At 36.9% G+C, this 72,089-nt stretch overlaps 2 protein-coding genes across 5 annotated transcripts; one reads left to right on the top strand and one right to left on the bottom strand.

Moving 5' to 3' along the window:
• Nucleotides 1-11,845: 11,845 nt before the first annotated feature.
• Nucleotides 11,846-14,818, bottom strand: LOC127125857 (AP2-like ethylene-responsive transcription factor TOE3). 4 transcript variants are annotated; one of them, XM_051054708.1, is made up of 10 exons: nucleotides 14,177-14,817; nucleotides 14,037-14,062; nucleotides 13,913-13,943; nucleotides 13,709-13,796; nucleotides 13,461-13,606; nucleotides 13,300-13,344; nucleotides 13,072-13,172; nucleotides 12,812-12,954; nucleotides 12,575-12,688; nucleotides 11,852-12,462 (listed from the first exon to the last, which is right to left on the bottom strand). In XM_051054708.1, the coding sequence occupies exons 1-10, from the start codon at nucleotides 14,650-14,652 to the stop codon at nucleotides 12,199-12,201; spliced, it is 1,434 nt and encodes a 477-aa protein (XP_050910665.1). In that variant the 5' UTR covers nucleotides 14,653-14,817; the 3' UTR covers nucleotides 11,852-12,198. The 4 variants fall into 4 exon arrangements, with proteins under 4 accessions (XP_050910664.1, XP_050910663.1, XP_050910666.1 ...); XM_051054706.1 differs by having other exon boundaries at nucleotides 11,848-12,462; nucleotides 13,913-14,062; XM_051054709.1 differs by lacking the exon at nucleotides 13,300-13,344 and having other exon boundaries at nucleotides 11,850-12,462.
• A 26,823-nt stretch (nucleotides 14,819-41,641) lies between these two features.
• LOC127125858 (uncharacterized) lies at nucleotides 41,642-42,341 on the top strand. The gene is made up of 2 exons (XM_051054710.1): nucleotides 41,642-41,911; nucleotides 41,981-42,341. The coding sequence occupies exons 1-2, from the start codon at nucleotides 41,755-41,757 to the stop codon at nucleotides 42,250-42,252; spliced, it is 429 nt and encodes a 142-aa protein (XP_050910667.1). The 5' UTR covers nucleotides 41,642-41,754; the 3' UTR covers nucleotides 42,253-42,341.
• The last annotated feature ends 29,748 nt before the right edge of the window (nucleotides 42,342-72,089 follow it).

Genomic DNA, 72,089 nt, shown 5'->3' on the forward strand with positions numbered 1-72,089 from the left:
GAGCTAGAAGTGCTTCGATTGATCAATGGAATCGGGAATCAGACAGTTTGGGAAAAGTCAACTGTGGGGCCAGAAAAGTCAACTCCTGACATTTTGAGAGTGGAATCTCAAAATACATGCCTAGGGGATCCTACATGTGAAATTTGATCAAGGTTGGATCATGGATTCATCATTTAATCAGGAATTGGAAAAGTTACTTAATTTGAAAATGGTTGACTTTCCATTTAGGGCAAGTTTTTATGATCGTTGCACTCACTTTAAGCCCATTTTGCATCAAGATAAAAGCTCCATTTGAAACTTTCTCCAACATGAAAGTTGTTCCTCTTGTTCCAATCTTTCTAGAGATATAAAGTTTGCTCCACTTGGATTATAATTGAGAGAGTTATGCTTAGTCAAAGTGAGACATTTTTTTAGGACACTTAGAAAAATTTCTAAGTCCAAAATCTTCAAAATTTGTCAAGACTTCTTGGCCACTTTTCTTGCACTTCAAGGCATTATTTGAAAATACTTTCTTCACAAAAATTGTACCTTTCCATGTCCTCTTTCATATCATTTTGGAATCATCTCATTTGGATCCATGGTTTGAGAGATACATTCATTTAAAGTGGGCACCATGACTTGATTTTCTAGACAGATTTTGGGCCTGGCTGACCCAATTAGATTTTCTAAGCATGTTGCACCAACCAGCCACATTTTTTTTTACCTCTTTTGGCCATGCATTACATCCATTCACTTAAGTTTGACCCAAAATAACAACATTTTACACCTCACTTCACACTTTTATTCTTATGGATAAATCACTTATTAAAAAGCCCATGAGAACACCTAATCCACCCTATTTAAGAAGCTGAAACCCTAACCCTAAAGGAGCATTGGAATTTCGTGGCAAGGAGGCAAAGCCTCATCACATATCAGATCTCATTCCACTTCTATTCTCCATTAGGTAATCATCTCTTCCATGGCCATGTTTTGATATATCTACGCTTGCTTACCATGTTCATCACCATTAATCCTTCCATTTTCGTATTTCTTTTTCTTATTTAAAATATTTTCTTCGTCCATAAAATTACACAAAAATATTTTTCACTTTTCTTAACGTTTTATTTAATTTTATATAATTATTATTTTCGTATTTTTTTAATATTAATATTTTATTTTAATTATTTATTCTAACTGGTTCGTTTTAACACACTTTTTTTATTGATTTTTATTTTTATGACTTAAAATTATTGTTAGCATTTGATTTTTGGGATGAAGGTTTACCATTGTCTCATGGTCAACCTGACCTTTTCTTGGAATTTTATTTCGCATTTTCAATTTATTTTGGATTTATTTTTGACCTAGTTTGGTTGGTGGACTTTTGGTTTGACCTCGGTTTTATTTTAATTAATTTATGTACCAATTTTCGTTATTTTTAAAATATTTTTGGGGGATGATGATGTCCTGACCCCATCTTATTTAGTTTAATTTTTCATAATTTTCTTGATTAATTTACTATTTATTCTTGATTTATTTCTAACCTAGTCTCATTAATTGACTTTTGGTTTGACCTCGGTTTTATTTTAATTAATTTATGTACCAATTTTCGTTATTTTAAAAATATTTTTGGGGGATGATGATGTCCTGACCCGACCTTATTTAGTTTAATTTTTCATAATTTTCTTGATTAATTTGCTATTTATTTGTTATTTTTTTAAGTTGACTTAAATTTTCAGTTGACTTCTTTATGATCGATGTTTGACTTAGGGATTGCTTATGGCAATTGAAGGGATATTTTGATCCTCCCTTGTTCATATCATATGCCATGTATTAGAGGCCTTTTACCTTGATTTTATTTGGTCCTTACCTCATTTCCTGATTAAATTATTCAGTGGACCCTTCGTGTGTATATTTTCATCTGTTTGATTCATCTGTTATCTTTTATACTTGTTTCTCTCATTCATGCTTTCTATTGCTTGATTATTTAACATGTTCATACTCCCATGCATTGTTTAAATGCTCTATTATTTGATTCTTTGGTTTAATTATATATTGTTTATTTATCCGATCTGATTGATAATTGTTGCCTACTTGTATGATGTATGAGGCATATATTCTTATTGTTTGTTTGCCATGAACAATCCCCATTCATAACAAATGTACCCCTCTCCCATAAAGTGTATAATATTTATTTCTTTATTTCTTTAGTCATCTGTTAATACAAGAATTAAAACGAACATTTGATAACCATTTCAAAATAAGATCAAAAGCTCGATCCAACGTCGAGTAATCATTTTCAAAACTTAACATAACCAGCACGCATTCATCCATCCTCTTGTAAGTCGATTGCCTCAGGCATCACCATCTACCTGTAAGTCGATTGCCTCCGGCATCGCCATCTACCCTTATCCGTAACTCCTCTCCGCGCTCCATCTGTTGACTCTTGTTCCGTTTAGGTAGCACCCATTAGGTAGAACCCTTTGTATGATAACATAGGTAGAATTCCCTTATTCTTTGCATGTTAACATTAGGTAAATGTTCCCCTTTGTAAATCCTAACACATAGGGCCATATTGCATGACAACTCTAGAGCAGAGTTTCCCCACTTTTAGACCTTTCGTGCATCTCCGATCTTGTGGCATGTCAGTCCGTTCTATTGCAAAGAGGTAACGGCCTAAGACTCGATTCAGCGAGCTGCGACACCTACTGCTAGGACGTTGAACACACTGCCCACCCTCTTTTGACACACCTGGTGTCCTCTTTTGTAAGTCCATGTTTAGATGGCAATCCTTAACCCCTAGTTAGCCGAACTACGTTTTGTTCTGATTCTCATTCCAGATGAGATATGTAGGCATAAGACACGACGTCTTACCGAGCACACTTATCTTTAACCCATAGGTAGCCGAGCTACGAAGACTCTGATTCTCATACTCAGATGAGATACGTAGGCAGTGAATGCGACATCCTTGCGAGTCATTTTCTTTTAACCTTCCTTTTAGTAAATAGTACTTTAGATATACCTACACCCTTTAGACTAGAACAACACTTATGAAAAGGGCTCCCTAGAAATACCTAGGATGTTTTGGGTGCTTAAAACCTTCCCATTGCATAATCAACCCCCTTACCCAGATCTCTGACATTTTTACTAGTTTTTGATTCGATAAAACTTTTAGGTTTTTGTTCGCTTTCTAACCATTACTTTGGATAAATAGAAGTGCGGTGGCGACTCGACTTGTATGGTTTACCTTGGATTTAGTCAATATCTCTAATGGTAACGAATACCCCGCTATAGGGTGGTTCATTGGTGGAAGAACCATCAACATCCTCCCTCCTATGACCACCTTCATCCAACCCAAAACTAAACTCTTCATCAAAGTCTTCATCAAAATCATGCATTCTCTATTTTTCAGTATCTTCAAAGTGTATATCATTGATAGTTTCATCACCTGATTCACTATACTGACCATCATCCTCAATATTTTGTTGCCCCTTATTTTTCTCTCTTAACCTCTCCATATATGTGAATTCACCTGTAGGTGGTTTGACCTCAGTATAAATTTCAACTTCACACATTCTTTTTAGTAAACAAAGATAAAAATGATGCATCTTTATCATTTCTAAAGGGTTTTAGATCTTTTTCCAAACTACCACCTTCATGTTTCCACCATATTTTTGCACCATCAACATTAAACTCTGAATCCACCCCCCTAATTAGCTCATGAGCTTAAAAAATGGACCAATAATCATTGTCTTATCCATTGTATGCATAAATATCCCCACTTTCATATCTTAGCTTGGGGTCTTTTACAAAACAACCCTGAATGTAAAATACCACCTTAAATAAGCCCATCTCATATACATTACACATATGGTAAGGGGTAAAATTGATAATAATTTCACATAAATACAATAATTTATTCAAGAAAATGTCAATTGGACATTAAATATTCAGTCAATATAACATCAATATGTAACCATAACATAATTTTGGTCAAATGCAAACTAAAATCAATGTTGTGTTATTATATTCCATTGTTTCAACAGAACAAAGAAACCCTAAAACTAGAGTCATTGTTTTAACATTTCGATACAAAAAACTTAAAACTATGGGATATAGCAAAAAGAAACAATTCTAAGAAAAGAAAAAAATAAAGAGACATATGGGGAAAACTAGTCTGAAACACACCAAACCAAACTTCATGGACCATATGTTTCAATGCCCTACCTACTTTAAAGACCATACCAGAAATCTTCGCACACTACAATCGAAAAAATAATACACTACCATCCAAACAATTAAATTTCATAATGACGTTGACAATGGAAGGTGTGAATTTGCATCAATGGGGAGCAGGAGATGTCAAGACCATCAAAGGCATTTTGGAAAAACTAGGGTTTCTTAGAGACAAATGGGAAATCATTTTTACAATTAACTGAAGGTTACAATGCACTAATCAAGCACTTAAAACACTAAAATCCTAAGTGATATACATTTTTACTATTAACTTTCAATGTAGGTCACATGTACTTCCACATCACATTCTGTTAGACATATTTAACGTCAAGGACAAAAAATATGGACAGTAAATATTAGGAGGACGATACTTAAAAAAATGTATAGTAAAAGTAAAGGCTTAATTGCATTTTTGGTCCCCTTATTATCCATTTTTTTGGTTTTGGTCCCCCGTTTTAAAACCCAGGGTTTTAGTCCCTTTATTTTTCTTTTTTTTTTAGGATTTTAGTCCCCCTTCAAATTTGGGAGCATTTTTTAATGACTTGGCGCTAATTTTGCTTACACATCATTGCCAACTCATTATTTAAATACTCTAAATCATTTTAATATTTTAGATTTATGTTATTTGTATTTTAAATGTTCCAAAATATTAAATTAATATGATTATTATTAAAAACCATAATAAAATGGGATAACCATAATCATTCCCCCACCAATACTCATCTTTTACGTGTGTTCTAATAGCAGCCCCCTCCATTTAGTTTCTTATTCTTTTTTCTTCTTCTTTGCCTTGCATTTTCTTCATTTCACTTCTTCATGACTCATGAATGAGTCAAGCTTCTCTTTTGCCTCAATAACCCAGAGTCATGTAAGTAGAAGAGGGAATATATGTTGGTGTGAGCTTGAGTCACCATTGATGACCTCATGCACGAACGAGAATCTTTGAAGAAGGTCTTATGGTTGTGGTACTTTTAAGGTGACGAGGAAAAAAGGATGTAACTATTTTTAATTGGTTGATGAAGAAATGAGAAACCGTACAAAATAAGCAGTTAGATATTTGAAATACAAGAATGATGAGTTTGTGGATTTAATCAAGGACACAAAGAAAAACAAAGATTTTTTGAAGAAGAGAATTAAGTTTATGGGTTATTCATTGATTTTGTCTATGGTGGTTGTATTGTTACTTGTGTTTGCATTAGTTGAAACACATTTATTAACATGATTAAATTTGTTTGTGTAATGTGATGCTTTAGGTCTTATGTAAGGTAATTTGTTTATGTAATGTAGTGTCTCATTTATTTTCTAATCTGATGTAATTTGTTTTGTTTTAATGAAATAATAAATTTGTAAAATATGTGTAACATGTACCATAATACATAAAAATTGTATTTGGATTCTAAATCGAGTGCATTATAAAATCGACTACAATTGATAAAACCAACTACATTATAATACTGTTGTATGTATTATAACAGACTGCATTATAAAACTAATTAAAATTGATAAAAACATATTTCATTATAATAGAGTTGTATGTATTATATTAGACTGCATTATAACATGGTTGTATGTGTTGTATAAAACTTAGGAAACTTATGCATTATAATAGATTATATTATATAAAATCTTTAATAGCATGTGTATGAAAACCTGTAACAAACCAATGTATAAAACATGTAATAACCCATGAAGATGCAATTAACGTGTAACAAGTTTTCTAGCATAAACCTATAACATCCTAACAACATAACAATTTGTTATTTCATAATAGCATCACAACTTGTGCAACTTGTTTAACATTGCACATAATTTTCTGTATAATGCAACCTGTAACATAATGTTTTGAACTTGTTTATAATTAAGTAAACATAAACTTATATAAAGCATCTCATATTTCACAATAGTATCACAACTTAACATTATACATAAGCCAAATGTATTTCAGAAATTGTTTGCACATAACAAGTGCATATAACAACATAACCAATGTATTTCATAACAGCATAACCAATTTATTTCATAACAGCTTAACATTGAATAAATTAACAAAAGCATATGACCTAAATTTTTTGGTCATTACATAAGCTAAATGTATGAACCAAAATATGCAAAATATAAGGCCTAAACTGTTTGTTCAACACTTGCTTCAAAAAAACATAACATAAACAAGTCATTATTCTTGGGTTCGTTGCGGTGCTTTTGGCCCTCCTTCTATAACAGTTTGTCCAACACCATTCATTGACTTCTTTCCATTTGGTTTCGCATTTTTGTTGCCACCTTTCGGGATTGATATCTCAAATGACCCTTTCCCTTTGCATGTTCGCTTATTGTGTCCCATATTCCCACATTTTTGACATTTAACAGTTTGAAGATTTATGGGAAAAGTTTTTTGTCTCTAGGCTCATCATTTGCCTTGTTGAGGGTATTCTTTGGGCGACCAACCGCTCTCCGGATGACCGATGGATTGATTGGTTCAGTTCCAACAGTTGGCCATAATTGTGTGCCATTTGTTGGTAGGATGATATGACTATAAGTAGCCGTCACAATAGACCTCTTAGACACATACAAAAAAGTCTCATTAGAAATTTGCATATGTATATAAAATGATATACTTTGCATATATTTAATGTGTTGCCTATATTATGATGAAACATACTCTTTCGGCTCCTTCTTGTTATACGATATGCATGTGATAGCATGGCAACATGGTATCCTTGTTAAATCCCACTTTCTACATGCATATTTCTTCCATAATTAACAACATATGTCTCAACACCATTTGACACCCCAAAAATTGCAAAGTCATCATCTGAGTGCCATGTCACACTTCATCCTTCAATTGCCCTATTTATATTTTCTAGGACTTGTTGGATTTTAGGACTTATGATTCCTTTGCATATACTTAAAGCTTCCTTTGGAGTTGCAATCCTCAAAGTTATATAGTATTTGATTCCTTCTAGCATGGTAATGATTGGCTTCTCTCTATACTCTAAAATTTCCCTATTGAAGGCCTCACACATATTGTTAACTTGTAAGTCACTTTGTGTATCTAGTGTACAATGAGATCTACTCCAACAAGAAGCAGACACATCCATCATGTCTTTCTAAGCATTAACATTGAGCTCTTTCGTATGTTCCTCAATGAAGCTAACAAGTTACCAAAATTCAACATAATCAGCGGGATTGGTGTTCGTTATTTGTGTTGTAACCTTATAAACATTTGTAACATTATTGGAAATAAGATCTCAATTTCGATTTCGAAATTGAGGGGAGACGTACCCACATGCGAGGACGATAGTGGGGAACTTCCTTACCAAACTCTCTGTGTACAATTTTCTATCCTTAATCTCTTTACTTTTTCAGCAAGTTTATCATTCAATTATGGTGTTAACTTTTCTGTTGAATGATCCTACATTGGCAAAAAAAATCTGCAAAATTGAAAAACGGTTTTAGTATTTTTATTTGAGAAAATTTCTTTGACAATTCCATTGACAATAAGGATCATTAAACATTACACACCAATTGTTTGATAAAAGTGTTCTGCTTGTTTTTGTTCATTGGAATATAGTGTTGTAGTGAATTTCATTAAAACAATTATCCAAGCGTGTTTATTTGTTATCGGCATACTTGGTTTCACCAACATACCACTTTACCGGATGATACCAATTGCCCCTTATGGTGTATTCTAAGTCTAACAGTTTGTTTTTTTTGCTCTACACAAACCAAATAACCATTGCAGAAAATAGGGACCACAACTTTGTTAAAATACACATTGCATACATTAGGGACCACATGTTTGTAATAAACTAACAACAAAAATAATTGAAGACCATTTCATGCATAAGTACCACAATAACATGACATTAGGGAAAACCAGTGTAAGTTTCAGACATTATGGAAAAATAATGCAACTTTCAAATATTAGGGAAAAACGATTCAAAGATGAAGACATAACAATTTACCTCAAAAAAATATTGGGGTTGACATTTTTAACTCGGATTGAGAGCTATTGAAGACGAATGAATAGTGTCGCAGAAGTTGAGAATGCATATTTTTCTTCCCATGGTTGAAGACGAGCGCATTGTGAACGGAGGTAGGGTTTCATCTTGAAAATTTAGAGATTGAAAACAAACAAATGAGGAGAGATTTAAAAGTTAGGGTTTTTGTTAACAGGGGAAACTGGAATCGAACGAAGGAAAGGAGACTTTTGAATTATTTTTGTTATTTTGCGTTTAAATGATTAATGGAACATTTTAAAAATAATAATAACATAAATATTAAATAATAAAATGAATTAGAATATTTAAATATTTAATAATGAGTTGTAAATGACACATAAGCCAAATTAGCGTCAAGTCATTAAAAAATGCTCTCAGATTTGAAGGGGGTCTAAAATCCTCAAAAAAACCAAAATAAAAAGACTAAAAACATGAATTTTAAAATGGAAGGATCAAAACCAGAAAAAAAAAACGGATAATAGGAAAATCAAAACTACAATTAAACAAAAGTGAAATAGCCAATATTTATAGGGACTAAATAATTTTTTTAAATAATTATATTTTAAAAAAAAAAATCCAAAATAATCATATTTTCAAAACAAAAAAAATTTGCACTCGAGGAATAGATATAAGATATGACGCATGCATTCATTTTTGTACATAAGCATGATATCGCATGCTTATAGTGAAGCATGATGTTGCATGCTTGTAGTGACAATCAAAATACGTAACTAAAAGTCTATTCATGCATTACTTTTGGACATATGACATGTTTATAGTGATACTGAAATACTTATACCTACGCACTTTTTTTGTGACATATAATTTATTTTACATATGGTAAAGTGCCGTAAGAATAAGTATTTCAGATTATACCTTCGATAAATAGACTTTTACAAACGTTTTTTGTCTGTCACTATAAGAATGCGTTATCATGCATGATGCCTATGTACAAAATATGAATACATACGCCATATTCTCTGAATTTTTTTTATTTAAAACGTGATTGCTTTGGTTTTATTTTTTGAATACGTTATTTTAAAAAAGTAAATCAAAAATATGATATTTTAAAAAAAAGTCGACTAAACACATATTTAATTTTTTTTTTTATTTCTAACTTTTCTTATAGTATATTTTTGCTTTTGACTTTCTCTAACTCTCCGGTACACTTATTATTTGTTTATTCAAGATATATGTGTATATTATGAATTGAATTATTTGAACACTATGTTGTTTATATATTAAAAACCTCCCTGTAATATCCCAGATGATGATAATAATAATAATAATAACAAACCATATGATGCGATTAAGTTCTTAAAATAAAGAGAAACAATTAAGCGATGTTAATCCAAACATAAACACTAGAATTAACTTTGAGTTCCAAGTTCCAAGCCAATCCTATCCAATTACGGCACTGGACAACGAATCTTGCAAGTCTTGATGTTTCCTGAGATAAATAAAAAAAACAAATGAACAAGATATGGTATGATATCATAGTTCCGGATAGCATGATGTTACTATATATAAATAGATGGACAGTTCAAAATCAAATCGTGATGTGAATGAACAAAATTGATAAGGTGGTTGAATAGTCATTGCAATGCAGTGATGTAGCACACCATAGGAATAGGATAGAATAGATAGATAACAATAACATAGAGCCCAACAATGAAGTAAAACAAAACAAAACAAAACAAAGTTACTACTAGTACAGTTTTATGAGATTAGGCCATTCATTGGTAACATTGAAGTTTGGAGTTTAGAAATGAAAGAGAAAGAGATAACAATAAAAGAGTTTGGCAGAGCAGAGATAGGGTGAGACTGTGAAACTTAGTACGGATTTGATAGACCAGCTATTTTATAGAGAGTAGAATAATCAACTTTTTACTATTCACTTATAGAAACTAGAAAATATAAGTAACAGTACAAGAGGTTCAGGCTTTTGTTGCTGCTTATGATATTAATATTACAGAGAAAGAGAGAGAGAGAAGCATTGCATTGTATAGTGCATGATCTCTTTCACTTTCTTTTACCTTTCCCTTTTGGCCCCATTGTGTTGCTATATTTATTATAAGTTTGGCAATTGCAGATGTACGAAATCCTATGGCACTGAGAAAAGCCGAGGAATGCGGAATTGCTTTACTACAAGGAAAGGGACAGAATGTACACAACCAGGGCTTCTACACGTGGCCTATACTTATCTTACAATAGGACAAAAACATCTTCAAAATTATGTACTTGTTCACAATTTACATTTATATATTTCTGTCGACATGCATACACACTCTCCCTTTTGTTTATGGGTTTAATGAGAATGCTCGTAAAAAAGTTTTATAATGTCATCCGATAAAAATATATTATTTTATCAGTTATATAAATATTTTAAAATTTATAATCTAATTTGACGGAATACAGGGTCGGTATTGGTTGACAGTGTGCATCATCCCTTTTCTCTTGATTTATTAAAAATTATTTTTACATATTTTTGATAAATTATGGCACCACATAATTAAATTAAATTAAATTACATACCGTTTATTTTCTATGTTAATCGTGTAAGAATTTTTTTTAATTCATTAGTGTTTTTTTATTTAAAAATTAATTTATTATTTTCAAAAGTTATTTTTTAATAAAAACAATTTGTTTATAAATATCAATAATTTATTTATATTAATATATAAATATAACAAATGTTATTGTAAAATATTGAATTCTAGATCAATAACTTACACTTGTTGAATTCAAATTTTTAATAATTAATTTTCTAAAAAAAATCAATTTCAATTTGTTTATTTTTTGCAAATTATTAATACTCAATATTTGAAGAAAATATGAAAATATTATTTACTTAAAAGAAATAAACGCTTAAGATTGAAGGAAAAAGAAAGAAAATAATGATTATTGAAAAATTAAATGTAATCATCTAAAATTAACTTTTAAAATTATAATTAATTAAAATTAAACATAGTATCAATTATTTGTGGATAAAATATCATTGATATATTTGATACAGAGAATTAAGTTCATAGTGTCATCATCTTAAATAATTACCTCAATTAAGAGATAAGTTGTACCTCGTCTTAAATAATTAATAACAACACGTATGCTTCATGAGCCTTGTTATTTTAAGTTTAATCTATAATCGAGATCAATTTATTATGTTTCTATATACATTTTTACGTCTTATTAGATACCTCTATCAGCACTTTGACCCAGCGAAAATAAAACTCGCCGTGTATAGGAAATCGTCAAGCACGGTATTACGAAACTTTCATTATTTTCTTGGACAGAGTTTCTAAACTCTGACAATGATGCTTGTGCGCATTAAAAAAGTGAAAGGGAAAATGAATTAAAACATGTGAAAGAAGTAAGGAATTATACTAGAAACTACGTAGTAATAAGACATAAAGTGATTTGGACATCCTACCATGCGCACATCACACAAATGCTAAAAACTTTTGGAATAAAGTATCATCACGAAAAAACTAAAGACAGCTTTGGTGTTGCCTTAAATATAACAAAAACCATGTGCCGTGAGTGTCAAAGCCAAATATTATGAGGTGATATGTCGGTAACAGTAGATACTAACCAAACAGTAAACACCCACTTAAGATAATAACCTACAAATATGGGAATTTATGTACAAAATACACCGTTAACCATCATTATCTCAACAAATATTTTCAACATAGAAATTAATGCATGGAGAGTGAAAGATGATACCAAAGGAAATACTTTCCTCATTGGAATAGTCTAATAACAGCAAAAAGTAGAGTTTACCATGCCTTAACAGGGCACTTTTTTACACAGAAGAAAATAGGTGTATTTAAAGGACAAATGGTGATACCTAGCTAGTTCATGAATCAAGCAATTAAATTCCTACTTTAAGCCCCTACAAGGTTTTAATCATATTCCTAACGTTCGATACAAAGACTAGACGTCTAGAAGAATAGGAATTGTGGTTTAGTACTCTAGGAGCTATGATTCAGCTCCTGCAATAGAAGGGGGGTATGGGGCTGGAGTTGGTCATTGGAGGAGCAAAATGAGGGTGGATGTATGCCATGTTTGGAAAATGAAGTTGACTACTATCCGCAGCTGATGGTATTATGGCTGTTGAAGGGAATCCTGATGATGCTGCAGCAGAGAAATTAGGTGGAATCAAATTTGACCCATTATTATAAGGACTTTGGAGTTGCCATGCCCAATTTGGAACGGGACCAGCTTCCATCCTATTCTCTAGTGCTCTTTCCTGAAAATAGAAACCAAATTCAATAAACTTAATCATCATTCAATAAAATACTATATAAGTAGACACTTAAGCAAAATTAGATAGTATGGTAACAAGTATATATGAAAATTACCTTAGACATGGGAAAGTAATTGGTACCATTCCAAAATGAAGGTTGATGCTCAGATGCTATGGAAAAGCCATAAGGTGGCTGAGTATTGATTGATCTTGACCCAGAGTCCTCAAACTATTCAAGCAAATTTAAACGTATAATGTAGGTTATTATGTATGCAAATTATGAATTCAAATGAAAGAGCAGAGAATGAAATGGACAATTGCATAAGGATTAAAAAAACACTTTAAGCCTTACCATAGCACTCTTATCAACGGGCATATCATCCCAGCTCGGCTGAACTTCTAAATCACTTCCATTTAGGTGCATGTTCATCATTTGAATATCAGAGTTAGCAGGAGGGGCTATACCCAAGTTCAGATCAAGATTCTGCTTGCTATCTGAATAGAGCGCAAAATCTATGAGTTTTTTAGTACTTAATACATTTAAATTGATAGTTAAGTCACTAAACATATTATAAAGCCAAAAATTAAAATCAAGATGAGGCTCTCAAGGACCTTCATTATCATGGGAAACTAACTCCCCTTCATAAGAGCTGGCCTCAAAATTTGTAACTGCTTCTCTTCCATTGCATTTTATAGCAGCCTTATCATAAGCTCTGGAATGAATAGAGCAAGCTAATATAACAAAATGCTTACAAGAAAATATGAATATGAAATAAATCTAGAAAGTTCAATTATTCATTTCATTTTAGATATTATGATATATGATTGGTAAATTAAAACCTTGCCGCGTCTAGCTCACTATCGAATAGACCAAGATATATATACCTACAAACCCAAACCAATGTAATTAAAAAACTGAATAATGATTTAAAGTTAAATCACAAATCAAACATTTTAGACTCAGCTATTATTACTGAAATTGAACTAAAGAGTTTTCTCACTTCTTCCCAAGAAACTGTCCCATACGTGCTTCCCATCGACCACATTTATGCAGAGTAACTCCCCGGTATTTGGAGCTTCCCCTCGAGAAACCAGTGCTCTGTCTCCGCAGAATATGCACAAACTCTTCCTTGGTAAAGTTACTCATCTGAACAACAATAAAACCAAAGTTCATGCTGCATTTATAACTCACATTCAAGTTCTAAATAACATCAATATTCAACCGCACAACAACAAATGCTCACAAAACCTGCTTTATATCTTCATCATAATCGCTGACATTGAAATTAATATCAGCATCAACACCTCGGAACTTGATTGCAGCACGATCATATGCTCTGAAATTAAGTTATAGAACACAAATTAAAATATAACAACAAATCAATCCATAAAAATCATTTCACATTTCAAAAAACAAATAATAAATCAAAAAATTACTATATATGAAAGTTACCTTGCTGCAGCATGCGCGGTGTCAAATCCACCTGAAAAGAAAAAGAAGCAAGAACGAATCAAGAAAATAAAATAAAACGAAACCATCTCAATTTCAAAGCGGCGATGATGCTTTGTTTCCTCACCTAAGTAAACTTGTTTTCCACAATCCCTAGAGAGAGAGAAAAAAAGTGATTCAAAAACAACACTAGCATGTAAAAGTAAAAGTGAAAACTGAATGAAGTAAACTACAAAGAAAGAGAATAATCGATAACTAAATGCTAACCAAATATGAGATTCCCATCTTCCCGTTCTCCGGTAGAACGTAACGCCACGATACTGCGAACTCCGTGACCTCGGTCCACGCCGACTCTTCTTCACCTGCTGAGGTCGTGGAGCAACAACAATCTGCTCCGGCATGGCACCGTGATGATCCGACGAGAAACTCATCCAGTTTCTACCATCCGACGGCGAGATTCCCGATTCATTAGCAGGAAAAAGCTGAATTGTCCGTACACCACCTTCTCCGGCGCCAGAGCGTTGAAATTCACCGGAGATAGTATTGTTGTCGACAGAACGGTTGTTGTTGTTGAGTATAGCGAAGTTGTAAGCGTAGGCTTCGCCGTAAGAGCATGAATCTTCAGTGTCGGCGGCGTTGACGACGGAGGAATCAAAGCTGCCGGAGCTTTCCATTTGTGAGGCGGAGAGTGGAAGAGTGTAGTTGTCGAAAGCGGAATCCGCGTTGAGATTGAGATCCAACATTGTGAGATATGAGTTTGTTACGATTCAGTTATTTAAGTTTGGAGGGAAAAAAAATAAAGCGAGTTTTGAGTTAGTTAGAATGAAAGAGAGAATCCAAAGGAAGTGTTAATGTTCACTTCATTGTTCTTACTCTTAGCATGAATAATGCATCACCAATGTGAATACTGAGTTTTTCTTTTACTTTTTACCTTATAAATAATAATAGGATGGATTTATTTTATTTTATTTTATTTTCATACTTTTGAGGTTCTATTTATTGTCAGGGCCTAGAAGGAACAAAAATACTTGGCTTAAACGGTTAATTAACTTGCATAAATATGTAGTTAAATAAATTTATGTGTACGGTGTACTATGTTTTTTTGGTTACATAAAGGGGAATGGAATGTAGAATGGTGTATACTAAGGAAGCAAAAGTAAGAAAGTGTTATGGGATGTTAACTTAATTAATGAGGATTGTGAAGTGGAATGAGATGAGACGAAAGTATGTTTTTTGGAGTGACAGATTGGGCTATACATGTGATAGTTGTTTACACACTCTACTTTGTGGTGACAATGGCACTTTGTCAGTATGCTGGCCTCCTTTGTTCCTCGGCACACTCCTTTTGTCCATGGTTTCTTCCTTGACCGTTCTTGATGTGAGAAAAAGAGAAATATAGTAATATTATTAGGTATGTTTTAATAAAGTGTTTAGGTATATCATTGCTTTTATATATTGTATGGATTTCTTCATTAAAAAAAATGCTTAATTAGGAGAATTATGAAAAAGCTATCACACCATTGGTATTGAGAAACACAATAAATTTAAAGTTGAAGTGGATTGGTTTTAAAAAATATTATATTATTATCAAGGAGAAAGTATTTTGCAGCAGAAAGTAAAGAGAATAGAAAAGATATTTCTATACATAATTTATACTGATTTATCTTCAGCAAAATAAATATGACAAGACAGTGTCCAAGTCTTAGGATGGGGATATAAAGGAGGAGTCTCTAGACTCTCAACATTTATCTGAAGTCATATGGGATGATCAGGTCTCGGAGAACTTCAAGTCACCATCGCTAGTGTCTTTCATGGTAAGATTGATCAATAGGAGCATATTATTGACATTAATAATCAGATGGCCATAGTAGGGGGTTTATGATTCACTCAAATGTAAGCTCATGGTCGGGACTTTTGAAGAGGGTGCTTTGAGGTAGTATATGAGTCTACCCCGGTTCTCGATCATCAGCTACCAAGATTTAACCAAGAAGATGGTGCAACACTTTTCAGCAAGTAAGTATAGGAAATTGTCGACTACCAGACTATTTAACATCCGACAAGGGCACGCTGAGTCTCTCCGAGAATATAAGGAAAGATTCAATGAAGAAACAATTAAAGTGTCTCATCTGAATCAAGAAATCTTTTCGTAGCATTCCAGCACGACCTCAAAGCTGGACAGTTTCAACTAATCCATAACACAAAATGGGCGTCTAACATGGATAAGGTTATCACCCGAGCAAAATGTTACATCAAATGAGAGGAAAGTAACATGGAAAAAAGATTTCGAGATACAAAAGAGAATGTTCATACCAAGGAAGAAGAAGTTGGACATAGGAAGAAATACTTTAAGCCAGGACCCAGAGATCGGCCAATAGCAAGACCATCCAGGCGATCGTTCAAAAAAGAGCAGGAGTACACGCCACTAAACGCTAGACGCAAAGATACATTAAAAAGAGGTATATCGCCTCAAGTTGCTCCCTAGACCGGTATGCCCAAAAGGGGTGCATATTATGATGGGAAAAGATGGAACTGCATGATGTGCATACCACGGATTTCGAGGATACCACACAAAAAATTGTCATCAGTTGAAGAAAGAAATTGAGATCTTAATGCAAAAAGGTTGATGATTGTCGTATGTTAAATATGTGAGAGGTCAACTCGGAAAAAGTAAGTCCTCCTCGAGAGGATCCAAATTTGGAAAATCCTACACATAAGAAAGGAAAGAATACAGAAGAAGTCCGTGAAGCCAGAATAACATGTCATATGCTGAATATGATAGTAGGGGGATTCTGTAGAGGAGGAGAAACTAGCTCGTCTAGGAAAAGGTATGCTCAGTCAGTAATGCACATTGAACAGAAGTTGTCGTCAAAGAGAAAAGAGGATTGGGTTGTGATCGGTTTCTCTATAAAGGACTCGAAAGGAGTGTTGGCTCATGAGAATGATCCCATGGTGATTAAAGTAAAGATCCATGATTGGAGCATAAAGTGACTCTTGATATAGATCCCGAAAGCTCAGCAGATGTCTTATATTGGAAATCATTCAAATAGATGAATTCTGATACCACTGAGTTACTATCGTTTAAAGGTACTTTGGTAGGATTCTCTGGAGAGCATGTATAGGTGCTAGGGCATCTTCCCATAACGACCATATTTGGAAGTAGAGACCATGCGAAAAGTATCTAGGTAAGGCATCTAATTGTCAATGTCGCATCCCCATATAACATTATTATTGGCAGACCCTTGTTCAATGCTCTGAAAGCGGTATTGTCCACCCTATATCTTACGTTAAAGTATCATCTAGAGGACGACTGAGTTAGAGTAGTGAAAGGTGATCAAGGAATAGCCATGAAATGTTATAAAGATAGTCTAAGACTGAAAAGAAGGAGTTATGCTGACAAAACAATCAAAGGTGATAAGTTAAAAGTAAATTCAATCAATATCGATCCGAGAGATGAGCTACCAAAGAACCAACTAATACACAAGGGGAAAACAAGAAGGATGCTAAACAGCGTCTGATCAGCTCACCCAACTCAAATTGGAGCTAGTCAGATATCAAAGGATGAAGATGGAAATGTTGGAGTCAATTTAAACATAAGGCACCACCCTCTCGTACATGACCTCTTAAGCACACCGTGGAGGTTTTGTAAATAGGTACCAGATATTTCGAGCTCACTACTTGTGGCGGTCAGACATATGAAGTTTCTACTAGGGGTTATTAATCACTTCATTAGATGGGAAGAATCATAGTCACCAATCATAATTTTACTGTCCAGAGTAAGTAGGGAGCAAGGCAGGATCAAAAAAATATGGACTAGGAACATCATAGTGACTTCGGTACGTGTTACTCTGAATGAATAAATCAGCTTGATAAGCATGGGTAACATGACAACCACACAAATAATTACCAGGAAGTTCGAGGTAAGGGTCTGGCAAGGAGGATATCACAGAGCAAGTCTGGTGATAATGAAGATGATGGGCTTCAGGGAAAAAGACGAGTTGATCCTTGATGGGGAAGGTTCCTTTAGTATCAATCAGAGGGTGAATAATGAGGCTTACAAGTTGGAAGACTTAGAAGATATAGAAAGATCTGAGACTTAGAGCGTAATCGGTCTTAAGTTTTATCATAACTAGTCTATGTAATAAATATCATAAATAAAATTATGGGAATGCATTATTTTCCCTTGCATGAGCAAGGGTTTTTAATGAGGCACCCATGGTTGAAGAAATATATTGTGTAAAGCATGTAATATGGTTCCTAGGGCATAACCGACTTCGGTCAGATAACGTTTAATAAGAACTCTGGCCTAACTGAAGTCCAAGTGCACTTGAAGTCTCTAGCATAATCGGCTTCGGTCGGGTAACATTTAATAAAACCTATGGCCTAACTGAAGTCTAAACGCACTTGAAGCCTCTGCCATAATCAGCTTCAGTCAGGTAACGTTTAATAAAACCTATGGCCTAACTGAAGTCCAAGCTCACTTAAAGCCTCTGCCCTAATCGGCTTCGGCCAGGTAACATTTAATAAAACCTCTGGCGTAATTGAAGTCCAAGCGCATTTGAAGCCTGTGACATAATCAGATTTGGCTGGGTAACGTTTAATAAAACCTTTGACCTAACTGAAGTCTCAGTGCACTTAAAGCCTTTGTCCTAATCGGCTTCAACCGTTAAGTAAAAATTGAAATCTCCGACTTCAAGCGGGATGGTTAACTTGTCAAATGCCGAATATCCGACATGATCTGATTGGAACTAGCTGGTCCATGTCCGAGAATTGATAAAATCCTTCAAAACATAAAGGCCTGACTCATTAGGGCTTCAAGCCCATGTGGTACGAGTTTTTCGACCAAAAGACAAGTTGACTCGTTTAAAGCCGACTATGGCATTTGGGGCTCAGGTGAACAAATACATTGTCATCTACGAGATAAAACAATTGTAGGCCATCATATTATTAATATATATAGTTACAGAGGTAGTAAAGTTGGAATGACGATCATTTGAGCCTTATTGGGGCTCTCTGAATCCTCTATATCTGGGATTCGTAAATTTCTGGATCATCAGCAAGATAAGATCCCGACGGGGCTCTTCGATTTCCATGACCGACTTCGCCATAAACAATTTACTATTTTTCATAACCAAAGATTTTACTTGCTTTGTTCTGCATCACAAGCCCTACAGGGTCCTCAGGAATATTAAAGATCATAAGTCGCCGCATGGAGAAAATTATGGTCATACTCGACAATGTCAAGGACCGACAATCTAAATGTTACAAAATCATTCATAACATACATACTAGCCTTTTTGAAATCTCCTACTAATTTTCTAAAATATAAATACATAAGTTATCTCCTGAAGAGCTTTGGAAAAATTTAGGCATTCATCAAGCTTAGCAAACATTCAAAACTTCTTTGAAAACCATCTAGAAAAACATTTTTAAAGATAAGGATAATTAGTCAACATTGAACAAAATATGAAGTGTCATGGTACAGGTCATAACTAGATCCGAATACAAAACAAAAAGGAAAAATTAATATTCTTGAAAACATTACAAAATGAACGGCATGAAACTACTCTTCGTCTTTGTCCTCACCCACGACTTCGGGGTTACTAACAACAATGTTGTCTTCCAGGATCGAATCGTCAGTGGGGGAGGACTCAACTTCTTTCATATCAACAAGATGACCATTAACCACAACTTTAAAGAAGTCCATCTCGGTCAAGTCAAGATCAGGATAGAGAAACAAGGCTTTAGCCTTTGCCTTATCAAAGGCAACATCACCTGCGTCAAGGACGTCGATTTGAGCTTTCTGCAAAGATTTTGCAATTGGACATGGGAATCTTGAAGTGATTTCATTTTCTCAGACTGCTTGTTAACAATGGATTTCAAATCCTAATTCATAACCTCCAATTTCTCCCTCTTGGTGTTTCTCTTGTAACAAATGTTTCTCCAAGTCTGATAGTCTAGCCGCTTGCACTTTCTATTGATCTTTCAGCTGATTGATTTCTTGGTTCAATTTTATCTCATTCTGTTCACAATCATCCTCGAATTCAAATAGCTCGCAGGTTAAAGTAACACATCTCATCAGATAAGAACTGGTGTTTTAGGTTGGTTTCTGCCTGCCTATGGTATTTACCTTGTTTACGTCTTCTTTATGATCGTAAAGGAACTTTAATCCATCAAAGTTGTTGCTCCAGAACTCGAATTCACTAGATGATCTGGCTTGGTAACTCCCACCGGTCTCACACATCAAAGAAGAAATTTCCTAATCGGCCATGCAGACTTTGTCACTCATCAGAGTTTTCATCTTCTTTGGAGAACTCGGACAAAAATGCTTTGGTGGTGAAAGAGTTGAAGGTTGGGATTCTGAGACATTTTGTTTGGGACTATCTTTCTTTTCTTCATTAGCCGGGTTTCAGAACCGGACAATTACGATTTAGCGTCATTTTGGCATGCTACTTTCCTCGTCGCTTGGGCTTTTAATATCAGCTTCTTTTTCTCCTTCAGAGATATGTCAGTTATTTTTCCTGAAGGAAAAATGAGAAAAAGGTTAGCATAATGCATGATGGTATCCCAAGTAGTACACAAAGCAGATAAATAATCATTACCCAAGAAAGAAACAATTTCCTCTTTGGGTAGAGACAATAGATCCCATACCTTCATCGTACGGAAGGAATATAAGATGGCCAAAGATCTAACCTCATGGTCGTTTAATTTATCAAAATCAAACTGGGATACTAAAAGAGGATTCATGATCTAGTATATAAGAAAACAATAAGACCTGACTAATGCATATATTACTTAAGGGCATCTTAATCCACACCTAATTCGTAGAAATCGGTCTTTAAAACCTTTATAGTTAGTGGTGTAGGCTTGGAGAAAACTCTTATTGGGAAGGATATTAAGGGTCACCCATCCACTCTTTTTAACACCTTTGATTTCTAAGCCTATGGTGGGCTCTATATCTTTAACCACATAGACTATTTCGAAATCCTTGATAAACCCCAAACTATTAGGACGAAGTTGAGAAGGGGCGACATTTAGTGTTTTTAGTAGATCGAATTCAAAATCAGTAAAGGGAAGGTGGGTATTAAAATCTTCCGATACCCTGGCATAGAAATGAAAATATTCATCTTTAGCTTCCATAGAAATAGCTATGAAAACACATTCCCTGGAATACAGGGTTCCAAAATAACATCGTCTTCATTCCCAGTAGAAGATATGTTCTTCAAAGACCTAATTTTAGATATCTCTACCTCGTCTATGGAGTTGTGATTGTAACTCGTTACTTCTTTACCAAATGACTCCATAATCTCCATCAGCACCTCAACGGATGAACCTGATGAAGAAGATTTTGAATCAGAATCGCTAAAAGAGGCAAAAATATCACAGTAAGACTCATTTACAATACGATCAAAGTCATCCTGGGTTAGAGTATCTCTACATCCTCTCACATCAAAATCCCAAATATCTTTTATTTCGCGGGAACTCAAGGTTCTTAATGTTTTGGTGTTCTCATCACATGCATCAACAATAGTCATTGAATAAAATAATGTGGAATCGAAAAGAAAATATACTTGGTCTTGAAGAACGAATGAGAATCCTAAAAATTTCTTATAAGAGAGAAAGATTTTTTCCAACAAATGATAAACCAAGAGGCAAAGAGGTGGTTTTTGTTAGAGGTAAGTCTTCTTGAAGGGATTTAAACGGTATGAAATGCTTCAGTTCATTGAGAGGGAGACAATTCCCACAAAAATCATCATTACTAAGGAAGAAGAAAATATGATAAAGATATGTTGTCATGATTGAAAACACGTGATTATAAACAAACATCACAACATGTGTGGATTGGGGAGAATTTTAAACAAAATTTTCCGGGCTTCTTTTGTCCGAACATTTCAACCTTTTAGATCTCATGCTCGGAGGGCTTATGTACATCCCGAAAAATTAGTTGACCAACCGAGGTATGAGATCGATGAAGCCTATTTATACATGTGAGTTGTTTGAAGACGAGTTGGTACGATGACCGAGTATGGTAGGGTTAGAAAATCAGACAGTCGGGTTGTGATCCACCAGATCGGAATTCGGTTAAGATATCCGAGTAAACATGATGGATCCGATCTCCCATAAATCGAGAATGGTCCAAATTAGTACAAGTCGGATTCGATGACAAGGCCAGGGTGTCATTCGAAGAGTCATAGTAAACAGTTACAAGGTAATGCATTATGGTAGAAAGTTATAATTAGTGAAGAGTTGGATGTTACATGGCAATTATGAGGGGGGGTGGACGTTATTGATATGGGTATTTATGAAGGATATGGAGATTCAAGCAAAAGGGGGGAGAGACCGAGATGTATGCCTGTAAATAGGAGGATGTTCAGAGGGAAATGGGGAGACTAAGATACATAACAAACACGACAACCATTCATTTTATGCTCTCCTTGAATTAGAATAAGGAAGCCAACCTTTTAGTGCTTTTAAGCAAGAATGATCATTACATAAGAAACTATTATTGGGAATTCCCTTATGTTCAACTTGAATGGCTAAGGAGATTGGGATGGAGACATATCCTTTCTCGGAATGTAGATGTCATTGTCATGACCTTTACCACCCATAATTTTGCTTCAATTACATGGCTACCCGTCTTAGTTACAATTATACGCATATCATTGCAAAAACCCTCATATTGATCAATGTTTCTCATTAACATAATGGGTGTGTAAACTTTTAATCTTATATGATGGTTAGGCAAAACATAATTTCGTATAGAACTAAAAAAACTCAGGATTAAGTAGGTCAACGGCGTTGTTGTCATGAATTTTAGATCTATCCACCGAACTGGAACTATATAAGTCCTTCATATCTCTTGTATACTGATCTCAAGGACTGAATGTCGATATCGAGGACTGCATGTTATAGTAATAAAGGGGAAATTCCCTGAATGTCGATCTCAAGGACTGCAAGTCAATATCGAGTTCAAATTATCGTTCAATTAAACAAAAACTATTGTTGGGGTTTTTAGATTCAAATATAAAAATAAAGTCAAAAGAAAATAATATTGTAAAAATAAGGGTTTGCAAGGTATGAGGAACAATGTCAGGGAAGATGTATGATTTGTCCCTGTCACAACTATGAGTCACTATTGCATCAACAAATATCAATTATTATCAGTTCTCAAGGATATTTCCTCCCATGTCCTTGGTGAGAAAACGTTTAATCATTCTACCCTAATTTCTATGTCCATAGACAATTAGGGCGAGGTTAAGCTTTATTATAGCAAGAATACTCGGATTCATATAGGGTATCCCTAGTTTTAGGTGATATCTACTGCAGAGTAACCTTATGAAAACCTTACCAATAACGGTCTAACCTAATTGATAACCATACAACAATCTCGATTGGTCCGAAAGAGAAAGCATTAAACACATCAAAATATTATCGTAAAAATAATATTATAAATGCAATCGTAAAATCATAGTCATTACAATTCTAAATCAGGGACACCCCCTAGCATTGGGGGGTTTAGCTACTCATATTGTTCCAAACAAATTCAGGATAAAAAATACACATTACAAGTAGTTGGATGACTTGGATCGTCAATCGCTTCCGCTCATGAAAACCTTCCGCTCTCTGAATTCCTTGATGTAGCACCTCAAATTTGCACCTATCATTGTACATACATTCTCATATTAGGTCATAGCATATCATGGTCCACTGCATAGCATTGCATTGTTCCATTTGCCTCAAGTGCAAGCCAATCAAGGAAATTAGGTCAAACTGGTCAGGAGATCAATCAGTCAAGCAAGCAAGTGCAATTCTCAAGGAGCCAAGGCCCTAGGGTTGGTCCAACATGTTCACATGACTTGGGGATCCATTTGAAGTGTTTTGGTCAAGGATTGGATGTTCAGAAGTCATCAGTCAATGCACAATCAGTCAGAAACCCTAAAAGTCAACTGTTGGTCAACTGTCCATTTAATCAGTGATTTGATGATGGAAATTGGTTTGAAAGGTCTCATTCATGTCCATATAGTCCTCATATATCATGTCAAACACCATCATGGAAGAATTTGAAGCCAGATCAGAAATTTCCAAAAATGGAAACTGGACCTGTAACTGAAACTTACCAAAAATGGAAAGTCTTGATCCTCAAACTTACATCATGATACAAGCTTCAAATGAATTTTTGCCCAACATAAAAGTTGAAGATCTTGTTCTCCCATTTCCAAAAAGTCCAAGAACACTCAATTCCCATGTATGGTTGGCAAGTTATGATCAAATCATTTTCAGAAATTCTTGAACTTCAAAAGGCCATATCTCTCAAACCATTTGGCCAATTTGGGTGGGGTTTTTTCCCACAAGTCACATTTGATCCCCTCTTTCCAAAAATGTAACTTTCATGTACCAAAACTTCACCAATCAAAATGGCATTTTTGAACTTGCCTTAATTAATTTCAAGTGAGTTGAATTTTGACTTTTCAAAATAATCATTTTTAAACCATTTGGCCAATTGAAATAGTTCAGAAATGTGGTTTTGGTCATGTTACAAAGCCAAATTCGTGCAGTACATATAGCCATCACCTACTTGCTTGAAAATTGGAAAAAAAGTACATTTTTCAACAACTACATCCCACATTTTCATGAACCATCATTTGTACCACAAAAACAGCAGAGGTACATCATTTTTTCTGCAAAATGAAACCCCTAGCAGCAGCCATAATACAAACAGAAACTCTCATTCTCTCTCAATTTGCATTTTTACAAATTGCAATTTCTGCTCAAAACCTTCAAAGCACTGGAGCAAATCTTCATTGTTCCATCACTTGGCCAACATTTGAGAGCCTTTTGCAGCAGCAAACATCAACTGTATAGCAGCTTCGAGTTCTGTTCTTTCAAAGAACCATCCATGGCAAATCGAGATTTGAAAGATTCCAAGCCTTGCTGAGCTAATTTACTTCAAGAATCCTTCATTCCAAACCATAAGGAAGACCTGTTTCAAGGCAAAACATCCAAAGAACCACTGTTTCTCCATCTGCTTCAAATCCAAGTAAGTTTTCGGTCTCCTCTATTTCCAAAATCATGAGATGCTTAGGATAGGTCTTTTGATGCTGATTCCATTGCAACTTGTCTCATTTAAAATGGTTAAGATACGCATGAGAAATCTGGAATTGAATTTTTATGATCAAATATGTTTTCACTCGATTTGCCTTGCTTGAAGTGATTTATTGAAAATGGATGGCATATTCGTGTTGTATGTTGTCTGATGGTTCCATTGATGCACTTGATTTGTTGTTCTGGGCATAAAAAAATTCGAGCTGATTGGAAGGGATGATGATTCACTTGCACATTCATTTGCTTCTGACTAACTGTTAATGTCTGTTTCCTTTTGCTTTGTTTTGAAGTTGCATACTAATGTCTGCTTGACTATTTCAGGTGCTTTTAGTTGCTCAGTTCCTTGTGAACTTTTGCTTTGCTTTGCTTGTATAAGCAATTTGCATTGAGGTATATTTCTAATCTTCATGTAGTCTGGAAGACCTGGCCTGTTACTTGGTCAGGCAACTGTCTGAAGTCCTCCTTAAGAGGCAATGTTTGTGGATGTTTAATTTTGTCCTTGCATAGAGTCAAAGACCTCCTAAGTGAAGAGGCAATTGGCAGAACCCAAGGGATATGCAACCTATCCCCTGCTATTCTGTGTGTCATCTGCTTTGCTCACACCACTGTGTTGATGCATTACAGATAAAAACCCAAGATCTTGTGCAATTGCACAGTTGAGTCAGTTTCAAATGTGTAGAAGGGTTCCCACTTTCTGAACCCACACATTCTTGTATTAAGCTCTCCCAGGCCAGGGATAAGAGCTGTGAAGTCTTATCTTCACTCACCTTTCATCTGCTTCACCTTAGCCCCTCAATGGCAAGGTTAAGAGCAACATCTACCCAGTTCCAGAGGTTTGTTTGTTGAGGTTGATATGACCCCTCGACTAAAACCTAACCCTTGTTTGAGCCACTTGCTTGTGTATAGTGTGTGCTATCTGTGCTTGTATGTTTGTTTGACTTGCTTCCTGTGCAAGTTAGGGTTAGTTTAGACTTGCTTCCTGTGCGAGTTAGGTTTTGCTTGGCTTGCTTCCTGTGCAAGTTAAGTGTGTGTGTGGCTTGCTTCCTGTGCAAGTCATGTTTAGGATAGGCTTGCTTCCTGTGCAAGTTAGCTAGAAACCTTAACTTAGGGATGATTTTGCATGATAACATCTAGGCTCGAGTCGTAGTCTCCCTAGTTGTGCCTCCCTCTGTTATCTGGTTAGGCTAGTCCTTTTTCCCTGCGTAGGGGAACTACATCGCCCTGATCTTCATACCAGATGAAGTATGTAGGCAGGAGATTGAGCTGATCTCTCCGGGCGCCTTTTTTCTTTTTGTGTGTGTTGTTTGACAGTTGCTAGGCTCGAGTGCCTGACTCCTTAGCAATTTGTTGTCTGTTTGTTTGAGTGTGTGCTTGACAGTTATAGGCTCGAGTCCCCGACTCCCTATTAACTTGTTGTGTTGTTGTGTGCTTGGAAGCTGATATAAGTCCATCGAGTGGCATTAGGGTTCCAGTGTGCGTGTGTTTTGGTTCGGATGCTGACGTAAGTCCAGTGATTGGCATTCAGGCTCCACGTTTGCCTTTGCCTAGTTTTGTTTGTGTGTGTGTCAGCTGAGCTACGAATGCTCTGATTCTTCTCTCGTCCGAGAAGATACGTATGCATAGGATGCGATATCCTAGCGAGCATGTGTCGTTTCCCCAGTCCGAACTACTTCGACTCTGATGTCTATGCCTGATAGACTAAGTAGGCCCAGGATGCGATATCTTGCTGAGTCTGTCTTGTCAGTTTTCTTGTGTCTCTTTCAGCCAGTTTGTGTGTGAGTTTGAGCAGTGTTTAGCAACCATTTATCCTTCCTTTTGTGCGTGGATCCCGTCGAGTACGACGGATGCGTAGGGGTGCTAATACCTTCCCTTCGCATAACCGACTCCCGAACCCATTCTCTTTGGTCGCGAGGCCATGTTCTTTCCAGGTTTACTCTGAGCGTTTCCTTTCCCTCTTTTGGGATAAATAACGCACGGTGGCGGCTCTGTTGTTCTTGTTTTCCCGCCGGTTTTTCGCGTGATGCGACACTTGATATATGTAATCCTTGCTCGTCTAGAAATGTTATGTTTGCCTCGTTCCAAGATGATCTTTTCTCTTGAAGAAACTCTCATAATATAGTGAAAAAACCCTAAGAAAAAGGTGGAAATCCCTAAAACCTCCCTGCAACTCAAGCTCAGTGAAAGGCCCAAAAACGGGAAAAATATGCGTTTGGGCTGACACATCCGTGTCAACTCTCTACCTTGCCTGACACGCCCAAGGCACTTTACCACGCCCTCCAGTTAACCTAACATGGGCCGTTTCAGTTGACACGGGCCGTGTTGGCTGACACAGGCGGCTGTGTCAGACCTCTGTCTTGGTCTTCCTGGGTTGATTTGCCTCCTGCCTGACACGGCCTGTGTCAGGTGACACGGGTGGCCGTGTCAGGCCTCATGTGCTGAATATTTTTATTTCCTCAACTACCGGAACTTCTCACTGTCTCGCATCGAATCCCTCGGTTTTTCTACCTGAACCTGGAGGACAAAAACACAGACAACCCACATATAAAATCACGAAAATATAAACTAAAATTGACAATTAATACAAATTCTCAAATAACTTACATAAATGAAAATTGACTTTAAATGTACCATAATGTACGCACAGTGTCTCAAAATTCTTAGTTTCTTGTCGGATAAGCAACGAAAACATAGTCGAAATGGTGACCGATCACAACCCTAAACTTTTCTCATTGCTTGTCCTCAAGTAATGTCCTACACGACACAGTGTGTCACTTCCCAAAATTTTCATTCTTACCATGATACTGCTGAGATTTCTCCAACGCGTTCACTCTCCCTTTTATAGTTTCTATATTTCCTTATGAGTTTTCCGCCGCACTTCCACATCGAGGTACTGTTTCACCTGTCAGCTTATATCACACTTTCAACAAGCCTCTTGGGGTTAAAGTGTTTTCACTCACACTTTAGAATATGCAATATCAACTCATAAGTTTGAATAGTTTCCCCTCCCATATCAACTACACACAACACACACTTTTTTAGGTCTTTCGGGTTGTAACGGGACTTAGGTTAAGGTGTGGTAAATACAAACAAAAAAGGAAAATAAGTGGTTTTGGGTTCATAGCCAATGTCAATATTCTTTTCACTGTGTTTGTTCATTTTACTTCTTTTCTTTTTTAACCGCCCGGTTTTCCTTTCTTTGATATTCTTTTTTTTTTCAACCGAGTGCTCTTCCTTCGGTGAATGCTTCTTTCGAACCATCGAGTACCTTTTGTTTTCTCTTTTTTTTTTAAGATCATTTTTTTTCTTATTATACTTTTCTTCTCACTCATCTTGGTTTTTGATACTTATGGGGTTTACCCAAAATTTAGAATTTTAACACAACTCAATGATATCACATTGACTCCAAACAGGGTAAGGAAGTGTTTGGGTCGCGGGTTACATTTACGTGGTTAAACAAACATCGGGTACAAGCTCAAATAGGGTTAACAAAGGATAAAATTAACGGGATAGGTTGAAAGGCTCAAGATCTATATTCAAACAATGTACCTCAGTGTGTGTATATATGTAGTGAAAATCCCAGAGAACCTACGCAAAGTCAGAGTGATAAAGATATACCTGAATATCGCTCGTGATGATCAATGTGTTTGGCTTTTTATGCACTCACCATGGTAGGTAAAGCATGACAACATTCACAGTACTTCGAGCATGGTGCAGCTTCTTACTTACTTCGGAACGCACAGGGAACTTACGATGGTTGAGCTTTGGATATTGCGTCCGATCTTTTATTCAGCAGTATCTACTTTCTGAGAGGATCCTTCACAACAAGCAACAGTAAGTGGAGTGATCATTTCATCCACTACCGTTAGTGGTCATCACCTAATCCAACAATCATACCAAGAACCTGAAATACATGCAACACATAGTACCCAAAAACAAAAACAAACCAAATGAAAAATAGTAACAATGGGGAAATAACAAAAATTTAAAAACAAAACAAATAGCAAAATAATAGCAAAATAAAAACCCAACACACACCTAAACTAAACATTGGCCCCAATGTTTTTGAACAAGGTAGAAGAAGGTAAACTCATAGTGCACTACTGAGGAGGCGGGGGTGGAAAATGCAACATCAACTGTCGCATCATGAGGTTCATTTCATCCAACATTACCCCTTGCCGAGCCTGCTCGATGCCTTATCGTTTTTGCTCGATTCTCATGTCGCTGAGCTTGGTTTATACCCATGCCCATTGTTCGTGATGCATGGATGATGACCCGACACCCTGATGGAAAGGCTCTTGAGGTGGGGGTATAAACTGCTCTTGAGGCTCCTCCTCTTCGTTTACCACTTCATCTGTAACTTGTTCACCTGCAGCAAAGTTCTCAGCATCGTAGCCTTCCTTCGTATCGGGGTCAACACTCACATATAACCAATTTGCACAGTCAAGAATACTTACTCTGTCTGGATCAGGAAGTGCAATAATAAATCTCTTATGAATTAGAACAAAATAGTAATTCGGTAAAACAGAAATCATACCTTGTAGTATAAGAGCATCCATATCAATTTTGGTCTTACCTACCACCGGGGTGTCTTCAAGTAAAACCGCATGATACCCGAAATGCTCTGCGATCTAGGTAATCATGCCTCCAACGGAGATACCCCCAGAGTCCACCCGGCCAACTCTGCCCAAGTAATCAGCTGCAAAGACAGCAACATTGATGACCTGGTTTTGCACCATCGAGTACATGAAAAACAACTCCCGTTGAGTTTCCACACCCGTGCTATCACCCTGTCCGAACAGGGTGTATGCCAGACCTTTCTGGGCATAGCAAAAACACAGGTTCTGGATGCTGGAGGCCTTAGCACCTTTGGAGGTGTAATCCGTCTTCCTAGTAATGGCAATCCAAAAATCTTTTGGAGAAAACCCATCTGGGACAGCCCTCGGTTCGTACTGTGGGAGCCGGAGAATACCGGCCAATTCCTCAATAGACTATTCATGATAATTATTGAAAAGGCGGAAACATAGAGTACCAAAATAATACCTTATCGTGTTAATCCATATTTTTTCTAGTTGGAATTCTAGCATGCTCAAAAATTCGAGCGTGATGCACTCATAAGTTGGCGCTTTGAGGCTCATGAATTCTAACATCCCTTGTACGTGGAACATCATGTCCACTTCAATTTTCAGACCTAAAGCATTAAGGGTTTGCTCGCACATATACCTGGTGGGTGTGAGCTTCCGCTTCCTATGAACTTGATATTGTTTCTCCTACTCTGGATTGTCGAAGATAATGTTGTGCGGATTCGGGTTCCGGATGGGTCTTTTTCGTGACTTCGATGTCTCGGCCAACTGTTGCTTTCCTGTCGAATCCTTCTTGGGAGAATTTTGGACCTGCAAAAAAAGTCAAAATTTTCGAAATAGGAATTAGAAAAAACTGAAACCATGGTTAGGACGAGGGCGGGAAATGGGGAAAGAGTCGTGAAGGGAGTTTGTGATTTGTGGTTGTGGAGGTGGTAAAGATTGATGCTTTAGATGGAGGTTGCTAATGGAGGATGAAGAATTTTGAGAGAAAGAAAGTGGAGAAGATGAGTATTTGAGAGAGAATGAGTGGTTAAGTATGAAAATCTGAGTTTTAGGAAGGGATATGGGTGGGTAATGAGTGGTTAGTGGGTAATAAAGATTGGTGGGACCATGATCGCGACTTTATGAGTCGAATTGGGGTACAAACTGCAAGTGCACAGTTCTATCGCGTAGTTTTAAAAGATATCGATCCTACAAGGACTTATGAATCGATATACCGTTTTCTAAGGTTACTACGTAAAGCTAAGGCAGATGATACTTTGATTGTTTGGGGGAAAAGTTAAAACTAAAACTAGACCTAAATTAAATATCAATTAAACAGATATCGGTATGTAGTTCGTCGTAATTAGGGAATCAAATCTTCGTTGGTTTCTTGGTTTTAAAATGAATCTTTTCAGTAGATACTATTGATTAAAAGTCTTATCTCAAAATCTCACTCTGTTGAATAGACCATGACTTTATATTAACGTAGCTGTCACTTATTAGTTAAGTCAAAAATCACTTTTTGAAAACGATAGAATCCGTAGAAACTCTTTTTAAGAAAATACTAATCGTTTAAACACCCTCGTCTCAAACTCTCGCTCTGTTGACTTAGATTATATAATTAAATTCAAATGCTTAACTCTCGTCCTCACATTTGACTTTTAAAAATACTTTTTGAAAAAGATTAGAATTTAATTAACTCTAAAAATTGCTTTCGCCTTGATTTAGAATTAATGTCCAATTTACACTGTCCAGTTAAAAACTCAAACTCTCGTTCTATTGATTTTAACTTCTTTATGTCTTTTACTCTCGTACAAACACTTTGTTATTAAACCTGTAAATTGAGACCATAAAAAGAGTGATTTTATCTTTAAACGTAATTTAACCAACTTAGTTTTGATTCCTTCATTCCGCTTACTTTACATACCGATACCTAAATAAATTAGCCAGACATGTTGAACAGACCTAAATAATTATCATGCATAAATAATTCCATCTCAGGCAAATAATATAAATAAATAATAAAGCAAGGCATATATAAATTCAAACAATAATTAAAGAACCTGAATAATTAATAGCAGTCTTGAACACTCCACCACAGACCGGTTGACTTTGTTCTTGAATTCTTCAATCGGACAGATAAATAAAAATGAAGGAATAAAAATCTAGGATCTAACGTAAGGTTGGATCTAGCAAAAGGTACACAATAATTTCCGGTGTGGAAACTATTGTGTGAAAAAGTAATTAAGTGCTTAAAAGAATTGCTGGAAAAGAAAATAGGAATTGCAAATAAAAATAAAAACTATAAAAACAATGCTGTAAAAATATTGCTTGCACGGCTGGAAAAGAAAAAAATGCACCAAGAGCAGAGACGGAGGAGAGAAGAGAGCTGCAGGGTTTGCCAAAAGCCACTATTTATATTGTCCTCTTTTTGTAACGGCTTCCAAAAGTTTTCCGTGTAAAAGAAAGTCCTCACGTTCAATAGTCAAGCGTAACAATAGGCTTCAACGTGCCTCTGTTGCGCTTCTGAAGCCAAAAATATAGGGGAATGGTGTGACGCTCGTCACACCACTTGTGACGCTCGTGACACAAGTAGGCAGGGCGTGACGCTCGTCACACCTTGTGTGGCGCTCGTCACAGGCGCATCGCTTGTGTTTTGGGCTGGGCTTTGGCTTGGTGGAATTTGCTTCTTTTCATTTCTTTTTGCACCTTCTTTTCTTCCTTTTTCACTTGTACTTCAAATAAACTATCTGAGATAAATAGGAAGTAAAATACCAAGTAGTATCGAATAAAATGAAATAAATTGAAGTGAATAATAATATAATTTAATTAAATCGAGTCCAAAAATGTGATATAATTTCATGTTATCAAACTCCCCCATACTTAGATCTTTGCTTGTCCTCAAGCAAAATACAGTATAGAAATCGTTTAAAAATAAAATTAGCCAGATGAAATTCCAAAACACACATCAATTCGTACTAGGTTGCAAGTAGATTTTGTTTAGAAGCAACTTGAGTTTAATCTTGACATCAACAACTGCCGTTACAACCTCAGGTAACCTCACCTTATGCAAACCAGTTTGAGTCATGCTATTATAGCTATCCTAGTTCCTTTACTCTTATTTCACCTGTTTTCATTCTGGCGAAATCACATTAAGCCCTTTATCTTTTCGCGCACATAGTGAAGTGACCGGTTAGTGACTCTGATCCCCTTTTAACTAGAAGTTCTGGTACATAAGTCGGATAACTTCGTTATTCAGTCCATTGCAAATTGCGGGGGATCGGACCGTAGTCCGCCCTACCAAGTTCAGTACCAGATACCTGCTGAACCAACTCATAATGGATCTTTCATATTATGCTTTCGCATGATTTGCAACCTTTAGATTAAATGATCTGGTAAGGATCACCTAACTTAATTAGTGCATTTCCTGATATATATATATATATATATATATATATATATATATATATATAATATATATATATATATATATATATATATATATATATATATATATATATATATTCTTTATTTTGGGAATCATTCACTTATATTCATCGGCCCTCCACGTAGTTTGCTATTAAGATGGTGCTGACTTCTTGTATAAACTACTCGGGGTTACTATAAAACTAAAAGTCTAGGGACTTGTATAATAGGTACTTATCTGATCTAACATGTTGAGGTTCTTAGAGCGTTGTTATGGTAATAATTTTTGTCTTAATTTGTCTCAAGTTTGATAAAATAGGCAACCTTTATACTTATTGGGTGTGTTAAAGTTTTGTTATGGCTCAAGAAAATATTTTGAGGGAATGGATAATAGAAATTTTCACACTAGGGACTTAACTTAAAATAAATCTATATAAAACAGAAAACATGCATACTTATTAGAATTAAAATTGTGTGGGTTACCTCCCATGAAGCGCTTCAATTAACGTCGCATGACTCGACGGTCTTCCCTCTTCTCAGGTAAGACGAACCTTCTCTATCATACCACTTTCCTGCCATTGGAGGTATGGCTTTACTCTCTACCCATTTACTTTAAAGTGTCTCCGTTTGTTGGGTTTTTAAGCTCAATGGTTCCATATGGGAATACCTTGTGAATCACAAATGGTCCCAACCATCTTGACCTCAGTTTTCCAGGGAAAAACTTATACCTGGAATTAAATAACAACACCAATTATCCTTCCTGAAGTTCTTTCTTCTGAATTCATCGGTCATGCCATGTTTTTGTTTGTTCTTTGTATATTTTTTGCATTTTCATACGCTCGATTTCTGAATTCTTCTAGCTCCTGTAGTTGAAGAATTTGTGATTTCTCCGCTTTGGAAAGGTCACAGTTTAGGAATTCGATAGCCCAGAATTCCTTGTGCTTGAGTTTGAACGGAAAATGACATGCTTTATCGTAAACTAGTTGGGAAGGGGACATACCTATTGGGGTTTTGAATGTTGTTATGTATGCCAATAGTGCGTCCTCCAACTTGATCTACCAATCCTTTCGCGAAACACTGACAGTCTTTTCCAGAATCTGCTTTATATGCCGATTCGATACTTCAACCTGTCCACTTGTTTGAGGATGATACGGTGTGGCAATTTTATGCTAGACATTGTATTTCCTTAATAGATTCTCCATCAGCTTGTTCAGAAAATGGGTACCTTCGTCACTGATGAGTGCCATTGGCACCCCAAACCAAGCGAAAATGTATTTTTTTAGGAAACTGACCACCACTTTAACATCATTCGTGGGTAATGCCATGATTTCCACCCATTTTGACACATAGTCAACAACGACCAGAATGTAATGCTTTCCAAAGGACGGTGGAAATTGTCCCATAAAGTCTATTCCCCAAACATCGAACAGTTCTACCTCTAACATGGCATTTTGAGCCATCTGATTTCTCTTTGATATGCTACCTGTCCTCTGGCATTTGTCGTATTATTTAACTATCCCTTGGGCATCTTTGAATAGTGTAGGCCAGTACAACCCATACTGGAGGACTTTTGCTATTGTTCTATCTCCACTAAAGTGTCCTCCATATTTTGAGTTATGACAAGCTCTGAGGAAGTCCCTTTGGTCCCTAATACTAAAGTCGTCACTATTATTGGGTTTGTTATTATGTTAGAAAGTTACCAGACTTTAAGAGTTTGCTAGACTAAGCCCAAATTTTATATAGCAAATTGTATATAGTACTCTTGTAATTAAATTGATTAATTCCGACCCCAAAGGGTCTCATTCATATCACATTTCAATATGGAATTAGAGACACAAACCATATATGAGCCTTTTTCTTCCTCGTTCCACTTCTAGGGTTTGTCTGGCACCCCGTTTTCTTTCTTCAAAATTCATGGCTTCCTATGTAGAATATGAGTATCATGATATCCAGAATAATGATTCCACCACCAATCATTCAAAAACCACCACACCTAAAGATCCTACCCAAAACCCTAGAAATCCATATTACCTTTATCTTAGAGAAAATCATGGATTTATTCTCGTCGCACCTTCGCTTGATGATAACAACTATCATAACTAGAGCAAATCGATGCGCCGCGCCCTCACCTCCTAGAAAAATCTATATTTCCTCAATGGTGCTCTATGCAAACCTAATTTCTTCGATGAAAATTTTGAGCTATAGGATCGAGCCAATAACATGGTTCTTTCATGGATTAACATAACTTTATCTCCTCACATCGCTCAGACCACTACTTTCTTTGACTCAGCCTTTGAACACTGGGAAGATCTCTAAGAAAGGTTCATAAAGGAAAGTCATTTCCAATTTTCCGACTTGTTATGCGATCTCCATTCAATCAACCAAAGTGATCGCTCTCTCACTCTCTCACTCTCAATACTTTACCGATCTCACGATTCTTCGGGGTGAACTAGAAAATCTTCATCCTCCACCTTCTTGTTCATGCCACACACCATGTACATGTAATCTTTCAAACGCAATTTGAAATTTCAAACACGTGGAGTACTTAACATGCTTTCTAAAGGGATTAAATGATAACTACCATATAATATGCACCCAAATTTTGCTTTTTGATCCATTACCCAACATCAGTAGGGTTTACTCCCTCATTGTGCAACAAGAAGTTTCCCTACCCTTTGCTCCTCCCTCTACTATCCCCTTTTCCAATAAGAACAACCATACTGAGCCTGGTAAGGGACGTCACCAAGCTAAAATCACCATTCTCTGCACTAATTTCCATAAAACTAACCATACAATCGATACTTGCTATTTCAAGCACATATTCCCTCCTGGATACTGCAAAAACAATACAAAATTTGCAATGGATACAAGACCAACGATCAACTCAGACAACGAGTATTCTCTCAAAGAAAGATTATCAACATTTTTTCCTACCTCTTCAACAATCCAACAAATATGCTCATATTCCGCTCTAAAATAAGCCTTCCGCTGCTGGAACTCTCACGTTATTTCAGGTATCTTCAATACATGTAATGACCTAAACCATTCTTCTCTAAGCATTTTTAGTTCAGGGGAATCTGATCATGTTTTCCCATATATCAAATGATTTTTTTGCTATTAAAATGATTCAACCCATCCGAATTAACTTCCCTAGTGGAAATACCCTAATGTCCAACTTTTTGTCACCATCATTCTCAACAATCATGTACATCTGCATAATTTTCTTTTCATTCCTACATTTCATTTTAGTTTTATTTCAATTTCTAGACTATGTCAAAAACTGCATTATAACATTCATTTCTCACACAATTCCTGTCACATTTAGGATGTGTCCACCAAGAGGATTGGAAATTCGGTTTTGCATAACAATCTTTACATATTGTACACACGTCTTTTACATACACACCACTATTGTAATTCCACATGCTTTGTTCAATCTATTTACAATAATGATGTAAACTAGTATTTGGAAATAAATTAGGACACCCCTCAAATTGAAGGACAATAGCGATCCAAAACGCAGCGGAATTTAAAAAATTTCTCCTTTAGTGATCCTTACGAATGGGCATGATCAGTGATAGAATCGTTACCTCTTGTGGCGATTGAAACCTTTGATGCAGATATAAGGAGTGATCACGAACGTTGAATAGTGACAACGCCTCTACTCAGTCCACACGAACAGACTCCTTCCGTCTCAGTGCTAGCTGCTACGAATGAAGGCTTTAAGTGAGAGAGAGAGAAAGAGAAACGAAATTTCATCTAATCAAATGCTTTTGCACAAGGGTTCTATTTATAGAACCACTTGTGTGGGCTGCAAGCTAAAAAGCCCACTTAAGTGTACGTGGCCCATATCTTATGATATACCAAAAATCACTTAAACGCGTGGTACCTTATCATATTTCGTATTCTACTTAAGTCCATCGCACCTTACTATGTTCTATAATTCATTTAAGTGCACCGTACCTTACGGTGTTCCTTATTTACTTTATCTCTCATCAACCCGTCCTTTTATGTGTGACCTTGTAGGTTTTTGCGACATTGACAATTATATTAAATCACGTATTTAACATAATAAACAGTGAGCGGTATCTAGCAACACATCACTGCTACCCAAGGCACGAAAATGTCATTTGATCTGACAAATCCTTTTGTGATAATACTTATATGTATAATTACCCTTTTGCCCTTATTTCTATATTGAACACAAGGCATAGACCGTGTCATCCTTGTCCAGTTCAATATTGGGCCCTTAGACATTCATCCTGTTACACGGGATGGGCAAATTCCATCTATGTCACTAATGTCCCTCAACATGCTTCGTTGAGTACCCATCAACTGTCTTTATGGTCATCCAGTTACGGACAATGTTTGATCAGCAATAAAGCACTCGACTCTACGTCTAGGGTCCATAGTGGTTTCAGGTCGAAGGGTGGTATACACAACTATCACCATGAGAATAACTTATGACACTTTACATAATATTCTATATAGTATTCTCATAGCTGGTCAATCCAGTATAAATATTACTCATAATATTCATACATATGTTTAAGACTTGATAACTCCTTATCCATGATCCGTAAGATATGATCATCAGTCTATATACATAATAGTCTTAATGCTTTAATGTTATCCCACTTTACAACAAAGCTCGACTACGGATACTTTAAGAATAATGTTCTTATGTTTAATGGGATCTCATGATTAAGTCACACTTGATACATTAAACAGACTAACTATTCTAGGGAATTTATTAAACAAACATAATAAAGAAAAAACCTTTTACTATTAGTAAATAATTCGATACAAGTACCAAAAATATTGATCTCTAGGGCTTACACCAACACAAATGAGGTATTACATAATATTTATTATTCTTTTTCTATTATCAAATATCATTAAAAAAAATTGTGATGCTTGCCATTTTGGAAAACAATCTTGTTTATCTTTTCATACTAGGACCTCTAACACTTCTCATCAATTTGAATTATTTCACATGGACATATGATGTCCCAGTAATGTCCATTCCACAGATGGTTTTCAATACTTTCTTACTATTATTGATGATTTTTTTCGTTATACACGGACCTTCTTGATGTATCATAATTCTCAAACTAGAAATCATATTCAAAATTTCATTTCATACTGTAAAACTAAGCTCTCATGTAAAATCAAAACCATATGTAGTGACAATGGAACTGAATTTATCATGCTATCAAACTATACAAATTTAGGGATTTGCATCAAAGAAGTTGTATTGAGACACCTCAACAAAGTTCTATAGTAGAAAGGAAGCCTACACACTTGTTAAATATTACTCAATCCCTTCTTTTTCATGCTAAATTATCTAAATCCTTTTGGTATTTTGCTTTAAATCATGCTACCTATTTGATAAATATATTGTGTAGTCCCATTATTAAGAACAAAGCACCTTATGATTTTTTCTTTAATGAAGCCCATGTTTTGATCACCTAAGAACCTTTGGCTGCCTCACTTATGCTACAACCATATCTAGAACATAGGTACAAACTTGACCCTAGAGCTAGTAAATGTATTTTTTCTTAGGTTACCCCAATAGAACTAAGGGTTATCTCCTATTTGACCTAAATACTAGACCTACCTTTATCTCTAAAGATTGCTCCTTTTTATGAAGCTGAATTTCCATACACTTCTCATAATCCATCCATCCCGAATCATGAACATCCTTCACCAGCCACTCCTTCCAACATTCCCTTTCTTTTTTACTACCTTACTAACCATACATAAGTTATTATACAACCCAGTTCACCACCTGATATACATACTACCTTACCCATTCAGGACACCAACAACAATCCTTATCCTATTGAACCTTTGCCTATTTAGGACACCAACAATCAACCTACTTCACCTTGCAACCCTCATATTCAACCTCCACTTAGAAATTCCACTAGAACTAAAACCACTCATGCATACTTAAATGATTTTATTTGCAATACTTATTATTCGTTTACTCTTTATGATATCACAAAATTCATTTCATACAATAATACTTCACCTGTATTTTACTCTTTCATTTTTGCTCTTACTACTACTTGTGACCTGGCTACTTGCAAACAAACCATCTCTCATACACATTGGATCTAAGACATGAATAATGAAATTCAAGCTCTCATAGACAACAAAACTTTGGTTTATACCCCACTTCCACCAGGAAAAAGGCCATTGGATGCAAGTGAGTATATAAAACCAAGTTCCAGGTTGATGGGTCTATATAGTTTCACAAAGTAAGGTTAGTTGCATAAGGTTTCACTCAAGTTGAAGGTATAAACTTCTTTGACACTTTCTCTTCGATTGTTAAACTCACCACCGTAAGACTCATACTGTTTCTATCTTCTTGTTTAAATTTACATTTTCATCAACTTTATGTTCATAACGCTTTCCTCCATGGTGATTTGGATGAGGAGGTTTACATGCCTTTATCGAAAGGCATGCAACCATCTTATCCAAATCAGGTTTGAAAATTATTGAAATAAATTTATGGCTTAAAATAATCAAGTAGGCCATGGTTTGAAAAGCTTTTTGTCGCCCTACTTTCAAATAATTTTACACAATGTGTTGCTGATCATTCTCTATTTACTCATAAGTTTAACACTTCCTTTACTACATTACTTATATACGTTGATGATCTCATCATTTTAGGTACGAATTTAGATATCATTCAACACATCAAAAACATATTACAACATCATTTTTACATAAATGACCTTGGCACATTGAAGTATTTCCTTGGACTCGAGGTAGCAAGAAGCAAGTCAGGAATCAACATTAATCAAAGAAAATATGTCTTGGATATCCTGTTAATTGTTGGACTACCAAACCCTCTACTACTCCAATGTTGAGAGACACTCGCTTACGATCCAACGAAGAAGAACCTCTAACAGACCCCACTTCATACATGTGTTTGGTTGAACAATTAATCTACCTACTCAACACTTGCATATTTTTAGGCAATTCTCTTATATCCTGGAAATCCAAGAAACAAGCAATTGTTTCTTGTAGTTCTACAGAGGCAGAATATCGTGCAATGACTTCAACTATTTGTGAAATATAATGGCTTACCAACATTCTGCGTAAACTTCATCTCCCTGTCATTCAACCTTCTTTGCTCTATTTTGACAGCGCTTCAGCTCGTCATTTCACAAGCAACTCTTTATTACATGAACACACCAAGCATATTGACTTGGATTGCCATCTCGTTAGTGAGAAGCTTTAACAGGGTCTTTTCCACCTGTTGCATGTTCCTTCCTCTCGATAGGTCTCCAATATTCTCACGAAACCTCTAAACCTAAAGCCCTTCAAACTCAATCTCTCTAAGCTTTGAGTTCATTGCATTTACCCCTAAGTTTATAGGGGTATTACAAACCTAATTAGTTTATTATATTTATTTATTTATTGTTATTGGATTTGTTTTTCTGTTAGGAAGTTGGGATTTAAGATTTTGTTAGACTAAGCCTAAGTGTTATTTAACACATTGTATACAATACTTTTGTAATTCAATTGATTGATTTCGACCTAAAAGATCTCATTCATATCAGATTGCAATGGAAAGACAAAATAAAAATAAGATAAAAGAACAAATCTCAAATTTAAGAAGTAATAAATAATTAAAAAATAAAATATAATTTGTTTAGATATGTACTAAAATTGAGGTTTTTCATTTATTTTAATAAACAATTTTGTCATGTGACGTTTCATCGTGATTGTGATTTTTTTTACTGTTGCAAGGGTGAAATTGTAACTACTAATGTCGATATCAATTTGTCGTAGTTAATGTACCTCACTATTTAGAGATTTTATCCTTACAACTCACACTTACACACATGACACTCTCACGTATTTTCATAATACCTACATTGTTCTTGTCAAAATTTTATCAAAAAGTCCAAAAAATTTGACAGAACAAGTAAAATTTTCGATAAAAATTGAAAGTTCAAATAGTGTATTCAAATAATCCGGTTTGCATTTTTATCGATTTAAAAAATACGAATTTAACGTACCAAATTTTTTGATAAATCTGTAATCTTTGATAATTTTTCGGAGTTTTGAAAAATTCGATAGTTCATTTTCGAAAAGAAAAAAAAAGTTAACATTACCGAATTGTTTGAAAAATCTGATATATACGATAGTTTTCTGGCATATTTGAAAAAATACTTGAAAAATCTGATATAAAAAAAATATTATTATATATTTATTTTTTTAAAAACTGATATAAAATCATAGCTTTCTGAACAATTATATGATTTAACACCTATAAAAAATCTGATTAAAACTCATACACGTTCCAAAAATTCATATAATCCTCCAAAAATTCTGTGAAACATCATAAATTTTATCATAAATTCGATAACACGCAATTTTTTTAAAAAGCGTAAAATTCGCAAAATTATATTAAGATAGAAATACTACTAATATGCAGGTCCTTATCCCATGCATGATCAATGTCTATCTTTGTAACCCATAGGTATTTGTTAAGTAGCCCTAGTGAATGTCCCCTAACAAAATAATTTTACCCGTATTCAAGGTTTTTTCAAAAATAAATAAATAAAATAGCGTAATCATAAATCATAATGTTGACTTTGCATGAGGCCACGTGTAATAACATGTGGTAAGCATAAATGTGAGATTCGGAGAGGATAAGGAAGAGGTGAAGGCCGTTCCATCACGGTTTCACTTCACCAAAACAAGAACCAAATTCCAACCTTCATCACCATTCAAATGGATATTCACAAACACATTTCAATACCAAGTTTTACATCTCATCGTTTCACTTCAAGAAACCAAACCTTATCATCTCCTTCTTTCTCTTCCTATTTCCCCAACAAGTTTGTCTGTTCCAAAAGAGACGAATCTCAGAGAAACAGCGATAACAAGGGTATATTGTTCTTCAATTATCATTGCCCTTCATTCATGATTGACTCTAACTTTTTGTGAAATGTTTTAGGTGATAAGTCTTCAACGGATTGGGACAAAGCATGGTCAAAGTTCAAGAAGCAAGGGAAGAAAACTCTATTTTCAAATTTTTCTGCTGATAAGTATGTGAGTTGGAATCCTAGGCGTTCAGATTTCCCACTTTCTGAGGAGGTTGATCCTATAAAGAGAACAGAAAGATCAAACCTCAAGTTCTGGAATAGTCCTACTTTTACTCTAGGTGGTGCACTTATTATTCTCATTTTTCTTTTGTTGTATACCCTTCAGGCACCGATCAACAAGTAATTCATTCAACTATACAATTTGAATGTGTGAAATATTTGTCTCACACAAAATGCATATTTGTAATTGATGTCTTCTCCCGTTTCTGTTTTCGTTGCTTGATCTACTTGATTCAATTTTAGTACTCTGAATCGGAACAAACTTAAACATTGAAAAAACGTCCATTCATATTGTACGTGTTAAGAAATGTAGTCGGACCTAACTCAACCCTATAAAACCGGTTGATAGAGTGAGAATTGCCCCCATTTATAAAATCATGTTCAAGTCATATATTGTCCGATGTGAGACTCTTAACACACCCCTCACGCCCAGGACTGGACATCTGGAGCGTGAAAATAAATGGTGGGTGGTCCGATAGCGGAAACCATAATTGGTGGCCCATCGGATCTTAAACGAGACTCTGATACCATGTTAAGTAATGTGGCCGGGCCTAACTCAACCCTACAAAACCGGTTGATAGAGTGAAGATTGCCCCCATTTATAAACTCATGTTCAGGCCATATATTGTCCGATGTGGGAATCTTAACAGAATGTACTGGAACAAGAAATATGTGGAGATATGAGGATTTGAGCTATGATACAGTGGAGTGAACTAATGGTACGAGAGAGCGTTGTGGACATGTAAGGTTTAATACTTCGACGACGACTAAGTTAGAGAATGAGTGAAAAAATATTTTTTAGTGTGTGAATGAGAAAATATATGAAATGACACATATTATGCTTTATATAGGACGGATCAATGTTGTCAGAATCGAGATCTTATATAGAATCGAAAGAGTATATCAAAGTCGTAAAATACAAAATCATAATTAAGATCGAAAGATCTTACTCACTTATTTTTATAGAATCAATAGGGTATAAAAAAATCATAAAACATAAAATTGTAATCAAAATCGTAAGATTTTACCAAAATAAAAATAATCATAAATATATATTATGTTATATATATATATATATATATATATATATATATATATATATATATATATATATATATATATATATATTATATATATATATATATATATATATATATATATATATATATATATATTTAAAAATACATGCATAAAAAATTAAAAAGAAAAGAAAAGATATAAAAATTATACGAAAAAGAATATGAAAAATAAATAAATTAGTTATTAAAATTTCAAAAAAAAAAATAATTATAAAAGAAAAGAAAAAGGAGATGTGTGTGGTGCGTGTTTGTGATGTCGTGTGAGTCACATAGCACAAGAGAAAAGTTAATTTGTGATAAAGCCAAATTAATTCCATTTTTAAAAGTCAACATATTCATTAGGTTTTTATTGTGGAAGATCACCAAACGCATCTGATTGTATCATATTTTGTTTTTCATTATTTACTAATCAAAATGTCAAAAATATGTCAATGTAGAGTTTACTTCTTTTGTAGGTAGTGTGTGTGTTCATCAATGCCTCATCAAGCTCATATATAGGGTTTGAGACCCTCAATGCAAGGAGATCAATCAAGAGATGGTTCACATTGATTCTAGACATCATATATGGGTCCCCATGATCTTCACATATCATTTTGATAAAGATTTCATCAAGAGTTTGAAGCTTGTTTGCCTTGGAAGCCCTAATTCATCTGGGTATCTTGTGTGACTTCCTTAGCAAGTTTCTTCACCATTTGATCAAATATTTCAAGGGATACTTCATATTACATTATCTTACACATATATGATCCTCCATGAGTCCCAAATATCAAGAGAATGTCAAGTTTGCAAGATGGTTCATGGTGGTTGACTAGAGAAAGTCAACTGGTAAAAACTGGGGTTCCCTAGACCCAATCTCCTACAATTTTTATCATATGAAAATTATTCCAAGATAAAAGTTACTCCTTATAACATTCCAAACAACTTTCATGTTTAAGTCAAGAGCTAGTTTTGCTTGTAAAGTCATTTTTTATGGTGAAAGATTATAGGTCATTTTGTCTGAACCCTAGTTAGGAGGTCAACTTCCAAGGACCATAACTTGCTCAATGTTTATGATATGAAATCGATTAAAGTTCCATGATCATATTCAAGATTTATTATCCAACTTTGATTCTTGGAAGATGTTCAAATTCAACTTACAAATGCATGTTCCAAGAAGAAACATTATAGGTCATTTTGGGCCATTACCATTGAACAAGTGATTTTCCTCAACTTATAAAATGAATAACTCCTTCATGCCAAATCCAAATGAGATAAAATTTATGACCTAATTTAATAGGCTTGAAATAGCTATAACTTTGATGAAGGAACATTTTCCATTTGAAGCCCATAGCAAAAGTTATTCAAGGTGGAAGAAGTGAACATTTGGGTTGGTACTTAGAAAATTTTCAAATATATTTGATTTTCCTAACTTCCACCTCAAAATTCATCATGATACAAGCTTAAAATGGAAAAGTGTTCAACATGGAAGTTGTTCCCCTTAACCTCACCTTTCTAAAAAGTCAAAAATCATCTCATTTGGCCAAGAAATGAAGGACTTGAGCATGGGTTCATTTCAAAGGATCATTTGGATGGATTTCACATTCACTTTTCAATCTCCATTGCATGAGTACATGACATGATTTCAGCATTGCACATTGGTGATTTTGGACCTGATAGCATCATTTGATGGGCCTATTACACGTCCATGCAAGCATGCAAGGAAATTGCTAATTTTGGAAAAATTTGAAAGTGTGTGAAAATGAATTGCAGTGCCTATAAATACAATCCTCTAGGCTCAGAATTGAGGACCTCATGCCCAAGCTTTGAACCTGCAATCCAAACCCTCGCCATTAAAGGATAATCTTGAAGGTTTTCATTTGAAAATCGAGCTTCAAATCTCATTCTGTTTTGAGATTGAAACTCCAAGAGTCCAAGCTTTTCTTTGATCCAATTCATCTCCTACAAGCTTCTGAAGTCAAGCCAAGGTCAATTGGAAGCAAGATCAAGCAAGGTTGAAGCTCACTCGAAGGTGATTTTCCAGAATTTTCATCTCTCAAATTGAAGCTCAAGCAATTGTAAAATTACTTATGTAAAATGCTTTTATTTCAAAAACAAAACAAAAAGCAAAAAAGAAAAACAAATTAGAAGATGAAGAACAAATCTAAAGATGAATGTTTCAAAAGGCAAAATTGAAAACGTAGGTAAACGTAAATGAAGACGAAATGAAAATGAAAAATGCAGGTGTAGACAAAAATGAAGTTTGAAGCATTCATTACGGAACGAGCAAAAACACAGAAGGCCATAACAAAAAAACATCGGGTTGCAAACAGGGTCGAAATTGACCCGGGTATTCAAAGCTCGGGATTCTGAAATATTTCTATAAATCATATGATTTCACGATCTATTTACCAAAACCGAGATTTTTGCGCTATTGGACGATTGAAATTCTGGTATCAGATATGAGATGTCGAAGGTAATGTCATGACACTAATATCTGACAATACAAACAGGATAAAAGATAAAGAACAATAATGCAAGATACACAAGCAATTGTTAACCCAGTTCGGTGCAACTCACCTACGTCTGGGGGCTACCAAGCCAGGAAGGAAATCCACTAAATAGAATCAGTTCAAAGACTCTCAGTAAACAACATAAGTTACAGTCTTCTCACCTAATCTCTACCCGTGTGACTTCTACCTAACAACTCTTAGATATGAGATCCCACTCACTCCCCCTCAATCACACCAGTGATATAAAACAAGAGTTACAATGAAAACAAGACACTCTTCAAAGACACACACTTGATCTTACTTAACAACTTCAATCAAGTAGACACGCACTCATGCTTAAAAGCTTAGAGTGACAAATTACAACTCAAAAATCAGACCAATTCAATCATCTATGGATGAATTGAATGGCTTACAATTCACACGACCACACAAGACTTAAACCCTTATTCTCTCTCAATACTTCGTTCGTTATTTCTTGTGTATCAAATCAGGTTTTCCATGTCCTTTTTATAGAAGCAATTGGCTGGGCTTGGACATCATAAAACCCTAAAACTATTTTCCATTCAAATCTTCTTATGACAGTTGATTAGATCTCTTTGGAAAATAAGTTAATCTCGTTGTAATTACTGATTGATAGCGTGTTCAATCATTTCATCAATCATACACAGATTAGCATTAAAAACGCAATCACATAATACATAACATTCAGACTGAATGTTCTGTATACAGATGTCATGACATCGGGTCTGACATCTCAGTAAAATCCTGCATAATCACATTTTAAACATCCAGCAGGTACAAGTTATCTTATGTTAAGACAACACATGTGACACCTTGTGAACACTTTAGGTTTTACCAAAATTGCTTCCAACACAAGAACCAACAAACTCCCCTTTTGGAAAATTTTGGCTAAAATAGATATCAGTCCATTTGTTCACAAGAGAAAAAACATATCAGCAGCAGAAGCAATAACCACACAATTACTAGCTATAATAGCAACTAGTAATAAACACACATTAAACACATAGGTGCTTAAACACATAGGTGCTTCTTCTCCCCCTAAGTATGTTCAACACAGACACCTCCTTCAATAACAACCGCACCTATAACATTCAGAACCTCACTCTAACATCTCCTTCAACATCACATGTACAACACAAAACATTATTCTGTTCAACATCAGCTGTCACCTGTTTAGCCTAGCTAGCTACTTCAGCACATATTAACTGCAGTTCTCCACATCTCCACATATTAACTGTAGCTCTCCACATATTAACTTCTCCCCCTTTTTAGTCAAAATAGACCAAAGTGACCAATTAGACAAAATAAATGTCAATCAGTCTAGCAGAGAATGTCACAAAGGATGTTATAACATATAAAATGTTAAAACACAATGTCAGGTGGTACATAACCATAATTATACACAGCTACATTAACTGAGATAATCAGAAATCCAAGGAACTCATAAAGAGCCCAAAAATTACATCATGACATCAAAAAGACTGCCAAAAAAAACTACAAACATCAAACAGAAAACATCAAAACATCTAAGCATCCAAGCATCCAGAACACACATCATTAAAACAGGGGGACCACCACCACACAACTTAGTCTGAGGAGGTAGCATCTTTATCACTTTTAGATCCAGAGCTGCCACTAGATTGATCTTGAGAATCAGACCTCTCACTTGAGGTGTGGGCATCTGTTTCCCTGGCTTCACCAACATTATCCATATCTCCTTGCTCCAAGCTACTAATTAGAACCTCTAAAGCCTCTTTCCTAGACTTATCCACCCTAATCCCAGTTTCCAACTCCTTACAGGTTTCTTTTAATTCAGCAATCAGGCCACCTTGAGAGGCTGACTTCTTCATTGCATATGTCATGACAATGTCATTGACATGACTACCTTCAAATAACTGGTAATGAATTGACAATGGAGGTTTCCTTCTATTGGGAATATCAATTGTGCTTAAAATACCAGGTTACTGGCTTAGAATTATTCCACAAATAATTGAGTGAAAGGCAATTGGCAGCTTCACTGCATTAGTGGAAACATTTCTAATAATTTGTTCAAACATGAACCTTCCATAATCAAAGTTGAGCCTGGTTCCAATAGCATATATTATCCTTCCAAGAACATTAGAGATTGTTGAGATGTGGTTTGTTGGTACCCAGTTGGCTGAAGCTATCTTATGCAAGATAGCATATTTTACAGTTAATTTGCTAGCAGAGAGATGCTTTTTGCTTGGCCATTCCTTGGCTTGTCCAGCAGTGATTGTCCTACAGACTTCATTGTCTGTGGCCTCTAATGCAACACCACCTTCTGTTCCTCTTCCTAGGAACTTATTGATTACAGTTGGGGAGAACCTTACACACCTTCCTCTAACAAATACTTTGCAAAACTCTTTGTTGTTCTTGTCAGCAATATCCTCAGGGATGTTCACCACAAACTCCTTCACAAGACCTTCAAAACATTGGGGTAATGCACTAACTGTTTTCATCAAACTAGCAGAATCGATCAACTCCATAACCTCCTTCACTTCCACAACCTCCTTCACTAGCTCCCTTTCCACAACAACTCTCCTCTGTATCACAAATTTCCACTTGGCTGCACCATCTTCCAGATGGAAGGAGATGTTATCCAAATGCACAATAGCAACCTTGGCAGGTGATTTTCTAACAGTTTGCTTTTTGGCAGGAGAGATGTCTGGGACATCGTCTTCGACATCATCCTCTGAATCGGAACTTTCTACGACCTTTATTTTCTTGACCTCTACTTTACTCCATGACTTAGAAGGACCTACAACAACAGCCTTCTTACTAGTTCTGGTTGTCATCATCTCAGCCACAGACATGCCTTTCCTGGTCTTCATTCTCTTTGCAACATTTGGCTTCAAGTGATGAACCAAGGTGTCATCTTCCTCATCCGAGCTTTCTTCTTCCAAATCAATCACCTTCTCAGCAGTGTCATGCTTCTTAGACTGAGAAGCATCTATAGGTTTCTTACTAGGCATGGTTTTTTCTAAAGAACACAGTCCTTCTGCAGCAAAATATTTCTCTGACCTAGATGAATCATCATCTTTCTTAGTTTGAGGTTCCACCTCAGGTGACGGGCCCCTTCAAGACAGAGGAGTCGAAACTCCCTTGACTGAGTGTCCTTCATTTAGGATCCTTGTTGTAGAGGGGTATTCACTACCTTTAGATTTATTGACTAAATCAAAAGTAAATCATACAATTCGAGTTGCCACCACACTTCTATTTATCCAAAGGAAAGGTTAGAAAGTGAACAAAAACTGAGAATTTTTATCAAATCAAAAACTAATAAAAATGTCAGAGATCTGGGTAAGGGGGTTGGTTATGCAATGGGAAGGTTTTAAGCACCCAAAACATCCTTAGTACTCTAAGGGAGCCCTTTTTGCAAAGTTGTATGGTAGGTTTGTATTTGTGAAAATATATTTGTGCAAACATGATTGGGGAGATGACAAAAGAATATACATATTATTTACAATTTTGTTGTTTGAATGGATAAACCCATTGCCGACGTACCATCACAAAGGTAGGATCAAAACCTCGTAGTTCGGGGTAAAAATCTCAAAATATCGATGAATTGATTTGACAAAAGCCTTAAGGTCTTTTGCTATCAAAGGGAGAAAACTCAACCTAAACCAACAATCCACCATGTGAGGAGAGCTTCAACATACTAGTGAGGGTTCCACCCTATAATAAGTATGGAAGACTTATAGTCCAATCACTAAGGATGAGGTGATGTTTACATCAACCACTATGATAACTCAAATCTATGGCTAATGTTTATGAAAAGGTTTTAACAAAGGTGGTCATTGGAACCATAAAAGAATCATTTGAAGTGAGTTGGATTTACCAATTAGAAATATTCACAAAATGAAGTCAAAGTTGACTTAAGGTTCAATTCAAAATAAGTATTAATGAAAAGAGTTTGAAAAATCAAAGGCACAATGCCTAGGTTTCTAGTTTTGAAAACAATGTCAATGTTTGCACAAAATGAGTTTGGCTTGGGTTAGAGTGGAGAGAAGAAGAGAAGGGCTAGTCCTAAACATGCAAATATGAGAGAAGAGAATAAAACCCTTGGAGTTCCTTTCTTGAGATCATAAAGATGATCCAAGATGCTCCTTTCCTTTCGACTTAACAATTAATTCAAGCAATCAAACAAATATTCAATTAAGCTCCTAGGATCTCCATTTGGCTTGCCTCTCTTAACTTGGATGCTCATGACAATGATCCTTCTAACTATCTCAAGTTTGGGATCCCTATCACACAAGAACAAACAATCAAAAAGTTCACAATGCAATAAGAAATGGACAAAGAGAGAGTTTAGATTAGGGGTCCTTTCAAGTTAACTTTAAGATTAAGCATTCTAAAGGCATGAGGCCTAGTTGCTCTTCAACAATTTTAGCATTCTAAAGGCATGAGGCCTAGTTGCTCTTGAATTCCATTAAGCATAGGTAAGGTCCTAATTCTAAGTCCTTTCTCCTTTTTGCATTGGGTTCACACAAACAAAGACAAAACAAGCACAAGGCAATAATATATTTACACAATAATGTGCTCAAGTGAGCAAAAGGCAAATGGCATAATAATAAACATGAGCTCAAATGAGCAAAGGGAAAAGACAATATGAATAAATGAGCAAGAAATTAAATTGCATTAAAGTAAATTGCAAGAATTAAATGCTTGAATTAAAAGTTAGTAATTAGTAGTTAGTGTTAGTGTGCCATAAGGAAATTTAGAGTTATGTTAAGCAATCGTAAGTGGACTAATGTAGTAGTCACACCTATTTGAGGTCGGTCAATAAAACTATAGGCAAATAAACACAAGTTAGAGACCATGACTAGTAAGCCAAGCTCCTACAACTTGCCATGCCAAAAGAAAAGAAGGATGACCTTGTATGGATTTCAGGTTCTTTGCTTGACCAAGAAGCAACCTATCTTGGACACAAAGCAATTCACTTGATCTTTGATCAAGTTGAATTTGATTTGGATCAAAGAAGGTTAAGCCTCTCATATGTCAAGGATAACCACAAATCATTAACTCATTGGTCAAAAGAAAAAGAAGAAGATGAAAGATGAAAATGGAATGTACAAAATGAAAATTCAAATGACATAACCAAAACAAAATGATCAAATGTGAATGGAATCAACATCAATCCATGGTAAACAGAAGTGAAATGAAGATTAGAAGTCAAGAAAGGTCAAACATATTTTTGGTATTTTTTTGGAATTAAAATGATACATAAAATAAAATGAACAAAATGAGGTCAAACTTCAAATCCAATTCAAATCAACTTGGATAAGTCCAATTGGATCATCATAAGTCTAACATGGTCAAACAAGGTTTGAAAAATTTTCTCAACATTTTTTGAAAACAGAAACTATTTTTAAACAATTAAAAATGAAGAAAAATAACACAAATGGACTAAAATCTCAAATAAATCTCAAATCAATTAAGAAATTGATGAGAATATTTTTCATAGACTTATCATCATCCACATGTATTAAGAAAATATTTTTGGCATTTTTAAATATATAAAAGTATTTTAAATGAACTAAAAACAATCAAAAACAAAATAATTCACAAAAAATATTAAATGGAATCACAAAAATAATTAAAAATTAGATTATGAAACTAGAATTTAAGAGAATTTTTTTGCAATTGGTCCCATATTTTTGTGATTCCAAATAAAGAAGTTATGAATTTTTGAAAATAAATGGAATTAAAGAAAATAAAACAGAAATTAAAAAAAATAGAAAAAATCTGTAGCGCATGATCAACACTCATTAATTGACATGGATCATCCAAAGGCCATGAAGCGCGCGCTCATTATGTTCCCCAGTCAAACGCGAAGCAAACACAATTAAATAAAGTCAAACATAACAAAGGCCTGGATTAGATCACATCAGTTGGATCCAATGGACATGAGGCCATCCACGTGGGGACGGTGGTGGAAACCACCGTCTTCTCCGGTGAGCTCACTAAATCCGGCCACCAGTTGCAGGTTTTGCAACCTCAACCAAATCAAATGATCTTTATACCAAATTAAAGCTAGGGTGATGTACATCACCCCTGTAACCTTAGTTTTCACTCAAGATCCCTATGGAAGGAGAAATCTGAGCTAGGTGTTCAATCTGCAGAGCAACAATTCATGAAATTAAAGCCACCATTGGCTTCCCTCTCACACGAGGATTTCAGAAAACCAAACCAACACAAGCAATGCATAATATATAGTGAGATTCGAAGCAAAACAGTTAAGATGTAAACCTTTGAAGTGCAACTTTGATGAACACAATCCACTCCAATTCTTGGTTGCAGCTTGATCTTGAGGTATAGTATGAATGCAAGGCTTAGGAATTAGTGTTAAAGATCAACTGATGTTGTTGAAAATCAAACTTGAAAAAGAGAAATTAAAATTAAAATTCCTTTGGTAAAAGGTTGGGATTCAATTCCAGCAGGGTTTCAGGCGCCATCAGGTTGGTTATTGAATGAAGAAAGGTGAGTATTTATAGCTTAAAGTGCAAGGCAAGAGAATGGAACTCGTGTGCATGAGAATTGGGTCCTCCATGCATGGGCCTGTACAGACGCATGTGAGGCCCAAAAGCTAATGCAAATGAATGCTGAAATGATTTGGAAATGTTTGTACGTGTGGTTTGCATTACAATTGCTTGTGTATGAAGTTTTATCATGAAATGCATAAATGGTCACAATTGTTCTCCTCTTCGAAAGTCCCATTTGGAAAATCCAAACATAGGCATGTGAGTAATGGTTGGAAAGGTCTTGACATAAGGAACAAAATCTATGTTGAACAAAAATCCATTTGGAGTTTGGAAAATTGTGAAAACTGGCCATGAAGTTTGATGTACAAAACATGTATTTGAAAATTTTGCCAAAAATGACCAACTTCAAGCCCTTCTGTTTCAATGATGCAACCCTCAAATGGAAAAACCTCAAACATCAAAGTTGTAGATTATTTTAAGGAAATAAATTTGGACTTAAATTTTGCATCATTTGGATTTGTAATGAGAAAGTTATGGGCACTTGAAGTTGGACTTTTTCAAGATTCAATGGCTTTGGTCCAAAGTGACCTATAATGTTTTGTATTATCCCATGTGTTTCGTTTAGGATTATGAAATTTTGTCCAACATAATAAATGAAGTAGACATCTCAAACTTTCCAATTCACTTGGTCTCACATAAAAATCCCAAAAAATGAAGGAGTTAGGTCCTTGGGAAGTTAACCCAAAATTAGGGTTTCAGTCAAAATGACCTATAATGTTTTGAAATGAATGATGACCTTCCAAGTTTCAAATGGATTTTTGATGAACATTAAAGTTATTTATATGGTTCTTAAGAACATATTTTATCTTGGGGTCATTTTCATTTGAAAAACACATCAAAAGTTAGGTCTCAGTGGATTTCAATTTAGTCAGATGACTTGACTGGTCAACTTCTCAAGTCCAAACTTCAATTCTTGATGAATGAATGATTGAGGGGCCTAACATAGGCTCATATATGCATGAAATAATGAATGAAATAACTTCCCTTGATTTAATTTGATCATAGGTTGAGGTTGCTTCATGAGCAAGGCATAGTCAATGCACAGTTGAATTAGGGTTTCCTTGGGAAGCAATCCTCAAGCCCTTTGGTTTATCTTGACCAAATTGACAAATTAAGATACTTGGGAGACATATATGATGATTGAAAGCTTTGGGAACCATTTTCATGTTTTCTTTCATCTTCATCTGGCCATTTCATTGGGCATAGGGGGCTCCTAGGAGCCTTGGATCTCATGGTTGCTTTAGCTTCAAAACAAAAGATGTTAATGACATATTTTTGTGCTTTTGGTTAGTAAACAAAATAAGAAAAGCAATAATATAAAATTCAAGCCTGCTTGGTGGTCTCAAACCACTCACACAAGTCCCAACCCTAGGGTTAAGGAGCCAATATGCTATGATCCTTGAGGCAAATGTAATGAAAAATGATATGATACCATGAGGGATCTTAGGGTCAAAATTAGGGTCTTACAGCTGCCCCTATTTAAGGTCATTCTAGCCGGAGATATGAAGGTTAAAATCTTCGTCTCAACGAGGTAGAATGGGCTTAAATAATAACAAAGAGACGAATTTTGGTCCCTAAGAGACCTCATGATGCAGATGTATGCATGCAAAAGTTAATACTCTATGGGGATATATGACCCCAAAGAAGAAAAGAAATCAGGAGAAACTGAAAGTCCGCGGGAGTATAATACATTCCATAAGGAAAACTCACTGGGAGACAGAGACTCCGAGGGGATAAAGGGAATTAAAGTGCGTGAGCAGGTCACGACTTGAAGAGTCGCTGAGAGACACGAGGGGATTCCATGAAAATGAATCAATAGAGAGACTCGAGTTGACGCGAAGGTGCAGGTATTGGGGAATATGCCAATACAGCAAAACTATCCACAAAGGATACTTCGGATAAAAATCCGGACTCAGGCGGGGATGTCCATTAAGGACTCAGCTGAGGAAACAACAAATGAGATATTACTGGTTACCGGGTAATGAACTCAAAGAGACGTGTGATCAAAAACACCGGTATAAGGGTGACAGAACAACACACTCAGGGAGAAAGGATATCTAAGACCGATATAAGGGTGAGAGATATCAATCATTTAAAATATCCGAGGAAGACCTAAAAGGTATATCTTAACTCAGGAAAATCTAACTCCACAGGGGACAACAAGTCATAATAGGGAGCAGAAGGAAGGAACACCAGGGATACCGGTTACTGGGCATATAATAGGTGACCAACCAGGCGTGAATTGGGGGATATTTCCAAGACACTCATCATCCGAAGGGAGGGCTGAGAAAGCAAACTCGACTTACAGGATGGGCATTCGATTCCATAAGGAAATACGAATCTTACTCAACTAGGGAAGAAAAAAGACTTCGACTGAAGAGCGCATGAGATATATTATCTATTACCGTCAGAACATAGATAACATACTCGCATGGAAGATTATCTACAACCGGTTACTGGGTTAATAAAGGATAAATCGACCGAAAAGAAAGGACATCGGGATACCGGTTACTTGGTATAAAATGATGACCAATCAATGGGAGAAACAATCATTACCAAACAAAGGGTAAATGAAAGATAACTCGCTGGGTATGCATTGACAAAAGCAATGATCCTAGAGATATATCACCGGTTACTGGGAGATATACTCAAAACGAAGGAATATCAGTACCGAATATTGGATAAAGATAACCAACAAATAGGGGATTACATCTACCGGTTACTGGGTAGAAAACCACAGAAATAGGACTTACAACTACCGGTTACTAGGTAGAAAGCCACAACATCCTCTGGAGAGAGAATGAACAATTACGTTTTACTGAGTAATTGATCACCTGGACCACAGGGAACTGCAGGGGAAATAACAAGAAAGGAGTCAATCTAGGAACAAACTAGAGAGACACAATGAAACAAGACTCAACCCAATAAGGATATAACTCAGGGGAGTAATTCCATCCCATTACATATTCAGGGAGGAAACTGAAATAATAATCATCCACGAGGACATAACTCAATGGGGAATAGAAGGAAAGATAGACATTTTTTGCCTACAAGGCTGACCCTACATGGAGAGATCAGACACAAGCATCTGCTTAGGGAAGAATATTTCACCAATAGCAGGAGATAATAAGAAAAGATATATGGCAAAGAATGCAACATGAATATCTGAATGCTATGACTATACATGTATACGCGTGGTTTATGTATGATTAATGCTGACAAACAGACATATCTAACACAAACAGGTCCAAGAATCAATGGACAGACATCTGGTGTAACATCTCAAAAGAGAAGGCCAAGCCCATAGGAGAAAATCCAATCTGGTGGGGAGCATAAAATACCAGGAAACACCCATCATAGGCTGGGGATCAAGCAGAGTCATTGCCAGGGACAAAGACCATTGCTGAGGATCAGAGACCGTCGCTGGGGATCAGCCAAAAGGTCACAACTGCCAACTGTCGGGGATTTTCCAACAACACGCAGAGATAATGATAAGATCAACCAAAGAAGAACTCCACTGGGGATCTTATCAGGCAATACTATGCAATTCTGTGGGGAACAACCACCAAACAGAAACACATCAATCTAACATTCTCTTCTAAACGCTGATGAAATATCTCTGCTACCGGGAGAAGGAACAAACTGCTCCGCCGGGGAAGTCATAGAGTCACCGCCAAGGATTTGCTGCTGAACAGACAAAAGATCTGATGTAGAGGAAACTCTATCGGGGACCTTAACACGGACAAGATCCATCGTAGAAGAAACTCTACTAGGGAACTTATCAGGGGGAGGATATGAAACTCTGTGGGGAACAAACCACCAAACAGAAATTTCAAAAATCAACATATTTCCTCATACCTGCTGAGAAACATCTCTGCCGAGGAGAAGGAGACAATTGTTCCGCTGGGAAAGGAAATAAACATCTTCAACACCAGCTCTATTAGGAGGAAACTATCCAATAAGGAAGGAAAAACAAATATCAGGCTTTGATCAGGCAGCTCCACTGGGGAAGACTGAAGGTGATCATACTAGGCATAATCTGCTGGCGACCCAACTGGGGGAAATCTAACGTGAGCAACCCTACTGAGGATGGGTGGTAAGCAAACCTGCTGAGGAGAGACTACAAGCCAAACCGCTGAGGATTTCCATTCATGCTGGGAATTCCTGTTCACTCTGCGGGAGATTTCTATTTATGCTGAGGGAAAGACCAACTTCCTCGAAGAGATAACATATCAATTTTTATCAATCTATAAGGGATTTTAGGTCAGTCCACACAAGGGATGACAACCATATAATTGATAAAACACAGGTGCTAGACTCAGACTCTCTGGGGATCTAAGAACGGAGGTATACACATCTCCCAAAAGATTAAGGCAAAAACTCCAGACTCCCTGGGGACTTGATGATGTATCACCCTTCTCTGCGCTCGCTGAGGAGACACCCTGAAAGATGATGAAGAGAAATACAAATATGCTAGGAATATGAACAAATGTCTTACCCTTTTGGAAATTGTACTATCCTTGGGAGAGCACTGAGGACATTCTATTTATCCTTTTAGTCATTGTGAATGTTCACTTTGTTTAAAAACAGTTTATATAAAACTTTATTTAAAATAATGATACTTATCAATTAAAACATGCAAACATTTGTTAAGCAGAAACAAATAGGAGTGCCAAGAATTGGATAAAGGCTCAAATTTATTTGATGGAATGGTAGTCCGCAAATGGCAAGACTCTATGGATCTTTACAAATTTGAAATTGGTGATATATATTGGAAAAGGGTCTACATTGAACATAATGACCGTTTCTCCACCAACTCTGAATACAATGTATTCGAAGCTTCAGTTGACGATGACTGAGCGAGAAACTTTGACAGATGACGGTTGTAGAACAAAGTCTTGTCAGGATGCAGTTACTTGCCAAATCCCTAAATTTTGCCTAGATTGCCCCAGGGTGAGGTACTCAATCTAGCGGGATATATATATTCATTTTTTATATGTCTCTAATTTTTGCCTGGACTGCCCTTTCGGGTTTTTAATCCACCGAGACGCTCATTTTTGCCTAAGTTGCCCTTTTGGGTTTTCAACTTAGCGAGCTATTCTGTTTTTATTTTAGGCGAAGTATTTCTTGAATGCATCTGAAAAGGCTCTCTTAACAACATATGGACCTTCATAGTTTGGAGTCCACTTGCCCCTGGAATCGGGTGCGAAAGACAAAACTTTCTTGAGCACGAGGTCACCCTCTCGAAACACACGAGGCTTAACCTTCTTATCAACGGATTTCTTCATCCTTTGCTGATACAACTGACCATGGCACATGGCAGTTAATATCTTCTCTTCAATTAAATTCAGTTGGTCATAACGACTCTGAACCCATTCAACCTCAGTCAACTTGGCTTCCATCAAGACTCTCATTAATGGGATCTCAACCTCCACGGGGAGCACAACCTCCATGCCATATACCAGGGAGAAAGGGGTTGCCCCTGTTGAAGTGCAGACAGATGTACGATAGCCTTGCAAGGTAAATGGCAGCATATCATGCCAATCTTTGTACGTAACAACCATCTTCTGGATAATCTTCTTGATGTTCTTGTTAGCAGCTTCAACAACCCCATTCATCTTGGGTCTATAGGGAGAAGAATTATGATGTGCAATCTTGAACTCGCTACACAACTCTTTCATCATCTTGTTGTTCAAGTTAGATCCATTATCAGTAATGATCTTGTCTGGCACACCATAACGACATATGAGTTGATTCTTGATAAACCTCACAAACACCTGCCTGGTCACATTCACATACGATGCCACTTCAACCCACTTGGTGAAGTAATCAATTGCTACGAGAATAAAACGGTGACCGTTCGATGCCTTTGGCTCTATCATACCAATCATGTCAATTCCCCACATAGAGAAAGGCCATGGTGATGAAATAACATTCAGAAGTGTTGGGGGAATATGGATCTTATCCGCATAAATCTGACACTTGTGGCATCTCTTCACATATTTGCAGCAGTCAGACTCCATTGTCAACCAATAGTAGCCTGCTCTCAACATCTTCTTTGTCATAGCATGTCCATTGGAATGAGTACCAAATGAACCCTCATGGACTTCAGTCATCAACAGGTCTGCTTCGTGCCTATCCACACATCTGAGCAGAACTATGTCAAAATTCTTCTTGTAAAGCACATCGCCATTAAGGTAAAAACTGCCAGATAATCTCCTCAAAGTCTTCCTGTCTTTAACAGATGCCCCGGGCGGGTAAGTCCGACTTTGGAGAAAGCACTTGATATCATAATACCATGGCTTATCATCTTTCACCTCTTCGACTGCAAATACATGAGCTGGTCTATCCAAGTGCATCACAGTAATATTGGGAACTTCATTCCAGAACTTCACCACAATCATGGAAGCAAGCGTAGCAAGAGCATCTGCCATCCGATTCTCATCTCGAGGAATATGATGGAAGTCGACCTCAGTAAAGAAAGTTGAAATCCTCCTCGCATAATCTATGTATGGGATGACGCCAGGCTGATTCATCTCCCATTCACCCTTAATCTGATTAACAACAAGGGTCGAATCACCATAAACATCAAGATCTTTGATCCTAAGATCAATACATTCTTCTAAACCCATAATACATGCCTCATACTCCGCCATATTATTCGTGCATTTGAAAGTTAGCCTTGTTGTAAAAGGAAAATATGTGCCCTGAGGAGTAATAATCACTTCCCCAATACCATTTCCATATTGATTAACAGCGCCATCAAACACCATGCCCCATCGGGAACCAGGCTCTGGCCCTTCATCGAGCGTAGGCTCATCGCAATCTTTCATCTTCAAATACAGAATCTCCTTGATCGGAAAAATAGCAAGTGTACTATTTTTACCGATGTAGTAATAAGGAGTTTTATTTCCAAGTATCGATCTCAAGGATTGCGTAGGAAATACTTATTTGACTTTGATTCTATCAGAACAAAAAGATAATGGTTTGGTTGTTTTTGGAATTTCAGCAATAAACACAAAAGACAGTAAAAATGTAAGTGATTAAGATAGATCATGCTAGGGTGGATGGTTGATTTAACCAGTTAAGAATTCAATCAAGATTTCCTTAATACGCATGAAACATTCAATTACCTAACCTCAGAATGTTCTTCCTTAAGTCCTCAAGAAAGAAACTATTAAACTACCAATTCTTATCAAATGTCCATTCAATAAATCCTTGGTTTTAATCATAAATAAAATCGAGGTTTGCGGTGATTTACAAAAGTTACTAGTCCTAGATGATGCATTCATAAACCCAATTGTGTGAAAACCCTAACAATCACAATCCTGTTATTGAAAGACATAGATCAATTTGTACTTGTCTGATACAAAAGCATAATAACATCACACAATTGAATTGAAATAAGTAACATGGTAATAAGGAAATCATTAGTTCAAATTCATAACATACGATCAAATCAGGACCACCCCCTAACATAGGAGGTTTAGCCTCTCATAGTATTAAACGAAATCATAGTATGAAAATTAAACATTACAAAGAACTAGGAGATTTTGATCTTCAATGGTTGAAACCCTTGAATCTCGCCGTCTTCGAATCCTCCGTAGTTGCTATCTTCTCAATGCAGTGTTTTCTTTCGTACGTCAAAAAGTGTCTTCTCATTTCTCTCCCAAGCCTTCTAATAGTTTCAGATGGATTTTCACAAAGCAAAAAGTCCAAACTACCCTTAATGAGCAGAATAGATCCACATGACAGAAATTTAAGTTTCTAGGCCGCGCCCAACAACATGGGCCGTGTGGATTCACACGGGTGCCCGTGTGTGCTCTCCAACATGAGCATTTTCAAATCAAGCTACAGAGGCAACAACACGGGCCGTGTTCCTACACACGGGTGCCCGTGTTACTACACTGTTTTAATTAACACGGCCGTGTGTCTACACACAGGTGCCCGTGTTACTCTCTGTTTTTCCTCTCCCAGCTTGCTTTGCCTGACCAACAACACGGGCAGTGTTGTAGCACACAGGGGCTCGTGTTGACCTGCTGTCCCTTCATATTTTTGCCTTTTTGAGTATCCGCAACTCCCCTATTAGTGCTTTTAAACCTGTGAAACGGCCTGTAACAATAACACTACCAAAACGAAGCGTAAAAGAGACCTTTTTGACATAAACATGTAATAACATGAAATGCGATACCAAACTAACAAAACAATATAAATGACTCTGAAACAACTATAAACAAACACAAATCTTACCAAAGTGAAGACAATACGTCGGATTAATGGTGGGAATTCAGAGGAAATGGTGACCGATCACAACCCCAAACTTGTCTCATTGCTTGTCCTCAAGTGATGTATTGAGTCCAAACAAAGGTCACCTACGAATTCATTTCCCACAATGCAACCTTGTCCTTCATAATTTGTGTTCTTCCTTTCCAATCAAGTTTCCGGTATCTCCGACTCAGGCAATTCTCCACATTTCCACATCAGAAGCCTCGTTACCTACAAGCTTTTTACACACTCATAACATCTCTCATGGTTAGGATGTGTACACTCTTAGCACAGTATGCAATACCAAACTCGTAAATTTGAATACATTCTAATTTCACGACAACAACAGATTCCACACACTTTACGAGGTCTTTTAAGTTGTAACGGGGCTTGGGTACGGTGGGATAAACACAAAAATGGATACTTAAAGGTTTTGAACTCGGCATTCATGTTGTGTGATTTTTCTTTCTCTCTTTTCTCGTGCATCACTTATACTCTGGGGGTTAATTTCACTCTTTTGACTCTTTTTTTTCTCTACTCAATTCTTTGCGAGCATTTTATAGGTGTTAGAGTCTTAAGTCTCGGCAAGTGCATATTTCTCTTTTGTTTCTTTTTTTTTCTTTTTGGACATACACCAATCTTTTCTTTTTGTATGATCTCTTATTATGCATTTGCCCTATCTTTCAAGATTACCACCCCAAACTTAGCTTTATGCACATCTTGCAATTCACAACAATCATACCGAGTGATGGAAGAAATGAATGATTAATGGTTAACATGGGGTTTATGATGAATAAAATGGCTAGGGCTCAACGGGGTTCACGAAGGGAAACATATAGATAGGGATGGCAAGAAAGGCCCTGGCTAAACAAACAACTTGCCTCAGTGTGTGTTGTCATGCTGTGAAGTGTCAAAAGGACATACGCAAAATCAGAGTGGTAGAGTCATACCTGGCCAAACTCTCATGTTGATGTTTAGTGTTTGGCTTTTGTATTCTCACCATGTTGGTTAGCCTTACAAGCTCTGAAGCCTCCTCGTGTCATGTGGTTTCTTTTCTGATTCGGTTCTACCATACCGCCCTCTTGGTCCAGTGTCACCAAATTGTGTCTGACTTTACTTTCTCATGGTTGCATCAACTTCCGGGGTGCCTTATTAGAATAAGTATGAGGGGTGTCTTTCATCCACTACGATTGATCCCAGATTCGTCCAACCATTTATCATCACTCTGTACATATAAGTAGACAACAAACAAAAACAATACGACGACACACAAACAAAAAAGCTAAATACCATAAACAAATTGAACCGAATTAAAACAATTTAAAACATGAAAGGAGAAAACCCCCCCACGCTTGAACTAAACATTGACCTCAATGTTTAAATTCAATCACAAAAGGGACTTACAGTGATTACTGTTGTGGAGGAGGCGGAGGATCGTGCGGGAAATGCAACATCAGACGTTGCGTCATGGCTTGCATGTCATCCATGATTGTCCCTTGTCGGAACAATTCCACACCCTGTCTGGCTAATTCCGCACCTTGTCTAGTTTGCTCGGTGCGGATAGTTCCCATCTCAGTTTGGATCCAACCCCACTGGTCCTGAGACATAAAAGAGGATCCTTCACCCTGTAGGTTGGAATCCTGTGGGGGTGGCATACATTGGGCAACTGGCCTCTGATCTTCTTCCATTTCCTCACCTGAAAAATCCTGGTCAAATTGAGCATCGTCCCCTACAGATGGGGCTGAACCTGTATACAACCAGTTAGCAACATTTGCAATGCTAATGGAACCAGGTGCTGGTAATGCAAGCACTTCCACATTATGGATCACAAGTGAGTAATAAGTCGGCATGATTGCAATCATTTGCTGATTGACGAGAGTGTTCATGTTGATCTTATTCTTACCCACCACTGCAGCTTCTTCCAACAAGAGTTGACCATACCCGAAGTGGTCCGCAATCTGCGTGATCATACCACCCACAGAAATATCACCGGTAGTTGCGTGGCCTACTTGCTTCAAATGATTGGCGGCAAAAGCAGCTGCATTGACTCGCTCATTGTTGGCCATGCAGTGAAGGAAAAATAACTCTCTCTTTGCGGCTACCCCGGTGCTATCACCCCGTCCGAACAAGGTGTAGGCTAACCCCTTTTGTGCATATCTGAAGCAAGGGTTATGAATCCCATAAGCTTTTCCCGAACTTGGGTTGTAGCCATTTTTACCTGTAATAGCCCTCCAGAAATCAATTGCTGAAAAAGTATCTGGAGGGGTTCCGGGTCCAGATACCGGGAGTCTCAGAATACCCCCAAGTTCCTCAACAGATAACTGGTGATCCTCATCGAACAATCGGAAAGTAATTTGACCATAAAATTCCATCTCTGAACCTGTCCACCTTCGTCTCATCTTAAACTCAACCGTACTTAAGAAATCAAGTGTGATACGTGCGAAGGTCGGTGCTTCGAATTGCATGAATTCTAACATACCGATGTTGTGAAACATGCGGTGCACCTCTTCCTTTAAGCCTAACTCATCAAGTGTAGCATCACACATATAACGTGTCGGAATGAGCTTACGTTGAGCAAGAATCACATACCTATCTTGGTGATCCGGTTGTTCAAACAAAATGCCATGAGGATTCGGAGTGCGTCTAGCACGTTGCTTCGGCCGGGAAGATGTGGCCACATCCTTTCCTTTGCTTATACGCTTTGGGGGGCATAATGGGTACCTGCAAAAATTTCTCAAAACCCAAATAACAGATTAGTGAAAACAGCCACCGTCACTGCGTAGAGGACGGAGAGAGGAACGATTTTCGTGAAGGGGAGATGGGGTTTTAACGAGTGGAGCTTTGTGAAAAGTGGAGCTTTAGGTGATGGAGGCTAGGTTAACAATGGAGGAAGAGGGAGAGAGAAGCTTGCAAAATCAGAATGAATGAGAATAAGTGGTGGGGAAGAGATGTAATGCCAAGTGGGTCCCATCATTAAAAGCACCAAATTTCAAAAAATTTCAAAATCCAACCCGTAGAGAACAACACGGGCCGTGTGCCTACACACGGGCGCCCGTGTTAATGCACTGTTTTAAATAACACGGCCGTGTGTCACAACACGGGTGGCCGTGTGTGTGACCTGTTTTCTCTTTTTGCACAATCAACACGGGCCGTGTGTCACAACACGGGTGGCCGTGTAAATGACCTGTTTTCCCCAATTTTTGAAATTTGTTTTGCTTCATAGGTATGGTCTTCTTCCGTTCATAGGTGCTTTTGACTTTACGCTCCAAGTTCTTCTCCTTACCTACAACAACATTTCACGCACACAAAGGAAAAGGAAAACAAAAATAAGTTAGAAATCAAACGCGTGGGTTGCCTCCCACGAAGCGCTTCGTTTAACTTTGCATGGCTCGACGTTTATCCACCTCATTAGGTGAGGCGCACATGGTCAATCAATCCAGACTCTTGGCCTATGTAATAGGGCTTCAACCTCTGGCCATTCACCTTGAATATATCCCCATTATTTTGGTTCTTGATCTCTATTGCTCCGTGGGGAGATACCTTGTGTACGACAAATGGGCCAGACCATCTTGATTTCAATTTTCCAGGAAACAACTTGAGCCTCGAATTGAACAACAACACCAGTTGTCCTTCCCAGAAATCTTTCTTGATGATTCTCTGATCATGCCACTTCCGTGTTTGCTCCTTGTACATCTTTGCATTCTCATATGCCTGATTACGAAATTCTTCTAACTCGTGAAGTTGAAGAATGCGGGATTCACCGGCTTTTGCAAGATCACAATTTAAGAATTTGGATGCCCAAAAGGCTTTATGCTCTAATTCCAGAGGAAGATGACAAGCCTTACCATAAATCAGTTGATACGGAGATATGCCGATTGGGGTTTTGAAGGCGGTTGGGTACGCCCATAGTGCGTTATCTAATTTGACCGCCCAATTTTTTCTTGAAGCACTCACTGTCTTTTCTAGAATTTGTTTAATTTGTCTATTGGACACTTCAACTTGCCCACTCGTTTGAGGATGATACGGAGTGGCAATCTTGTGCTTCACATTATACTTTCTCAATAAGTTCTCCATGAGCTTATTCAAGAAATGCGTCCCTTCATCACTGATAAGTGCCCTTGGCACACCAAACCGTGAGAAGATGTTTTGCTTGAGAAAATTCACCACGACCCTCGCATCATTAGAGGGGAGGGCAACAACTTCCACCCATTTGGAGACATAGTCCACAGCCGCCAGAATATAATTCTTCCCAAAGGGGGGGTGGGAATGGCCCCATAAAGTCTATCCCCCAAACATCAAATAATTCCACTTCAAGCATGCCCTTTTGGGGCATCTGATTCCTCCTAGAAATATTCCTTGTCCTTTGGCATCTGTCACATTCCTTCACAATGACTTGGGCATCCTTAAACAACGTAGGCCAGTACAACCCTGATTGGAGGACTTTTGCGGCTGTCCTGTCTCCACTAAAGTGTCCCCCATAATCTGAGTCATGACACGCCTTTAAGACTTCATTTTGTTCTTCCTCAGGGACACATCGACGAATCAGTCCGTCTACCCCTTTCTTATACAAGAATGGTTCGTCCCACAAATAGAACCTGCAATCATGAAGAAACTTTTTCTTTTTGTTATAATCAAAGTCTTCAGGAATTATGCCACCCACCAGATAGTTTGCGTAGTCAGCAAACCAAGGAACACCCACCATCGCGAGGATTCGTTCATCTATAAACTCGTCCTTTATGGGATGTTCTTCTTCCGTCTCTTCAATCGGGGACATTCGAGATAGGTGGTCAGCAACGGTGTTTTCACACCCCTTTTTGTCTCGAATTTCAAGGTCGAATTCTTGCAACAACAAAATCCATCTGAGCAGCCTTGGCTTCGAGTCCTGTTTAGAAAAAAGATATTTCAAAGCAGCATGGTCAGTATAAACAATCACCTTTGTTCCCAACAAATATTGCCGGAATTTGTCAAAGGCATAAACCACAGCCAGTAGCTCCTTCTCTGTGGTAGCATAATTCATCTGAGCGGGATTCAACACATGGCTAGCATAGTAGATGACGTGGAGGAGTTTGTCTCTTCGTTGCCCCAAGACTGCCCCTACTGCTATATCACTCGCATCACACATTATCTCAAAGGGTAGAGACCAGTCAGGCGAGAGCACTATAGGAGCAAACACCAATTTATTTTTCAGAGTATCGAAGGCCTCGTTGCACTTTTTGTCAAACAGAAACGGAGTATCCTTCACAAGCAGGCTAGTCAACGGTTTTGCGATCTTGGAGAAATCTTTGATGAACCTACGGTAGAATCCTGCATGTCCCAAAAAACTCCGTATACCTTTCTCATTCACCGGATGAGGGAGATTGGCGATCACCTCCACTTTTGCCTTGTCAACTTCTATTCCTTTATGGGAAATTTTATGGCCTAGTACTATCCCTTCTCTCACCATGAAATGACACTTGTCCCAATTCAGGATTAGATTGGTTTGTTGACATCTTTCCAGCACAAGTGATAGATTATACAAACAATTTTCGAAAGAAGATCCGAAAACCGAAAAATCATCCATAAATACCTCCATATGCTTCTCGAGCATATCGGAAAATATGGATGTCATGCACCTCTGAAATGTTGCTGGTGCATTGCATAAACCAAATGGCATTCTTCTATAAGCAAAGATTCCATACGGACATGTGAATGCTGTTTTCTCTTGATCCTCAGGTGCCACAGCAATTTGGTTGTACCCTGAGTACCCATCCAGAAAACAATAGAAATCATGACCTGCCAATCTCTCCAACATCTGATCGATAAAAGGTAAGGGAAAATGGTCCTTCCTGGTTGCAGTGTTTAGTCTTCTATAGTCAATGCAAACTCTCCAACCTGTTACAGTATGGGTGGGGATCAACTCATTTTTCTCATTTTTTATCACAGTTGTCCCTCCCTTCTTCGGTACCACATGAACTGGGCTCACCCACGAACTGTCAGATATTGGGTAAATCAACCCTGTATCTAAAAGTTTAACAACCTCCTTGCGAACGACTTCTTTCATAGCTGGGTTCAGTCTTCTTTGAGGTTGGACGATCGGTTTCTGATCATCCTCCATCAAAATCTTGTGCATACACAGTGTCGGGCTAATTCCTTTCAAATCGTCCATCTCCTATCCAATAACACTCTTGTATTTCTTGAGTACTTTGATTAGCTCTTCTTCTTGGATCTCTCTCAAACCTGAATTGATGATTGCTGGACATTTTTCTTCATTGTCAAGAAAGACATATTTGAGATGTTCTGGTAATTGTTATATCTTTGTTTGTCAAGAAAGAAACATATTTGATTGCAAATCATCGACACCACTTCAGATTCTTTCTCATTAATCCCTTCAGTATCCTCAATGATAGATAAGCTCAAAACTCTCTCCAAGGGAAGCTTGGGTGTTGTAATCTGCATAGATTGAGCAAACACTGTATCCAACACTTCAATACTTTTACTCGCACCTTCATCATCCTTGAATTTCATAGTATCCCTCACATCAATTTTGAGCTTTTCATCATAGACTTTGAGGGTCATGGTTCCTTCCTCAATATCTATCATGCATCTTCTAGTTTCAAGAAAAGGTCTTCCCAATATGAGAGGGATTTCCTCATCTTCTGGCATCTCGAGTATCACAAAATCCACCGGGAATACAAATTTATCAATCTTCACCAGAACATCTGTTGCTATACCATATGGTCTCTTCATAGAATGATCCGCAAACTGCAGTGTCATGCGAGTGTCTTGCACTTCCCCTAACTCAAGTTTTTTGTAAATCGAGAGGTGCATTAGACTAACACTTGCTCCCAAATCGATCAGTGCCTTTTTGAATGATCTGTCTCCAATGGTACAAGGAATAGTGACTGCACCTCTATCTTTTTTCTTCACCGGAATTTTTAGACCCTGCAAAATAGCACTACAAGTTTCAGTTAGCATGACTGGCTCGCCGTCAATCGACCTTTTCTATGATATGATGTCTTTCATGAATTTGGCATAGATCGGCATCTATTCCAGAGCTTCAGCAAAAGGTATGTTGATCTCGAGCTTCTTGAATAATTCTAAGAACTTCTCAAAAAAAAATTCATGGAGATCTTTCTTCTTTGTTCTTGTCGGAAAAGGAAGAATGATCTTTGGTTTTTGTTTCTCTTGCTGGCTTGTCGGCTTCACCCCCACTTCTTCAGTTTGTTTTGGCTCTTCTCTAATCTCCAAGTCAACTTCCAACAACCCGTCTTCTTCGACCTGTTCGTCAACTTGTTGTTCCTTAGCTCTTTCTTTTCTGGTGACCACAACTTTAATGTGACTTTGATCACGGGGATTAACAACTGTCCCACTAGGAAGCGTGCCAGGTACCTGGGAATTGGAGGCTAACTGCTGAGCAATTTGACCCATCTGAATTTCAAGATTTTTTATGGATGTTGTAGTGTTCTTCTGATTATTTCGAGTCTCCTCTTGGAATTGGATGTTGTGAGCTGCCATCTTTTCAATTGCGATCTCCCAATCTGCTTTCTTAGGGACCTGTTGTTGCTGCTGCTGATATTGATTTTGATATTGACCCTGTGCCTGCTGTTGCACGTTCCCTTTCTGATCTTTCCATGCAAAGTTGGGATGATTCTTCCACCCCGGATTGTATGTGTTGGAGTAGGGATTGTTTTGCTTTAAAAACTTTATATCTTCTATCTGCTGCGGTGTGGCAAAGCAATGAACAGTATTGTGTGGTCCATTACAAATGCCACACACATCATTCGGTGCCTGTTGCACTTGAGCCACTTTCTGAGCACCTATGCTTAGTGCTTTCAACCTTTTCTCTACCTCCGCAGCAACAACTTCTTCAATTTTTACCTGTTTGTTTGTTTCAAGCTTCAAGTTAATAACTGCAGATTTGCTTGACACCCTATCATTCGAGGCAATTGCTTAAATTATCTTTTTCATGCCGGTGGTTGTTGCAAAGTTAGCTGAGCCACCAGCTGCTGAATCAAGGATTTCTCTCGTTTGAATTCGGAGACCATTAACAAACATTTGCATCTGCTCAGTTTCATCCATGTTGTGAGTAGGACAAGCCACTAGGATTCTCTTGAATCTTTTATAGGCATCTCCTAGTGACTCACCCTCCTTCTGCTTGAAGTTTAGGATCTCATATCTTTTTCGCAATGACACAGATGCGGGAAAATATTCCTGCAAGAATGCTGTTTCCATTTTCTCCCATGTAGTGATACTACCAGCAGGTAAGGAATAGAACCACTCTTCGGATTCATCTGCTAAAGTGAATGGGAACATACGAAGTCTGATTGCTTCTTCGTTGTGTCCAAGCATTTTCAGCGTTGTGCTCATAGTTAAAAACCTTTGCAAATGCTTGTTGGCATCTTCATTCACTCTTCCAGAAAAGGACCGCCTTTCTAGTTGATTAATGGTGCTGGGATGCAGCTGAAATTGTTCCACATTAACCGGTTGGTTGACAATTGTCATACGACCACCCGGAGTGTTAGTTCCACCATAGTCACCGAGAAGTCTCTCTGGTGGTGGGTTTGCAGCCATGACTTCAGGAACTGTTTCCGCGTCTGATTCTGAATTCTCTGAGTGCACTAAAACAACTTCCTCGTCTGCTTTCTCTGCTAATTCCAGTTTTTCTCTCTTAGCTTGTCTCAGCCTAGCACGAAGAGTTCTTTCTGGATCTGCGTCAAAAGAAAAATCCGCTGAGGCCTTACCTCGCATAAACAAGTTAGACAAAGATTAGAATTGAATAACAAAATTGTCACAGATAAAATTTTGGTTGACGAGAAACAAAATTTCGATAGAATAAAAATTAAAATAGGTATTTTGGTAATCCCCGGCAATGGCGCCAAAAACTTGATCGGAAAAATAGCAAGTGTACTTTTTTTTTCCGATGTAGTAATAAGGAGTTTTATTTCCAAGTATCGATCTCAGGGATTGCGTATGAAATACTTATTTGACTTTGATTCTATCAGAACATAAAGATAATGGTTTGGTTGTTTTTGGAATTTCAGCAATAAACACAAAAGACAGTAAAAATGTAAGTGATTAAGATAGAGCATGCTAGGGTGGGTGGTTGATTTAACCAGTTAAGAATTCAGTCAAGATTTCCTTAATACGCATGAAATATTCAATTACCTAACCTCAGAATGTTCTTCCTTAAGTCCTCAAGAAAGAAACTATTAAACTACCAATTCTTATCAAATGTCCATTCAATAAATCCTTGGTTTTAATCATAAATAAAATCGAGGTTTGCGGTGATTTACAAAAGTTACTAGTCCTAGATGATGCATTCATAAACCCAATTGTGTGAAAACCCTAACAATCACAATCCTGTTATTGAAAGTCATAGATCAATTTGTACTTGTCCGATACAAAAGCATAATAACATCACACAATTGAATTGAAATAAGTAACATGGTAATAAGGAAATCATTAGTTCAAATTCATAACATACGATCAAATCAGGACCACCCCCCTAACATAGGAGGTTTAGCCTCTCATAGTATTAAACAAAATCATAGTATGAAAATTAAACATTATAAAGAACTAGGAGATTTTGATCTTCAATGGTTGAAACCCTTGAATCTCGTCGTCTTCGAATCCTCCGTAGTAACTATCTTCTCAATGCAGTGTTTTCTTTCGTACGTCAAAAAGTGTCTTCTCCTTTCTCTCCCAAGCCTTCTAATAGTTTCAGATGGATTTTCCCAAAGCAAAAAGTCCAAACTACCCTTAATGAGCAGAATAGATTCACATGACGGAAGATTAAGTTTCTAGGCCGCGCCCAACATCACGGGCCGTGTGGATTCACACGGGTGCCGGTCTGTGCTCTCCAACATGAGCATTTTCAAATCAAGCTACAGAGGCAACAACACGGGCCGTGTTCCTACACACGGGTGCCCGTGTTACTGCACTGTTTTAATTAACACAGTCGTGTGTCTACACACGGATGCCCGTGTTACTCTCTATTTTTCTTCTCCCAGCTTGCTTTGCCTGACCAACAACACGGGCAGTGTTGTATTACACGGGGGCCCATGTTAACCTGCTGTCTCTTCATACTTTTGCCTTTCTGAGTATCCGCAACTCCACTATTAGTGCTTTTAAACCTGTTCAACGGCCTGTAACAATAACACTACCAAAATGAAGCGTAAAAGATACCTTTTTGACATAAACATGTAATAACATGAAATGCGATACCAAACTAACAAAACAATATAAATGACTCTGAAACAACTATAAACAAACACAAATCTTACCAAAGTGATGACAATACGTCGGATTAATGGTGGGAATTCAAAGGAAATGGTGATCGATCACTCCTCATCAGGGAAGTCGTACTGAATAGACTGATAATCCTCAATTGGTTGATGTGCCAAGTTGTCAGCCAAGATACTACCTTTAATAGCTTTCTGAGCTCGATACTCAATATCATACTCAGACAATAACATTTGCCAACGGGAAATCCTCCTAGTTAAAGCAGGCTTCTCAAAGATATACTTGATTGGATCCATTTTGGATATCAACCAAGTCGTATGATTCAACATATACTGGCGTAAGCGCTTAGCGGCCCAAGCCAAAGCACATAATGTCTTCTCAAGCATTGAGTACCGAGACTCACAATCAGTGAACTTCTTACTCAGATAGTATATAGCATACTCTTTCTTCCCTAATTCATCTTGCTGACCCAATACACAACCCATAGAGTCCTCAAGAACAGTCAAGTACATAATCAAGGGTCTCCCTTCCACAGGCGGAGAGAGAATCGGAGGCTCGGACGGATACTCTTTAATACTATCAAAGGCTTTTTGGAAATCCTCGGTCCAATCATGACGCTGATCTTTCCGGAGGAGCTTGAATATTGGCGCACATGTGGCAGTCATGTGGGATATAAATCTGAAAATATAATTCAAGCGGCCAAGGAAACCTCGGACTGGCTTCTCAGTTTTGGGCACAAGCATCTCTTGTATTGCTTTGACCTTGGCCGGATTAACTTCAATACCTCTTTCACTGACAATAAAGCCCAATAACTTGTCGGAACGGACTCCAAATGTACACTTGTTCGGATTCAGGCGAAGTTTGTACTTCCTCAAACGCTGAAAAAGCTTCAACAAGTGCTTTACATGTTCAACTTCCGTTTTCGACTTTGCAATCATATCATCAACATATACCTCAATCTCCTTGTGCATCATATCATGAAACAAGGTAGACATAGCTCGTTGATACGTGGCTCCGGCGCTCTTCAAACCGAAGGGCATCACTCGATAACAAAATGTTCCCCAAGGTGTGATGAATGTTGTCTTCTCCATATCCTCGGGTGCCATTTTAATCTGATTATAACCGGAAAATCCGTCCATAAATGAGAAGAAATTGAATTTAGTTGTATTATCTACCAACATATGAATGTGTGGTAGAGGAAAATCATCTTTCGGACTAGCTTTATTCAAGTCTCTATAGTCCACGCACATCCGGACTTTTCCATCTTTCTTAGACACGAGCACAATATTGGTCACCCATTGAGGATATGTAGAAGTCACTAGA

Source organism: Lathyrus oleraceus, chromosome 3 (genome assembly GCF_024323335.1).
Source record: "Lathyrus oleraceus cultivar Zhongwan6 chromosome 3, CAAS_Psat_ZW6_1.0, whole genome shotgun sequence".
NCBI lineage: Eukaryota > Viridiplantae > Streptophyta > Magnoliopsida > Fabales > Fabaceae > Lathyrus > Lathyrus oleraceus.

Excerpts from the sequence above, each read along its gene's own strand:
- LOC127125858 (XM_051054710.1), top strand. The coding sequence starts at position 41,755 with ATGGATATTCACAAACACATTTCAATACCAAGTTTTACATCTCATCGT. Across the intron at positions 41,912-41,980 it reads GAGAAACAGCGATAACAAGG|GTGATAAGTCTTCAACGGAT; the intron begins GTATATTGTTCT and ends GAAATGTTTTAG.
- LOC127125857 (XM_051054706.1), bottom strand. The coding sequence starts at position 14,652 with ATGTTGGATCTCAATCTCAACGCGGATTCCGCTTTCGACAACTACACT. Across the intron at positions 14,063-14,176 it reads AGATGGGAATCTCATATTTG|GGATTGTGGAAAACAAGTTT; the intron begins GTTAGCATTTAG and ends CTCTCTCTCTAG. Across the intron at positions 13,797-13,912 it reads ACCGCGCATGCTGCAGCAAG|AGCATATGATCGTGCTGCAA; the intron begins GTAACTTTCATA and ends ACTTAATTTCAG.